The sequence below is a fragment of the Lactuca saligna genome, chromosome 8 (assembly GCF_052625555.1).
Source record: "Lactuca saligna cultivar CGN05327 chromosome 8, ASM5262555v1, whole genome shotgun sequence".
Lineage (NCBI taxonomy): Eukaryota > Viridiplantae > Streptophyta > Magnoliopsida > Asterales > Asteraceae > Lactuca > Lactuca saligna.
In genome coordinates, this window is record NC_136424.1 from 22720513 (window position 1) to 22781460 (window position 60948).

A 60948-nucleotide genomic window follows, 5' to 3' on the forward strand; every position below is an offset into this window, starting at 1 on the left:
TATTGATTATGAAGCTAATAACCGTGATTTATTCTCGTAGAAAAACCTAAAACATTCAAAAAAAAAAAAAAACATGTGATTAGTATTTGTTTAAAATCGTATTATTTCAATCACATGTGATCAATATCTTTTCATTTACGATATATGATTACCTATTAAAGAAATAGATCATTGAGAAAATTATATGTGATTGATATCTGTTATAAACTATAATACAATTCTTTAAATAATACATGATTAATATATGTTATAATCATAAATGTTTTAGTCATATATGTTTAAAATCACATATGATTGATATATATTATAATCATAAATCTTATGAACATTTACATTTTATGTTATGGTTTTTTAAATCATATATTATTAATACTTGTTGTAATCATAATTGTTTATGTTGTTAATGACAGGTTCTATTGTTTGATAATATCTTTTACAAGCGATAATGTGAATTTATTTAGAAATGAAGATCAAATTAGTATTGAAAATGTTGATAAAGATGTTGAACATTGAATTCATCAAATCTAAAACTACATGAATGAAGACTTTGAACATTCAAGTCATCAGATCCAAAGCTTTAGTGTTTCAGGTAAAAAAATTTAAATACTTATTTAAATTGTTATGATTATATAAGCAAGTTATTTTTTTTTAATTGTTGATGTATTTTAGAAACGAATATATATCAAGATGTAATGTATAATCACATGTGATTGATAATGAATTCCTTATATGATCATATGTGATTAATAATGAATTCCTTATATAATCACTTGCGAATATAAGTAATTCATTTTTTTTTAATTTAATCTGTTTTGTTAATCATATGTGATTATTCATTAGTTTTTTTTAAATAAGTATGTTTAATATAGTGTTAACCATATGTGATTATCCATTTTTTGATATTTGAATAAATATTGACGTATGTTTAGTTTATATATGTTCAATTATGTCTTTTAATCACATATGATTATATAATGAATTTATTATTAACCACATATGATTTTACATTGCATTCATTTATGTATATTCAATTGTTTCTTTTTATAATAATATATGATTAAAACGTTTTCCATATTTGATCATACAATTGAATGTTCTACTTCTTGTAATGATGAAAATTCAAATAGTATGATGAGTTCAAGTTGTGTATCGGATTTTATATGTCAGAGGTTTTGCATGATATCAAGTCAGAGAAGGCTGGTTTTGATGTTTTTCTGAACATATTAAGGAAAATTGGTGATATAATAAAGCATAGGTATGTGGTTTGTAACAGGATGGGTAAACCAAAATTGATTCCAATGGAATGTAATATAATCTATAGGGTTACAGATTGTAAAACCAAAATAATTATGAAACATGTCAAAGGAAAAGGGTGAGTATAGGTTTGATAAGTTTCAAGAAATGCACAACTAGGAGCTTGAAGATACATTTTACTTGAAAAGTACAAGGATTCTTTCATACTCTTATAAGGAGTTCATTGTTCGGGTTTCAACTACAAAAATGGGTGCTACAAAAGCTTACAAACTCAAATCAACTTTTAAAGGCGGTTTTTAGTATATATGGGACAAGGCTGTAGAATACAGAAATTTCAAGAGGGATATGGGCTCTATTATTGGCTTCAAAGATGCTCAACTTTTTTTCAAAAAGATGACTAATCGTAAAAACAACTATCCGAATTATTCATTTTTTTATAGATGTGATGAGAATAATGTCTTGAATGCAATGTTTTGGGCCGATGAAACAGATTAAGCATACTATAGTGAATTCAGAGATGTTATGTCTTTCAATGAAACCTTTCATACAAATAAGTAAAAATTTATTTTGTATTTATGTTTCTAATCATATGTAATTTATCATTTCTCAATAAGTATACTGATGTGATTATTATTGTAATCATATGTTATTAATGAATGTTGAACATGTATGGTATTTTTATTAAGATTATAATCATATCTGATTGATCATATATCAACAACCATGTTGATGTGATAATGTGATTGATCATATATCTACAAACATGCTAATATGATTATGTGTTTAATCAAATGTGACTATAATCATATGAGATCGATGATTGATCAATGCTTAACAAGTATTATGATGTAGTTATTTTTCAAATCACATGTGATTTATCAATTGTCAACAAGTATATTGATGTGATAATGATTGTAATCATATGTGATTGAATGAATGCCCATTAAGTATTTTTAATGTGATTTTGATTAAAATCATATTTGATTTATCATTTATCATCAATCATTCTTATGTAATTTATTTCTATGTTCTAAATATGGTTAATCGTATTTTGATTATGTATTTGTACATGAAATAGGTATGCATTGGTTTTTGTTCCATTTACTGTCATTCATCATCATAAGTTATCTGTTACTGTTGGAGCTGGGTTGTTAAGCACAAAGGATATGGATTTGTATAAATGGCTTCTTGAACAGTTTCTGAAGGCTCATTAAATAAAACAACCATTAACTGTTTTAACTGATCAAGATGTAGCACTAAAGCAAGCAGTTGATTTTGTTTTTTCTCAATCAAAGCGTAGATTATGCATGTGGCATATCATGAAGAAATTGCCAAAAAAGGTACAATTTTTTTGAAATAACATGTGATTTTACATAGCATAAATTTTTATATACATAATCACTTTTGATATATCATATGTGATTTTTTTTAATGTGAATAAGATTTTTGGTAATCACATATTTAATCATATGTGGTTTTCTTTTAATAATCACATATTTATTCTAGCATATATGATTTTTCAATTTGAACAAATTTGAATCATATGTGATTTGTTTTCTAACGTGAATAGATTTAAGTCACATGTGATTTTGTTTCAATATTATAATCACATGTGATTGTCAAAATCATATGTTAATTCTATCATAAATGATTATGAATATAATCACACATTATTATTCCAAATCATATATGATTACATTTATAATCACACATGATTAAAGAATTTAAAGTTATGTCATGTGAGTTTTACCTTTATATTTGAATATTAATTTATAAACTGTGAATCACATGTGGTTATTATAGGTATCTGTGGAATTTCTTAAAAACATGGATTTTAAGAAAAGATTCAATCAACTTGTTTGGGACATTTATTTTGAGTGTCATATTTTCAAAATGAGCTGAGAACTGTTGATGAAAGAATTTAATCTAGAAGATGAGGGATGGTTTAAAGATATTTTTGAAAATAAGGAAGCATAGGTACCTGCATATTTAAATAATTTTCTAAGGTCTGGGTTGATGAAGACAACATCAAGGCCTTAGAGTATCAATTCATTTTTCAATGTATATTTAGAAACCGAAAATTTCTTTCTCAATTTCATGAGGAATTCGACATTGCCATTAAAAAAAACGATATACACAACGTGGACTTGATCATAAAACTATGGGAGCAAATTATTCTTGGAGGTCACCACGTATGATAGAAAAACATGCATCAAAGGTGTACACTAGCAAGTTTTTTTTTAAACTTCAAAAGGAGATTTATATAGGAGGTTGGTTTTGTGATGTTAAAGATTTAGGTGAGGGAGACGAATGAGAAATTTTTAAAGTTATTCACAAGAACCCAAAACACGAAGTAAAAGCAACGTATAAGGTATTTTATTTTTTTATTTATATAATTTATTTTTTTATTTATGATAATGGTGTGATCAGTAACATGTGATTATAAAGATAATGAGTATATGTGACTATAGGTATATGTTATTATAGTCACATGTGGTTATTAAGATAATGAGTTTTTAGATGCGATCAGAGAAAATTTAAACTCTTTTAAATCACATTTGATTAAACTAGTGTGTATATTGTTTTTTATGTGTGTAATCATATATGATTGATATATTTTCTATATATAAAGATGTTAATCACATGTGATTAAACCAGACTACGATGTTTATTTCTATAATCATATGTGATAAATGTGTAATCATATGTGATAAATGTGTAATCATATGTGATTTTTCATTGTTACAGGTGGAACTAAAATATGATGAAAAGGAAGTGAGTTGCACATGTTGACATTTTAATCATTTTGGTATGGTTTGCAGACATGCTTTTAGATATTGATGGACACAATTTTAATGAAATACTGGAACAATATATTCTTAGGCAATGGACAAATGATATAATATCTTCAAATTATTAGCTATCAAGAGATCATTTTGACGAAGAGGGTGAAGAAGTTACCAAACCGTTTAATGAAATATTCTTCAATGTTCAAACTGCTTTAGACATTGTGAGTGATGATAAGTAGAAGTTAGCATGTTTGGCTGAAAAAACACAACTTTTGTTGAATAAGGTGAAGAGCAATTCTTCAAGTGAAAATCCGATTAGGAATTCAGATGTCCTTGAGAAACTTTATAGTGTTACTATTCCAGAAGAAGTCGAGATTTTTGTTCCAAATGTTCAACATAATAAAGGATCACGAAAGAAGAGGCTTTTTGATGAATTTAAAAATCAGTTATGAAATCTCAAACGAAGACCAGAAAATGCTCAATATTTGGTAAAAGAGAACTACATAACAGTGATACTTGTCCAAACAAATTTAATGTTGAGAATTGATGTATAGATTTTTTATTAGTTTTCAAAATATTAAGTATATAATGTTCATAACAGATGATAACCATTTGTGATTCAATTTATTTTTCCTCATTCAACATTTTTATTTTCTGTGTATAATTATATATGATTTTTATATGAATCTTATGTGATTTTATAATTTTTACTAGTATAATCACATGTGATTTTTTCAATAATTTGTTTCTATAATAGTTAGGTATAAACTGCTAATAAAATATCTTAATCACATGTGATTTAATAACAACATATATTTATATATACATAATCACATGTGATTTTCTAATGAGAATAAGATTTTTGTAATCACATATTATATTTATAATGTGAACATATTTAATAATATGGGATTTTTCTTTTTGTATATGCATATATTACACATGATAATCACGTCTGGTTTTTAACAATAGTTTATTTCATACATATAATCATATGTGGTTGAAGTATAAACCATACAACGATCATATGTGATTCTGGTATGTAAATAAGATTTAATAGATGATTAATATACATAATCCCATGTGATTGATACACTTTTCATAACATGTGAAAATTCATATGTTTATTCTAGCATATATGATTTGTCAATTTGAATAGATTTGAATCATATGTGATTTGTTTTTTAATGTGTTCAGATTTAAATCACATATTATTTTGTTCAATATTGTAATCACATGTGATTATTGAAATCATTTGTTATTTCTAGCATAAATGATTATGAATATAATCACACATGATTTTCCAAATCATGTTTTATTTGTTTTCTAATGTGAATAGATTTAAATCATATATGATTTTATATTATATTTTAATTCTAGCATGAATTATTATGAATTCAATCACATATGATTTTCAAAATAATATGTGATTATACCCACATATCAAAAAAATATACATTTGTTTTGTAAAGTAATAAAAGACCCACATGTCCACCATATCATATATATATATATATATATATATATATATATATATATATATATTTTCAAAGACTTACATCCACTATCTCCACATATCCACATATAAAACCTAAACATTATCTTAATAAAATAGCAAACATTGATGTACTTAAAAACTAAACATTGTCTTAATCAAGCAACAAACAAGTTATCCATATCAAAATCATATCATCAAGGTAACATTCACCACTTCCTTTCCATTCTTGTACTCACATCCACCATCTCCAACTTCAATCCTCAACATCTATCTTCCATTCTTCATGCACACCTTCAATTATCAAAATTTATCTTCAAGTTAGCGACCACAACCTTTCATGGATTTGTGAACAAGCTTCTTTTGCATCATTTTTTTCTTTTATCTTTGTCTTTTTTGTTGTATGTATGTACTAACTCTATAATATCATGCTTCATGAGGTTAATTTCAGAAAGTATGATTTTATAAGCATGTCTTGTTCTTATCAAATCTAACATTGCATCTTGTGGTCCTTCTTTCATAAAACTAGTTTCATAAGACCCATCCGTTTGACCCATATATGTTTCTATACATCTCAATACAAACACTCCACAATTTATTTTTCTATTTTTTGTTTTGCATGTGAGATCCAAAAAATTTGGCTTCAGATTTGGGTCTTCCAACGCATGTAATCTTGGATGTTTTATTTTCTATAAATATCTTGTGATTTGTTTTGAAAATTAAAAAAATAAGAAAGTTAATCACATAAAATAAAACATAAAAAGATATTATTAATATTTACATAATCACCTGTGATTACAACTATAAAATATTTTTGATGATTTTTGAATTCAAATGTATAATGAGATATGATTTGAAATGTTTATTCACATTTTATATAAACACATTTAATTTTTATAAAATAATCACATGTGATTAATTTTTTTCAATCATATGTGATTAGAAAAGTTGATTTTTGTTTACTATAATCACATGTGATTGTTTTATGTAATCACATGTGATTTATTCTATATAAACACATTTGATTTTAATAAAATATATGACTTTCTTATTTAATCACATTTGAGTTTTTTACATACCCAATTTTTAAGTACAGGCATCTACTTTCCTTCGACAGTTACATCTGATATGCTATTATCCAAGATGACAATGTTTGCATTTTTTTATGTTGAAAATATAGACAAACCTGTCATCTTCCCGACAAACCGGAAAGAATATATGCATTTACATATTTATTGTCATATATATATATATATATATATATATATATATATATATATATATATATATATATATATATATATATATATATATAATCACCCGAAAGGGATGCCGATGATGCTTCGAAAGATCGATATGGCGGCAGAGAAGGATATACCATGGGTTTGACGGACATGAACAACGACATCTTAGGCGGTGGTGGTTGTTCGGAGGTTGTAAGTGGTAGTGGTGGTACGTTGGGACGATGATGATGGCGGTGGTAGTTCGTAGTTTTTGACGAGCGCAGGGTTGTTGGATCGGTGAAGAAGACATATGAATCAGGGTTCACTTCAAAAGGACATGAGAGTAGGTATAGAGACGTGAGAGATGATGATGACTGATTTTTAGGAACATGCTCATAAATTTACCTAAATATATTTTTGGTTTATTTTAAAATACTAAAAATATTTAATTTAAATATAAAATTTCTAATTTACCTTATAAATTGATTGGTCCAGAATTGTTTTCACGTTCTCAACTTTTTTGGTGTTCTTATTTGATCTTACTCCTATATATATATATATATATATATATATATATATATATATATATATATATATATATATATATATAAAGAATAACTTGATTTTGAATGACTTACCGGATCAACATCTTTCATATATATATATATATATATATATATATATATATATATAATAACTTGATTTTGAATAACTTACCAGATCAACATCTTTCAGTTTTATTTTTTTCTTCATCTTTATTGAACCAATCTACAAAGTATTTTTTGAATGGATTGTATCTATTCTCATTTTCTTTCCCCTTTGCCCCCTTTGCCTCCTTTTCCATTTGTTCTTTTAGTTTTTTTGTCAATCTTTCTAACGTCCGTAGATCCGGGTTAGTCAATTTAGAGATAATAGGGGTCGAAAATGACTTTTCGAAAAAATATTATTTAGAATAAATAATCTTAACCAAATAGTAGAATATGTCTCAAGGGTTCCGTACAAATAAAGAGCGCCGAAATCCGAGTTATAACGAAGAAGTTAGCACCCGTCGAACTTTAGCGACAGAACCGGCACGACACCGCGAAGACGTAAATAGTGGATTTATGATACAACTTCTTTTAGCCTTAGTAATCTAAATGAAAATCGTAGAATATGTTAACCTGAGAACGTCCATAAAAAGAACGCCCAAATCTGACTTCGAATGAGGAAGTTATGATTTTGCAAAGTTTCGACTTAGCAATGTACAGCCCGAAGTTCGAGTATTAGATCGAGCGGTTTTTAGCCGACACAACCTAAACAACAATCGAAGATCTCGTTATTAGTAGCGTAACGATTAAAAGACAGACAAAAATGGACATCAGATGAAGAAGTTATGAGATTTTAACGGACCAATCCTGTCCCGGCCAAAAATATAACTTTAAAAATAAAGTCAAAATTAGCCGACGGAGTCTAAACAAAAGTTGTAGAGTACGTCTCCACCTACGCGTGGATATAAGTAACGTCAAAAACAAAGTTCGTATGAATGAGTTACAAATTATAATAACATATTTACGTATTTAAATAAAGTATAAATCATATATATGTACACACACACATATATATATATATACACACACACACACACACACACACACACATATGTATATATCATTAGAAAGGTATCGACGATGCGGTCATTATAAGACTAATGTTGAGTTCTTTCGACATTACTTAGTACAAATATCGTTAAATCTATTTAAAATAGTAATATAAAGAGGTGTTTAGTTGTTTATATAACTAAAATGTCATTAAGTAATTATGGAGGGTAGTTTTTGAAAATTCAATTAGTATAAATAAGAGGATTGGGCTCTCATATTTCTTGCACCATTATCTTGATTCAAGAGTCTTTCTCTCCTTATCCCCCAAGCATTTCGGTCCCTCGTGATTCGACTTCTCTTTCTATAGGTTTTAGTATAGTAAGGTGAGCGCTAAAGCATTGCACGAATCTTTCTTAGAAAGATTCAGCGATGAAGTTCTGCCCTAGTAGAGCCCGACTCCTAGCTAAAGTCCCCTTGTAAGTAAGTTATGCTTACCCTATTTTAAATATAGTTTATATTTAAAATTAGTATTGTTATTATAAATTTATAATAAATATTTTCACTATTATTATGACTTATATAAGTGTCGTTATAATATCTTTTTAACTACTTGCGGTACGAAGAATCTGGTTTAAAGGGTCGCATAGGGTTGTTGGATTTCAGAAGTGTTATATGCCAAAATGGTCATTCCCTCCGGTGTTTTATGTCTGGCCCCTGTCTGTACATAGTGGTTAGAAAGTATTGTTTAAACGCTTATATAATAATAATAATAAGACTAGTAATTAGTCACGGTAAATATTAGACGAAAATCTAGTGGTAATAATACTAGGTTTCGTCGAAGAAAATTATTTTAAAGTAAACGAAGCGTTGTCCGAGTACCGAGTCACCACCTTCTCAAGTGAGTGCATAGTTACTTTCATCTTACACATAGATATGAAGTATTTAATATAAATTGCGTGTTGTGAGTGCATAGTTACTTTCATCTTACACATAGATATGAAGTATTTAATATAAATTACGTGTTGTGAGTGCATAGTTACTTTTATATTACACATAGATATGGAGTATGTGATGGGTTTTGGTCATAAGACATCCTATGTGCTCATACAAACCCTAATGCTTGGATCTAGGTTTCTCTATTGTACATGCTTTGAATCCAAGACTATAAACCCTAATTCTAGCATACAAGTAATCATATTAATGTGTAATTAGGTTTAAGATCATACCTTGATTGTTATGTAGCAATAACAATCCCAATTCCACTTTGGATTGACTTTGGAATGCTTAGAGTCACAAGTGTCACTCCTCTAATGGCTCACAAACACCATAAGCAAATGGAGAAGGTATAAAGAAAGAGGTAAGAGGTTAGAATTCGTATCTAGGACCTCTTGGGAAGGGATACACGAATTCATGGCCCTAGGGGTGTTTATATAGGTGTAGAGATAGGGTTTCAGTCATTATCCTTATCTAGTTGATTATCCATTAAGCAACCAATAAGATAATCCTTGAATCCTTATCATACTCTAATTCTAAGGGATTTACACCTCAAATTCGTTCACCATATATATAAGATAATTCTTACCTTATTTTGTAACTATCACATAATTACAAATCAGCCCCTCTAGTTTAATTAATTACATTTGATCACAAAACTAATTCTTAATTAATTATTGACCAATATTAATTAAACAAATATGATTTCTCCTTTAATATATTATTCTTATAACATATTAATAAATCATATTATCCTCTCTCTCTTTATTCATTTCTCCAATCAAGTTGCTTTGGTGAAGGCAACCCAAAAGGACCATGCACCATCGGGTCAAGTACATACCAAAATAGTTATGGACTTAGACACTAATCCAACAGTCTCCCACTTGGATAAGTCTAAAAACTATTCTGCGTATGACTTCAGATCCTGATCTGCAATCGTAGCTTTCCAAAGCCGCTGTCAACTCTGATCATATCAGATACGCGTGTCCTTAGATAAGGGATCATATATTCCTCCATTCTAGATATCGTATGAGATATGATTTCAAATCATTCTCTTTGTACTATATCTCGATTTCCGATTTATGACGACAGACTAATTGAACAAATCAAATTAGCCCTAGCCCGGCCGAGCATTTACGTATGTCATCACTAAACCATCGAGGGGCCCAAAGATATCGCTTTTATCCTACCTTGGATAAAAGGAACGGATAAACTTTGATACAATGCTTGCTTGCACTCACTAACCAAATCACACACAACAATATGTTTTATAACACCAAGTTACTAGTGCATTTAAATATTATCAATGTGCAATCGATTAGCAAGATACAACTCACACATCTCGGTTTCAAGAATATAAGATGTTATCGTCTCACTAATCACTCGTGATACAATTCATGGAGTGATCCAAGTGAGCGTGGGTTTAATCCAATGCTCAAATCATATTCATAAGCACTCATGAACGTTGCAACAAACATTTGCTTATGTCTAATACTCTTTTAGACAATCCACACACCAATTCACGACAGTCTTCATTCATATCTACTTCCAAGATATGAACGACTGTGGCCCGTTTGAATAATTCGATTATTCTTAATAAACTCAATTATTCTGGAAGTCAAAACATGCAAGGTGAAACACAAGAATAATACTAATCCCATATGGCCTCAACCCTTTGAGTATAAACAAAACACGTTTTATTTATCACCATATCGATTACTCATTATTTGTCGTTTCGGTTAATCAACTTTTTACTTGAATCATTACACTTGTCCCATGCTCCTAGCATGCACACAATGTTTACCTATGGTTCTTACTTTTGTGAAATAGACAAATTGAACACATTTCCAATCATTCTCATTTTACAACTCCAAATCCATTTTCTTAAGTGTAAGAATATCAAATTCTTGTTACTTATAGAATATACTAGATTCTAACACTTTATGCAACGATCCTTTTGTAATGTCACTGCACCAAAGTCTCAAAGACTATTGCCAATGATATTACAAAGTCCTCTATCGGAGATTGTTACAAGACAATTCCTTAGATATGATGTCTCGGAGATTGTTACAAGACAATTCCTTAGATATGATGTCTCTCACTCAAAGTACATTCCTTTGAACATCCTTTTGCATAAAAGTTTCTAATCTAGACATAGATTTTCAATATTTACTTCCTAATATGGACACGCTTCCATATTTTCCATATGACAACTCATTTCTTAATAGAATCTTATCTATTCGTAATGATGTCGATATTGTCCATCCAATATGGAAACATTTCCATATTTTCCAATACTATACTTCCAACTACTCACAAGCGACCAATCCTCGTCGAACTTTGGGTTGTCCTTTGATAGTTGTTTAATTGTTTTAGTCAAAACCAATTCTAGTCCCTTTTCCCTCTAAATGCGCTCGCCATTTGGAAAATTTTAGAATGGTCAAACATTAAATCATTTGCAATCGATCCTATACTCGAAGCGTATGGGACATGATGCATAATGTTTTATTTGCTATGTTCTCAAAATTCGAATTGTGAAGAGGAATGCCGTAATCATAATCGAAATTTTAAGAACACACTATGTACCCTTGACTAAATTTATTAACATTCCACAACCTAATCCTTTAGATTTGAAATGAAGCATAATATTCTCTCCCTTAATTATAGCAAAACAACCTTTCAACTCTTACAACTTTGCAAAGTATGACTCTTGTTTTCTATAATTAATATTGCCAACTATGCAATACGTGCCTTAATAATCATACAATCATAACATTTATGCTCCCACTATCATGATGATTATTATAAAACATAACACTTATGCTCCCACTAGCTTCGACATGTATTCATAAACATCTTAACTTTTAGAAAAACAATACTTATTGAATTTCTTAAGTTCATGTTTCTAATACTTAGTGCTTTGATAATCTTTTATCAAGGCTTCTTGAACTTGTACACCTTTGCCTTTGATAGTTGATATGTGTGTCTAAACAATTAAGACTAATTGCCAAACTTCACAATTCAAATTATGGAAAGGGATGCCGTAACCATGATCGAATTCGAGAATGCAATTTTACAATCACTATCTTTAAAATCTTTCTTAGTGAAAGCATTTTCTCACAATCATTTTCATGAAGGAGGAAATCTTATGACACTTAGATTTAAACGGTGTATGTGTTCCTATCCATGTGAATTTGTTAAAACCAAAGTTTACGACAAATTCAAACTCATATGGATCGAACATTCTTAATCTTGATTTCTTGCCTTATGGTAGCACAGCTGCCCACGACGTCTTCCAAGTAGTTAAGTAGCTCACCTTTTCCTATCAATGTACTTTCCATTGATCAAGGTCCTTGCCTTTTATGCATTCAAATGAGAACTCATAGGACTCACATGCATAATTAACTCGATTGGATTGGCACAGAAACAAAATAATGTCTTCACGATAGGTTGTAAACCTCAACTCGTGTGCTAGTGATGATCGATAAGGTTTATTTGATTTGTTCTTGAAACTTTTCGAGACCATTAAGACTTCCACTGACTCCTTGACATATAAGATTCTTTTGTCAATAAACATTTCTTGACAAACAAATTTTCAAGAGTTAGTGTAGCTTGTATCAAAACACTTCATAAATTGGTCATAGTTGGTCTTTGTCTTATCCAAGATATCACAACTTTCCACATTTGATGAATGTTATAAACCTTTGATACTTTTCACTCATTGTCACAATCTTAACTTTAAGACTTGTTATTGGAACGAAGTATGATTGTCTTCTTGATTTGACCATTTCATCAATCTTTGATTCCTCTTCTTGGAAATACAATTATACCAAGACTCACTTAGAGGATCAATTGAGATATGGTTCTTAATCATTAAGACCTATCATAAAGCATAAAAGCTACTCTCCCTTCTTCTTAGAATGGAGAAACTCTTATCTTTCTGCCTACTTGATTCTTCTTATTCGTTTTGCTATTGATCTAAACCCTTTAATCAATTCAAAATTACACTTAATCTTGTAAGTGTAATCATATTTACTAAGCCTTTAGTAAAACATGACGAATATCTTTGTTACTCTTATGGTGAACTCGATCAACACACAACTTTGTGTACTCGATCTCCTAGTCCTTCACTTGACATTTCCATAAATAACATAACTAAGAATCATATCCATTCGTTGTAGAAATATGCAAACATCAATTTTCATAATGATTTCATTGCAAGGAAGTAAACAAATAAATAAGTCAAACAAAATTTATTTTATTTATAAAAGCAACGGAAAAACATTTGTCCTTACAATGAAAAATCTATTGAAAACTATGTAAAAAGAAAATTTCTAACAACTCTATCATAACTATCTAAGCTCAAAATCCAATCTTCAAGTCCATGAGATCGAGATCCATCTCTTGTGATTAGATTCATCTTGCTCTCTTATCAAGCTTCCTTTCTTTTCACCGATCCTTCAAAACATTCAAATGCAATCTTATCACATCATGTATTAAGAATCAATGAATAGGAACTTAATGGAGTTAGATAGTGGATTCTTACCTAAAGCGTAGTCATACTTTTGACTCTCCCATCTCTTAGATCTCTTAGGTAAATAGGGCAACTTCGTTTCCAATGCCCCTTCTCTTGGCAATAAAAGCAAACTGACTCCTTTGGAACAACACATGGAACTACCTCAGACATCGCCTTTCTCTTATGATAAAACTTTTCGATCATTGCATGTCTTTCATTGCCATTGTCTATATCCATAGAGGTCTTGAAGGTAGATTCACCAATCAACTTTGCCTTTCTATTGCGCTAAACCATTTCTGATTCAGCAGCAACAAGCATATAGGTGAGATCTATAAGGGTCACGTCGCGGTTCATCATATAGTACTCTCTTACGAACTCACTATATGAGTTAGGAAGTGACTGAAGATCATGATTGGAAGTATAACATGAGATAGAGAGCGGGTCCAAGATCAGGCACCGCCTGCAGTCAGGAAGTTTTAGAGTTAGATACTCATTTGAAGAAACATCAAAGTTACGGTAATTACTTAGGATGAAGAGATAACGTATAGAATCATCATGTGAGTCCTGTTTCATTGGTGATTTCGGGACGTAATCGTCCTAAGGGGAGATAATTGTCTAGAATAGTCTGTGGTTGTCATCCATACTCTGCTTAATGACAGCGCCATCATTTGGGAAAAAGGCTTCTCACGTTGTCCACCTATCATCCTCACCTCACGGTCTATTTGACCTCTCAACTCATCATCCAACTCATACTCCGTCTATTACATCTACCCATGTTTTACCCCAACATTGTCGTAGATATAAAATACATATACAATTTAAATCATTTAAAATATGTATAAAATCGTTCATCCAACATAGACAACAAGTATTTAGATAATATGCACACATAGCACGTAATTTATATAAAATACTTCATATCTATGTGTAAGATGAAAGTAACTATGCACACAACACGTAATTTATATTAAATACTTCATATCTATGTGTAAGATGAAAGTAACTATGCACTCACAGCACGTAATTTATATAAAATACTTCATATCTATATGTAAGATAAAAGTAACTATGCACTCACAACACGTAATTTATATTAAATACTTCATATCTATGTCTAAGATGAAAGTAACTATGCACCCACAACACGTAATTTATATTAAATACTTCATATTTATGTGTAAGATAAAAGTAACAATGTACTCACAACACGTAATTTATATTAAATACTTCATATCTATGTGTAAGATGAAAGTAACTATGCACTCAAAACACCTAATTTATATTAAATACTTCATATCTATGTGTAAGATGAAAGTAACTATGCACTCACTTGAGAAGGTGGTGACTCGATACTCGGACAACGCTTCGTTTACTTTAAAATAATTTCCTTCGATGAAACCTAGTATTATTACCACTAGATTTTAGTCTAATATTTACCGTGACTAATTACTAGTCTTGTTATTATTATTATATAAACGTTTAAACAATATTTTCCAACCACTATGTACATACAGGGGCCAGACATAAAACACAGGAGGGAAGGACCATTTTGGCATATAACACTTCTGAAATCCAACAACCCTATGCGGCCCTTTAAACCAGATTCCCCGTACCGCGAGTAGTTAAAAAGATATTATAACGACACTTATATAAGTCATAATAATAGTGCAAATATTTATTATAAATTTATGATAACAATACTAATTTTAAATATAAACTATATTTAAAATAGGGTAAGCATAACTTACTTACAAGGTGATTTTAGCTAGGAGTCGGGCTCTGCAGGGGCAGAACTTCGTCGCTGAATCTTTCTAAGAAAGATTCGTGCAGTGCTTTAGCGCTCATCTTACTATACTAAAAACTATAGAAAGAGAAGTCGAATCACGAGGGACCGAAATGCTCGGGGGATAAGGAGAGAAAGACTCTTGAATCAAGATAACGGTGCAAGAAATATGAGAGCCCAAGGCTCTTATTTATACTAATTGAATTTTCAAAAACTACCTTCCATAATTACTTAATGACCTTTTAGTTATATAAACAACTAAACACCTCTTTATATTACTATTTTAATTAGATTTAACGATATTTGTACTAAGTAATGTTGAAAGAACTCAACATTAGTCTTATAATGACCGCATCGTCGATACCTTTCTAATGATATATACATATGTATATATATATATATATATATATATATATATGTGTGTGTGTGTGTGTGTGTGTGTGTGTACGTATATATGATTTATACTTTATTTTAATACGTAAATATGCTATTATAATTTGTAACTCATTCATACGAACTCTGTTTTTGACGTTACTTATATACACGTGTAGGTGGAGACGTACTCTACAACTTTTGTTTAGACTCCGTCGGCTAATTTTGACTTTATTTTTAACAGGCCGGGACATGATTGGTCCGTTAAAATCTCATAACTTCTTCATCTGATGTCCATTTTTGTTTGTCTTTTAATCGTTACGCTACTAATAACGAGATCTTCGATTCTTGTTTAGGTTGTGTCAGCTAAAAACCGCTCGATCTAATACTCGAACTTCAGGCTGTACATTGCTAAGTCGAAACTTCGGAAAATCATAACTTCCTCATTCGAAGTAAGATTTGGGCGTTCTTTTTATGGACGTTCTCAGGTTAACATATTCTACGAGGAAGTTATGAGGAAGTCAGATTTGGGCGTTCTTTTTATGGATGTTCTTAGGTTCTGACTTCTTATGAGGATGTTATGATATTTCGAAGTTTTGACTTAGTGGTGTACAACCCGAAGTTCGAGTATTAGATAGAACGGTTTTTAGCCGACACACCATAAACGGGAATTGAAGATCTCGTTATTAGTAGCGTAACGATAAAAAGACAGACAAAAATGGACATCGGATGAAGAAGTTATGAGATTTTAACGGACCAATCCTGTCCCGGCTTGTTAAAAATATAACTTTAAAAATAAAGTCAAAATTAGCCGACGGAGTTTAAACGAAAGTTGTAGAGTACATCTCCGCCTACACGTGGATATAAATAACTTCAAAAACGGATTCGTATGAACGAGTTAAAAATTATAATAGCATATTTACGTATTAAAATAAAGTATAAGTCATATATACGTACATATATATATATATATATATATATATATATATATACATATGTATATATCATTAGAAAGGTATCGACGATGCGGTCATTATAAGACTAATGTTGATTTCTTTCAACGTTAGTTTAGTACAATATCGTTAAATATATTTAAAATAGTATTATAAAGTGGTTTTTAGTTGTTTATATAACTATAAGGTCATTAAGTAATTATGGAGGGTAGTTTTTTAAAATTCAGTTAGTACAAATAAAGGCCTCTAGCTCTCATATTTCTTGCACCATTCTCTTGATTCAAGAGTTTTTCTCTTCTTATCCCCTGAGCATTTCGGTCCCTCGTGATTCGACTTCTCTTTCTGTAGTTTTGGTATAGTAAGGTGAGCGCTGAAGCGCTGCACGAATCTTTCTTAGAAAGATTCAGCGATGAAGTTCTGCCCCTGCAGAATCCGACTCATAGCTAAAATCCCCTTGTAAGTAAGTTATGGTTACCCCTGTTTTAAATATAGTTTATATTTAGAATTAGTATTGTTATTATAAATTTATAATAAATATTTGAGTTATTATTATGCCTTATATAAGTGTCATTATAATATCTTTTTAACTACTCGCGGTACGGAGAATCTCGTTAAAAGGGCCGCATAAGGTTGTTGGATTTCAGAAGTGCTATATGCGAAAATGGTCTTACCCTCTGGTGTTTTATGTATGGCCCCTGTCTGTACATAGTGGTTGGAAAGTATTGTTTAAACGCTTATATAATAATAATAATAATAATAATAATAATAATAATAATAATAATAATAATAGTAATTAGGCACGGTAAATATTAGACTAAAATCTAGTGGTAATAATACTAGGTTTCGTCGAAGGAAATTATTTTAAAGTAAACGAAGCCTTTTTCCCAAATGATGGCCCAGACATTAATCAGCGTATGAGTAGAGAGGTGAAATAGACTGTGAGGTGAGGATGAGAGGTGGACGATGTGAGAAGCCTTTTTCTCAAATGATGGCCCCGTCATTAAGCAGAGTATGGATGACAACCACAGACTATTCTAGGAAGTACAGTGGAACACTAGCAGGCTCACAACCTGTAGGTGTTGTGAACGATGTGTTCACCTGGTGTACTCTAAACATTAGCGACCATGCAAACTTGGTGCCTAAACCTTGGCGATCATGCATACTTGATGCCTAAACCCTAGCGGCTATGTAGACTTAGTGCCCATTGTGTAAACGTTGGCGATCATATAGACTTGATGCCTAAAGTCTGGCGACTATGTAGACTTAGTGCCCGTCGTGTAAACCTTGGCGATCATGCAGACTTGATGCCTAAACCCCGACGACCATGTAGACTTAGTGCCTGTTGTGTAAACCTTGATGATCATGCAGACTTGATGCCTAACCCCTGGCGACTATGCAGACTTAGTGCATGTTGTGTAAACCGTGGGAACGATGGACTTCATGACAATTCCTTAGGAATAAATGAACGAGGAATAGTTGATTCTTAGGGTAGATCCTTAAGAGTAAAGATGATAATGGGGATGGGTAATTGGGTTGATTGTTTGATGTTTAAACATAATAATTATATTATTATGGATTGAAAACCCTATGCACTCACTAGGTTTCCCAACCTGACCCACTCAATTTATTTATATCACAGGTGACGATGTGAAGTTACCTTACACTGAGAGATTATGGAGATATAGATCACTAGTGATAATGATTATAAGTTCTGTTTATGCTTATGTTTCTGTATTGACGATGACATCCAAAATATTTTAAAACGAATTAAAAATACTTTTCTTCTTAAATGCTTTGATAACGTATCTATCATGGTTTACTGGGAACAAATTCCACAACATTTTTATTAAAAGAGGTACTCTGATTTTTATAAATCATAAACAAAATCGGTCTTTTCTGGCCGTGAAAATGGGGATGTCACAATCTTTTTCTTTTTGTCATCTTTTTTGGTTTAGGAATTGGCTCATCCTCAATGGACCTTTTCTAAATGTTAAATCATGTGCGATTTTAATGTATAATCATATATGAATTTAAATAGATAATATTAATTTAGTGTTAGAATCGTATATGCTTTACTTATGGTCATTTGGACAGACAAAAGTACTTTGTATGGAGAATTTTTAATGTCTTGGTCCTTCTCATTATAGTTCAATAGTTCAGACCATGAGTCTATGACATCCAAAATAAATACTATTCGGAAAACAAACTTTCAAATACATATCGGAAAACCACTCTGTTTTTTATTGTGAATAACATCTAATCACTATAAATATAAAGATTATTTTCTTATTTTATATTATTATATAAAGATTATTTTCTTATATATATATATATATATATATATATATATATATATATATATAGGTTCAGGTTTATTTGAAACCATTCTAATTTTGTAAGATCGTGAGACCAAATCTAAAATTAATTTTAAAATGCAAAATAAATGGAAAAATCCAAAAATTCTTTTTTTAAATATTATTTTCGGAACTTGAATTAACTAAAATAAATAAATAAATAAATATATAAAAAAAATAAAAAAATCCCATTTTTTTTTGAAAAATACGTGAAATATTCTAATAGAATATTTCACTAACATATTCTAAAAAATAATTTTAAAAAGCAAAATAAATAGAAAAATCTAAAAATACTTTTTTTAAATATTATTTTCGAAACTTGAATTAACTAAAAAAATTTAAAAAAAAAAACATAAAAACAATAAAAAAAAATTCCATTTTTTTTTAAAAATACGTGAAATATTCTAATAGAATATTACACTATACATATTCTAAAAAATAATTTTAAAATGCAAAATAAATGGAAAAATCCAAAAATTCTTTTTTTTTTTTAAATATTATTTTCGAAACTTGAAATAGGTAAAAAAAAATGCGTCTCACGGTCTCACAAAATTAGGCTGTCTCACATTAACCTAACCCTATATATATATATATATATATATATATATATATATATATATATATATATATATATATATATATATATATATTCATATATATAATTAAAAATTTAAGATATTAGTAAATAATGATAAGTTTTTATATAATTGTTAAAATTAAATTTACTTCCTCATTCGATTCTTTATCAATAAACTCATCGTTAAAATCCACTGTTCCAAAATCGCCAACCTCATCATATTCAAAAGTTTCTCTCATCTTTATCTTCTTTGAAGTCCAGTGGCAGATCATTAGAGGTGGTCTTTCAACCTTAACTACATCAGATTTGATTCGGTCTAGATAAAGAAACTGCATATATATATATATATATATATATATATATATATATATATATATATATATCACATGTGATTTAATAATTTATTATATATCATGTGTGATTTAAAAAATATATATACTTTCAAATCACATATGATTATAGTTATACATGTTTTAATATATGTAACAATCATTAATAATCACATATGATTTTACAATCATATTTGATTTAACGAGATTGCTTTTAAAATCACATCTGATTATATGTATTCTCATTTAAACTGATTGATGTGTATAGACTCAACTAGTTTTAAACCTACTTTTTAAATAGAAAATGAACACACAAAGGCAGTGGTCCTATCAATTGTGGTATAGCTAAATAAGTAAGGTATCGAATACAGGGAACGGTAAATTAAAACTAAATACTAATTTTATCTAAATTAATTAATAAATAGGGGTTTCTCTCTAGTTTTACAAGACTAGAAACTTACTAACTATTACTTAAACTAAAAAACTAGAAAAGCAAAGATTTAACTAAATTCAATAATGGGAAGGACTTCTGTTTACTTCAACTCAATTGATCCTATGGTTGATATTATGGTACTAGTGCAATGGATTAATTCTTCTATTGGTTACCGAGTCAAGTGATTAGATTCACATTCGCTCCATTAATCCTTAGAAAACAAACTAACTCAAACAGTGATCAGTTGTCTAATTTAATTTAATTCACTAGATTATTTATTCGGATTAATTTAGAGTTGTAATAGCTAACTAATTTGGTCCTTTAGTTAACTTCTTGTTGATGGTCATCATACAAGTTCACACATGAATTTACCTATTTTTCTTATTAATTCTAGTTTCATGTTCATTAATCCTAGTCATATGATGAAGTGGTCACATAAGCATATGAGGTTTGCAATTACAAGATGTTCATACTATTTAATTATCTTCCTATTAATAGAAAAATAGTTATTATTCACACACAAGATTCTTTAACAAGCTAAATCAACAAAATCACCAACATTGAGTTAATCCTACCATAAATAATCAATCCATAGTATCAATATTGTATCCCCAAACAGAAGTTTAAGAGTTTTAGCTCATGATTGAGGTAAGTAACAGCATAAAAACGAATTCTAATTGTCTAGCCATAATGGAAAACAAAAGATTAAGTAGAATGGTGTAGATTTGCCTCAAATCTCCTTCGGGATTGAATTCTAGGTTATATCTTCGTTCTTCAGGTCTCTCCTGGCTCTGATTCGCATACTACTTCTCCCCAAGGGTTCTAGAATGTTGAATGTCGATCTGGGCAGCCGTTTTTATAGATGCGACCCGACTCACCGAGTCCATGTTCGAATCGCCGAGTCCATCACTTAAATCCCGTGTACGGTAAGTCACGAAGTCTTTATCTTCTCATTATCTTCTCGATCCTTCACTCGGACTCGCCGAGTAGTCGACCCTACTCACAGAGTAGGTGTTGTTTTTGGTGGTTTTTCTTCTTTGTTCAATTTCCGAGCTCCTAACCGCTTCTCCTGCTTCCTTTTGCTTCCGAGCTTCACCTTTGGACTGAAAACATAATACAAACACTTTTAAGTATCTTTTGTCCATGATATGCAATAAATTAGCTAATAAATGATGAAAATCTATGCTTAATATAAGACTAAATATGCAAATATCAAAATACCCCACACTTGACTTTTGCTTGCCCCCAAGCAAAACTGAATTTTAACACATTAGAATCACATATGACAACTCCAATCGAACCCAGCCATTATGCCAAGACTGCAATGAATTTGTGTCTAAATTTTTTCCTAAGGACCCCCATACTCCAAATACTCACAATCCTCATAAACATTCACCCACTTATCCCAAACAATGCTCAATTTATGCATCCCTCCGAATCCATCCTCAGAAAACCTCTTAATCTCAAGGTATTTTTGGTTGAGCAACTCAAGCATACATAATCAAGGTCGTGTTTTTGTCCCATGATTTCACTGGAATAAGGAAGCCACAAATACACTAGAACGTATATATGCTTAACTAAACATTTGGGTCTTCATGCAATCATCAACATAACTCTAACATGGAATCCTAATTACTTTTTACCAAAATTTCCTAAATTAATTCCTAAGTCATATTTTTGGAATGCAAAATTTTTTAAAAAATTAACCTAAATTAGGATTCTATATTTACTAAGACGACATCAACCCCCTACCCCACACTTAATTTATGCAATGTCCTCATTGCATGTTATGCATGAAAAATAACAAACATGAAATGTAGAGAGAATTAGAACAAACTCCCCTGGGGTAGCAGCGGCTAGGTCGATATGTCTTGTCTTCAACTCCATCTTCAATTGACTTTATCCATGGAAATAGCGCATCCATGTCTCGGATATCAAATCACATGTGGGTAGCTTCAAATGTGCAGGAAAAGTAGTACAAAACCTCTAGGAATTGATTGCAAAGAATAAATGGTCAAATAGTGTAGCCACCAGCATCGAATCAGCAGTCTTCTTGGTAGACAAATAAGTGACTCGTCGAGTCATATAGACGACTCGTTGAGTATAGTCTCGGAAATCCTCGAATGTGTTAGTACAAAGGGCGACTCGTCGAGTAGGTTTATTGCACTTGGTGAGTCATAGCTGGGTGAAAAAAAAATAACTTTCTGCACTTTTTTCCAACTGTTGATAAATTTCAAGAACTTCCCATAACTTCTAGAATTATTTACTCAATTCCCTTAGGACCAGACTCGACACCTTAGCTCCAAACGTCACCCTTTCTTGACTCTCTGCCACTCTTTTTCTCTTTCTCTCAAACTCTAAACCCTTTATGCAAGCATTCCTAACCCAAAATCTGAAAGTCATCTAGGCAAATAAAACATCAACACATAACTTAGAGTCTCAACCAAGAATTCAAAACACACCAAACAAAACAAAAACAAAAATAAAATGAAAATTGTTCCATTAAACATAAAAAAAACTAATCATCCTCTTCCTCATCATTGCCATGAGCAGCCCCGCTCCCACCAGCTCCACTTCCCCTTGCATCAATGACCTCGTCCCACGAAGGAATGTAGGGAAGATTACCCCCATCAATGTGCGGAATATGGAAATGGTCAAAAAGCCACACGTGGGATTTGTTGCTAAAATTAACACCCCTCGCCATTTGATCTTGGAGCCTCCTTATCTCGACATTGTACCAATCCATTGGTACTTCATCATTGTCCATCGGAATCACCGACGGTTCCTCCTCCAATTCCCGCTCACGTCTCGATCTAACCTTCCTTCCCGGTGCCTCGGGTCCGATCACCGGATCGTCACTTGGGATAGCATAATGACCACCACCAAAGTCTTCAATAATTCTTGCCTTCCGAAAAAGAATAGGATTAAAGGGAGGGGCAGGAATCATTGTAATCAAATTCCATGCACCTCGGATCATCAAACCATATGAGTTGGCTAGCCGGGTCACGAACATGCCACCGTTTATTTTGGATGTTTTGCGATCCTTGACCGCACCCTCCGACAAGTAAGAAGCCAAACACCATGGAATGTTGCAGAAAGTGTCGGGCGTGATGATACTCCAAAGATAAAATACGTCAAGGTTGGACACCTTGTCGTCGTCCTTCCTTTGATTGATTGTATTGGAAATAAGTCGGTGTATGAGGCGGTGTGTGGGTGACCTAATGCTCCCTTCTTGATCCGATTTCAGAATATATACTTTGTTGGTGATTGTGTTCCACCAACCGGCACTTGTAACACCATCGGGAAACACCTTATGAGATTGTTCCAAGAAGGAGCGGAAGATAGCAGTAGTAACCAATGGTTGGTCGTAAATCCCCATTCGACATGCAAGCTCAATGACAGAACATTGATGGAATTCACCCCAAGACAAAAACAAAAACTCGTGGGGTGGTAGCAATCATCTCCTCCTCGGAAAGACACCATGGAGAAAAATTCCCAGCAAAGTTCTCGATACACCGGCTCTTGAATTCTGAAAACCTGGCTCCATCCATCACAAATAATCGTCTCCCCTTCGTAAGTAAATTCCTTCAAAAGGTAAGGCGCCAACTCTTCTTTGTACCGGACACTATTTAACCAATCCCAGTCAATCCTATTAGGTACATAAACCTCCTTCTTTCTGACATTAGCCAACCTCTTCTTCCATCTTGTCATTGTTGAAGCAGATTCAATTGGAGGGAATTCAACAAAGGAAAATCTCCTTGGTTTCCTCTTGAGCTCTGTCCTCTGAAAAACATGATCCCTGCAAAACAAAGAACAGACAACCCAGAAAATACAGAAAAACATTAAAAACATTATTCATCTGGGTCCCCGAATGGACTCATCAAGTCCATGAACAACTCGGCGAGTCGCTCGAACTATGCGAGTCAGTCGACGTGTCGAGCAAAATTCGACCATAAAAACTTGAAATTTTTTCAAGGGTTTTGTCCATGGATGTTCCTAAGATGTATTAGAGTAAGAATAATCATCCAAAACAACACAAATAACACTAAATCAAAACCCTACAAATTCACTAAACTTCAAAATCGAGTATTCTATGAAATTGACACCCTAAATCATCTAAGAATCACGACTTTAACAGAATTATGGAAGAAATTAAGTACCTTTGTTAATAGAAATTGAGAATTTTGAAGAAAGAGTGTAGAACTTGATGAATTCTTGAGAGAGAAAATAAGAGAGTCGCACGTCGAGTAAGGGAGTGGAAAGTATGATCTCATTAGGGTTTAAAACCCTAGTTTTACCAGATGTAAAAATTAATTCATTTTTCTATAAATAAAACCGACTCATCGAGTTAGGGTCAGACTCGGCGAGTCTGGTCGCGAATTCAAAAATTATTTCATTTTGTCATAAAAATTCATTCCACCCCACACTTAGTCCATACGCACTCTCAAGAAGTCATGCCTAATGATTTAAAGGACGAAAATAAAATCCTAAAAACGAAAAATCAAACAAAACTAAAAAGATAAAAGAAAGCAAACTCTAATAACGGGATGCCTCCCACCAAGCGCTTCTTTTTTAAGGAGTCGTTAGCTGGACTCCTTCCCATCTACGTTTCTTCATCCTCCTGCATCGGGAATGCACGCCTAATCTTTTGCGGTTTATACTTTGTCTTGTAAGCGTGTATCTTCTTCTTGTAAGCCCGTCTTAATTCTTCTCTCTTTTTCTTTATAGCATAATCTTCCGCTGCATGAATTTCCCATTTCCTCCTTTTCTTCTTCTTTACCCCATTCTCTTTAAAATTTATTACTTCATAGTTGGTGAAAATCCAAGCTCGAGGTTTGGTGATACGTGACTTAATGAATGGGTCCTCATCATCAACTTTCATAATTGTTGCATTTCCCTCTTCTCCAAAGCTTGCCTCCGCTTCAAGTGGACTGTCTTCATCTTCTTGCATTATTGTATCGAGACATGCTACATGAACGTGTTGAAGATCACCATCCTTTCCTCCTCCTGTTGCTTGATCTTCTGTAGAATTAGGGAAAATCTTCATGTCCATTGCATGCAGGGAGCTGGTAGCAAGCAGTTCAAAATCAGCCAAGTTGCTGAGATTTTCGACTGGACTCGTCGAGTCCGTGAAAGCGACTCGGCGAGTCGGATCGTATTCCTCACATCCCACTACGTTTACAGAATCGGTTCCTTCCAGCAGCTTTTCTATCTCCTCCAAGTCTTTGTAAACATCATCATTTCCTCCAGAAGATAGCAAAAACTTACTTGGATCTTCTTCTTGTAAGAGTGCAAGTTCTTGTTGTAGTATATCATCATCCAAATTAATGAATGAGACTTCTTCTTTTCTTCCTTCTTCTTGCTTAATCTCTGGTAGAGCTTTAAACACTGCAGACTCATCTCATACCCTCAATGTTAGTGTTGACTCGCATACATCGATTAATGCACCCAGGGTATTCAAGAATGGCCCCCCCAAAATAATTGGAATTTTGGGGTCTTCTTCCATATCTAGCACTACAAAATCCACGGGGAATATAAATTTATCCACCTTGATGAGGAGATCTTCACAAACACCTCTTGGTCTAATAATCGTCTTATTCGCAAAATGGATCTTCATATTCACAGGCCTTAGCTCCGGTAAATTCAGCTTCTTGAAGAAAGAAAAAGGCATTAAGTTAATACTTGCACCTGAATTGGTCAACGCTTGAGTAGCAAATACATTTCCAAATTGACAAGGAATTATGATGCTTTTCGGATTACCCTTCTTTTCGGGTATCTCACTCAATACTATCTCCATGACTTCAGCCAAATCTCTTCTAGCAGTAAAGAGACCTTTCATCAAGTTAAAATACTTGGGGTGTTTGAAGCATTGTTTCCACAAAATGAAACGTTTACTTGAAGGGCTCTAACATGCTCCATGAAAGCTTTGTATCCTTTAACCTTTTCAGCAGGTATGGCTTTGATTGGAAATGGTAGAGGAGGGTTGTAAGGCCTTAAGGAAACAACAATTTTGTCATCAGGGCATGGACTCGTCGAGTCTATTAGAGGGACTCGGCGAGTCTGGTCGGGTTTAGCTGGATCCGACTCTTCTGTCTTTTCTGCATGCACCTTGGAGATCTTCTGTGCAGGGGTGAAATTTTTTCCATAGCTGGAGGTCACAACATTCACATTCTTCATTCTTGGATTATTCTTGGTTTTACTTGGAAGTTGACCCGATCTTCTCTCGTTCACTTGATGTGCAAGTTATCCTAGCTGTTTCTCAATGTTGAGAATAGATGCTTGGTGATTCCGAAGTATATTTCTAGTCTCATGTATTGCAACATCATGATCATTGTGCCTTTTCTCGAACGTGACTATAAATCTAGTGAACATTTCTTCTAAATCGGCCTTCTTTTCCATAACCGGTTCTTCCTTTTGATAAAAACCCCTTTCCTTCTGCTTGTATTTCTCCTCCTTTGCCTTTTTGTATTCTTCATATGGGAGCCATTCCTTCTTCAGTTTCCGCCAATTCTCATCGTAACGATCGTCGCTTGAGTAGAACACTTGCTCCTTCTTGTTTACATTTTCATCTAAGTCACAATCCTTCGTGAGATGAGGCCCTCTACAGTTCTCGCATCCAACTCGAATAGCATGGATTGTTTGATCCATTTTTTTCATCCTTCTATCTAAACTATCGAGCTTAGCCATCGTCGCTGCTATGCCATAATTAGCCGAGTTCACTACCCCCCGACTTACTTCATTTCTTAGGTTGTGGTATTCTCTAGAATGTTTAGAGAATTCTTCAATTAATTCTTTGATTTCTGGGGGTGGTTTCCTTGTGAGCGGGCCTTGCGAATCAAGTAACTGCCTTGTGGTGACATTGACTCCATCATAGAAGATGGAGACCTCTTGTTGGCTATTAAGGTCATGGTGTGGGCAATTTATGAGAAGACCTTTGTACCTCTCCCACGCTTCATATAGTGACTCCCCAACTTGTTGTTCAAAGTTAGCAATGGCCTTCTTCAACTTGGATATTTTGGAAGGCGGGCAAAAATGGTCTATGAACTCTTCTTTCATCTTGGCCCATGTGGTGACTATCCCGGGAGGGAGCAACTTGAGCTAGTCTTTTGTAGCACCTTTGAATGTAACTGGTAGCATGCGAAGTAGCTGAGTCTCGCGAGGCACATTTGGTACATTGAAGTAGTCAGCCACATCATTTACTTCATCCAAGTGCTTGTAGGCATCTTTGTGGTCTTTTCCATAGAAGGGAATCTCCTTAAGTTGAGGGAGTATGTGGCCCTTTAGTTCGAAAGTGACAGTAGCGGGAATTGCGGGTTGCACAAGTCCCGGTCTAGTATCGTCACGCATCCTCTTCTTCCATTCCCCCATGGGGATTTCATCGATGTTAGCCATAGTGATAGCTAAATCATCTTCAAAGTCGGATTCGTGCCCGAAAGTGATATCTTCTTCTCCCTTGGTCTCGTACTCGGTGTCTTCTTTAATCGGGTCTTCGATTACTAAAGAGGCAATGGATGTTCCTGATTTGCTACTTTTCTTCTTGCTGAATACAGACTTGAGGTTCTTTAGTGGCGAGTTTTTTGAAGAAACGGATTCTCCAACGGCTTTTCCTTTGTTCCTCCTTAGTGCGGATTCTGGGTCTTTTAGAGGAGGGACCAGAGGTGTATCAGATCCTCGGGTCATGAAACAACTGCAAGAGAAATAAGAAAAAAAATGCTTAAAAAGAACAAAAATAAAATAAAAATTAAAAGTGTAACAGTGATGGACTCGCCGAGTTGTCACGAGTGCACTCGGCGAGTTCAAGGCAAAAACATAATTTTTTTTTTCTAATTAACTATTAAAACGGATATTTATTAAAACCTATACTAACTACCAAATTACTTAAGAATTAACTTTGTGTGAGATAAATCCCACACAAAGGATCGATAAAAATAGAAATTAGTGCTAATTTAGAACCGTTCCCTGGCAATGGCGCCAAAAACTTGATGTATGTAGACTCAGCTAGTTTTAAACCTACTTTTTAATTAGAAAATGAACACACAAAGGCAATGGACCTATCAATGTGGTATAGCTAAATAAGAAGGGTATCGAACACAGGGAATGGTAAATTAAAACTAAATACTAATTTTATCTAAATTAATTAATAAGTAGTGGTTTTTCTCTAGTTTTACAAGACTAGAAACTTACTAACTATTACTTAAACTAAAAAACTAGAAAAGCAAAGATTTAACTAAATTCAATAATGGGAAGGACTTCTGTTTAGTTCAACTCAATTGATCCTATGGTTGATATTATGGTACTAGTGCAATGGATTAATTCTTGTATTGGTGACCGAGTCAAGTGATTAGATTCACATTCGCTCCATTAATCCTTAGAAAACAAACTAACTCAAACAGTGATCAGTTGTGTAATTTAATTTAATTCACTAGATTATTTATTCGGGTTAATTTAGACTTGTAATAGCTAACTAATTTGGTCCTTTAGTTAACTTCTTGTTGATGGTCATCACACAAGCTTACCCATGAATTTACCTATCTATCTCGTTAATTCTAGTTTCATGTTCATTAATCCTAGTCATATGATGAAGTGGTCACATAAGCATATGAGGTTGACAATTAAAAGATGTTCATACTATTTAATTATCTTCCTATTAATAGAAAAATAGTTATTATTCACACACAAGGTTCTTTAACAAGCTAAATCAACAAAATCACCAACATTGAATTAATCTTACCATAAATAATCAATCCATAATATCAATATTCTATCCCCAAACAGAAGTTTAAGAGTTTTAGCTCATGATTGATGTAAGTAACAGCATAAAAACGAATTCTAATTGTCTAGCTATAATGGAAAACAAAATATTAAGTATAATGATGTAGATTTGCCTCAAATCTCCATCGAGATTGAATTCTAGGTTATATCTTCGTTCTTCAGGTCTCTACTGGCTCTGATTCGCAGCTTACTTCTCCCCAAGGGTTCCAGAATGTTGAATGTCGATCTGGGCATCCGTTTTTATAGATGCGACCCGACTCGCCGAGTCCATATCCGAAACACCGAGTCCATCACTTAAATCCCGTGTACGGTAAGTCACAGAGTCTTTATCTTCTCGATCCTTCGCTCATACTCGCCGAGTAGGTGTTGTTTTTGGTGGTTTTTCTTCTTTGTTCAATTCCCGAGCTCCCAACCGCTTCTCCTGCTTCCTTTTGCTTCCGAGCTTAACCTTTGGACTGAAAACATTATACAAACAATTTTAAGTATCTTTTGTCCATGATATGCAATAAATTAGCTAATAAATGATGAAAATCTATGCTTAATATAAGACTAAATATGCAAATATCACTGATTTAAAATATACTTTTAAATCATATGTGATTATAGTTATACATGTTTGAATTTTGTAACAAATTCTATTATATTATATTTGATTTAACAAGATTGCTTTTAAAATCACATCTGATTATATGTATTCAAGTTTAAACTTATTTAAAAATATACTTTTAAATCATATGTGATTATACTTATACATGTTTGAATTTTGTAACAAATTCTATTAATCATATATGATTTTACAATCATATGTGATTTAAGAATATGACATTTAAATCACATGGATTATAGCTACCCATGTTAGAACATATGTTATAAATACATAAAAATCATATGTGATTTTAAAGATATTTAAATAGAATAAAATAGATTAGACGTAGCACCAAATAAGCACATGGTCCAATAAAATTGCTTGTTGGATTGGATGGATCAAAAGGTTGTTTGTTTTTAACCAAACAGTCTATCATATAAGAACACCAACCGATGTTGCTTATTTTCGTCTTGCTTGTTATGTAGTTCAATGGGTTGGTATTTGCTTTTCCTGAAGAGCTTGATTCTATCACCAAGTTGATCAACAAAGCTATCAAATTCATCCTGAAATCCATATATGCCTTTTTAGTGGAAACAATCTTCATCTTTATAACTTGAAGTTGAATCATCTTCTTGTCTTCAAATTGGTTTGTCCATTCTTCATAACATTATCTTCTTTTGTTCTGAATGGAAGTTTTGAAAATTGTTTTCTTCCTACAGGAAATACAAGAATATCTTTCACCGATTCTTTGGTGACATCAATCACTCTTCTTTAAAGAACTATCTTCTTTGTATCTGAGTTAAAATTCTTAAGAACAAAACAGCTTAATGTCCCTGGCACCTCTGTCATCTTCATCTTGAATATCCCCCGAAAACCCATTTGTCTCACACAACCTTTTTTTTTACTTCATTGAAGCCTTGTATAACTGATAGCAAAGCTCCAGGTGTACACCTATTATCAAATATATCAATTAATGAATGTAATTCATATGTTATAATAACAATTAATGAAGTTATTATACATGTTTGATAATTTAATTACATGTGTCTTAACTAAAAAACGACATGAAATATGTTTTGAATAATCACAAGTGATTGTTTTTTGAATCATATATGATTTAATAAAAATGTGTACAATCACATGCGGTTGATTTTTTTGTATATAAAAGATATTAATCACATGGTGATTAATTTTTGAAACATATATGATTAATAAAATTATTTAAGAATCAGAAGTGATTGATTTTTGAATCATATATGATTTAATAAATTATTGTTTTTGTATAATCACACGTGATTGATTTTTTCGTATATAAAAGATATTAATCACATGTGATTTAATAAAGTTATTATTAAATTACATATGATTTAATAAAATTATGTTTTTGTATGAAGATTTTAATCGCAAAGTTATACTTGTTTCTGATTGTATCAAAATCTTCTTTACTATCTTCTTTTTTCTTCTTTTTATCTCTTTTGTTTCAGAATCCGAATCTTTTACATTTTCATCAATTAGTTAATCTTTTGTTTTTGAAGATATGACTTTTCTCTTCATTGACTTAGTTTTTCTTCCAGGTAGTACGACAGTTGTTATGAAAATAATAATCATATATTAATACATTTATAATAGACCAACAAGTTTTAATATTGAAGTAATAATTAATAATTATGTAATTTACATATAAATTATAATCATATGGGATTGAATTATACCTTTGTCGTGTTTTAACTTAGACCTTCGTTATGTTGTGTCTTCTTCATTTTCTCTTTTTCCTTTTCCTTTAGAGAGACAAATGATAAAAAAAAAAGAATAAATTATTATGAATATATATTTAATCACATGTGATTGAACTATACCTCTCTCCTTTTCCTCAGTTCTCCTCTGTTTTTCTACTGTTGCACTCTCCTTTTTCCCCGTTTTATCCTTTTGTTTAGGATTTTTCTTATATATATATATATATATATATATATATATATATATATATATATATATATAATCAAAAAATCACAAAGTAAATTTTAGTCACATGTGATAAAATATATTTTGTATACATATAGTGTTCATAACAGAGAATAATAACATGTGATTAATAACAAAGTTTTGTTTTTTTTTGTTTTACAATCATTTGTGATTGAAATATACATTTTCAACTTTCTTTCGTGGTGATTTTCTTATCTTTTTGTTTCTGTAGGTTGTTTCTATGAAGGATTTTCTTTGTCTTGTTTTGAAAAATATATGTACATATATAATTAGAAAATCATATATGATTATATACTTAAAATATATGAATCAAAACTGAGTATTTAATTATTGAAGTATTACTTACTATTTTCAGTCGATTTTCTAATTGTTGCTTTGGTAAAAATTTTAGTTGAAGTTTCTTTGTGCATCGGCTCTTCTTTATTGGTTTCTAAGATGCACAAATATATGTATTATAAGAAAATCACATATGATTAATCTAAGTCATGAGAAATAATAATAAATTATTTATATACATTGTAATCACATGTGATTTAATCTTTATTGTATGTATACAATATGCTAATCACATATGATTCAATCCTTTTGGAGATTATAACATCAACAAATCATATATGATTGAATAAATTAATTATAAGTTTAAATTCATCAGCAAATCATATATGATTGGAAACAGTCATTGCCATGTAAGATTGTCATAACAGATTGTAATCACATGCAATTGAATATGTTTTTGATATATATGTAAGATGATAATTACATGTGATTAAACCATAATATGCTTTTTTATGACAATAATAACACGTGATTAATGAATAAGACTTGTTTTTCTAATCATATGTGATATGAATCATATATTGTTATAACTATTATGAGTATAAAAGGTGTAACTGACATATGAATTCGAGATTGAACACAATCATTATAAATAAAAATTTGTTGTTCATAATTGAATGTAAATCACATAGGATTTTTATCATATGTTACTAATATAGATATTATCAGAAAATCATACATGAGTGAACATCAAAAAATTATATATGATTAAAGACTGTCAAATATATTCATATAATACAACGTTAATCATATGTGACTTAGAACAGAATATTACATGTATCGAGTGTTCTTTTATCACTTTTTTTTTTCTTTCATATGTTTTTGGTTTTTCTGCATGTATAATGCGAGATTATTATCGTCGTAATCAGTAGATAAACAAAATAAACAGTCATTAATAAAAAAACAGAGTAAAACAATAAAAAAAACCTTAGAAAACTAATAAAATACACTAGTATTCAACTTTATTACGTCAATAGTTAGTAGATAATCACAAATGATCAATTGATATCGTCATAGTCAATATATAACACTCGTAAATGAATAATAGAGTATATAAAAAAAAAACCTACATAAAACACTCAATAACATTTAAAATCGAGTGCTATCAGCTAAAATCTTTCAGTAACTGTTTATATTTTGAAAACAGACAATGACATCTCAAATACTAGTGTAAAGTTTATTTTCCGATTGTTGTAAGTTTCAAAACAAAATCAAGGAATGCGTCGATTTTTTCCTTGATCTAAAGCATCTGATCTCGGGAAATCAATCGTTAACGATATTTTTTATTTTATCAAGCTTTTGTTGTTCGATTTTGATGATTATCGGCAAAGACTTAGAGTATTTTTCGAGGGTTTTCTTTCAATAAAAGTATAGATAGAAGTTATGATGAACGAAATGAGGGGCATGCATAGTTATGTGACGAGGATTCAGTTTCATTTTGCATTTATTGCCCCCCCGCATTTTAAATTTTTATTTGCTTCCCATCTAGTTTTTGAATTAATTACAGAATTGTCATCTTGTTAAATTAAAAGGTAATTTTTGTTCTCAAATGTTCTCGCAGTAATAAATGTTCTCGATTGAACGTTTATATATATATATATATATATATATATATATATATATATATATATATATATATATATATATATATATATATATATATATATATATATATATATAAGATGAGATATATAATGTATTTAGAATTAAATTCTTTACGTAAAAAAACTAACATTTTAATTTCATTTTTAACAACATATTATCTCGAAGTGTGTAAGGGACAAATAGCATAACAAAATTAAACCACAGGGACGATCCAAGTGCAAAAAATAAAAAGTTAGGGACCAAACGTGCAATTTTGACCAAACCATAATGACGATTTCAGTAATTTACTCTAAAAACTAAATTGTGAAACTATATATATGAAAAATAAAATATAGATATATAAAAAATCTAATCACTAAAGTGGTACTTCAAAAATCTAATTACTAAAGTCGTTGCTGCAACCCCCAATTCATCTTTCTTTGTCCAATCTGCTCGGCTCGTTTCCATAGTGGTACATCAAAATCCGATTTCTTAATTGGATCTCTGTAATTTAATCAAAAAGATTGGTGCAAAAGTTAAAAAAATCTAATCACTAAAGTGGGGGATTATATGTGGGTTAAATTCTCAAGCCTCATTGGTGAAAATCATACACTTCTTTTTCTGCCCTCCAGGTGTTCGTTAAAATGTCTATAGGTGTTTTTTTCAAGTGTTTCAGTCATGTTAGGACCCAAAAAGATGTAGAGTCTCTTCTGGGGTGCTTTTTAATTGTGCACTCCAACCTTTTGTTGGAGTGTCACTCCTACTTTGGATTTTTTTTCTTCTCATTCCGAGCCTCCCCTTGAGGTTTTAATAAGATTTGTTTATGTGTTTATGGCGTCTTCTCATATATATGCGAGCGGAACTTGGCCGTGTCCTTTTTGGGGGTTTCACTGCTGCCCGAACGGTGAAGTGGGTGGTAAGGGGATATCCCGTATGATTTCTCATATCAAGAGTTTACACCTCTCTACGAATGCGTGTAGAGCTGTGTTGTAAGATTTTATTTCTTTAGACCTTAGGCTGTTTATGTTAGTGGCAACAACATTGAAGGAGTTTGGTCAATGGATATGTAGGGATTGTATGAGTCTCCATTCCCTAAGCCGCTTGTGTCAACACTCAGGTGGTCTTGTCAAATTTAATGGTGATGTTGGTGACATGATCGGACATATTGTTGGTATCTAAAAGCCGCCACCCAATGAACCGGATGCCAAACTCAATAAGGGCTTGGTGTTGGATGCTCAGCTCCTTGATCTTGTGTTAAAGCTACCTATCACCACAGTCAAAAGCATCCCTCATAACTATCGTATGGCTTTCTCTTAGGCTCTGAAAGCAGCCCTTTCCAAGGTTGGTGTTCATCCCAGGTCTATTGAAGTGTGGGTTATATTGTTAATTCTACCTAAATGTACTCTTCAGGTGTTTAGGCCCAAGAATAGTCAAGAAAGTAGGTCTGGGAATAGGAAGTCCTTGCAACATCGTAACATCTTAAGCGCATTAGCTACTTGGGGTACAAAAGATGGTATAGCCAAGCTTGTTAAAAACTTGGTTGACAATGCAAGGATGGAGCAACAAGGCAAAAAAAAAGAGTACATTTAGGAGGATAGAACACGGGGTGACACTAACGTCAGACACTATCTCCGTAAGGTTGTTGATGGGCATTTCACAACAGCAGTGAAAGTATTATGTTCCTCATGGGTTGCTCCATACGGGGATGCTACCACGAAGGCATTTGAGGATAAGCATCCACACAAGCCACCACCATCCATGGCGAGTACCATATGTTAAGTACCTCCCCTTATAGTTGATATTGACAATGTCCTTGGGGGCATTAAATCATTCCCTAAAGGAACCTCTTGTGGAATAGATGGGTTGAGAGCTCAACACATTTTAGATGCTCTTTTTGGAGAAGGTTCATCAATTGCCAAAGACCTCCTATGTTCTATCACATGTGTGATTAATTTATGGCAAGGGGGAGATGCCCTTCGAGTTTGGTAGAATTTGTTGCCTCTGCTCCTCTTACACCGTTTTTAAAACCTGACACGGGAATACGACCTATTGTAGTAAGAACTATATGGAGACGTTTGGTTTCCAAGCTGGCTATGAAAGGTGTTGGTAAAGAAATGGCCAAGTATCTTAATGATTTTCAGTTCGGGGTCGGGGTGTCGGGTGGCGCTGAAGTCGTATTACATAGCACCAATAGGGTGTTGAGTGAACACCACAATGACGGTTCTCTTTCCATACTTACTATGGACTTCTCCAATGCCTTTAACCTTGTTGACAAATCCGTATTACTTCATGAGCTCAGATTGAGGTTCCCTTATATATCCTTGTGGGTAGAATTCCTATATGGTCAAGCAGCAAGGTTATATCTTGGGGACACATATATTTGGTCTTCTACTGGAGTTCAACAAAGAGACCCATTGGGACCATTTCTATTTTCCCTTATGTTGAACCTGCTCTTGCATAATATTAGAGACAATTGCAAGCTTCTTCTCCATGCATGGTACCTGGATGATGGCAAGACTTACTGGAGATTCTGAGGAGGTAGCCAAAGCCTTAGACATCATTAAGGCTAGTGACCCAAAATTGGGCCTTCAGTTGAATATCAAGAATACCAAGCTCTTTTGGCCCTCGTGTGATGGAAGGAAGCTGCATGAGGGGCTATTCCCAGTTGGCATCAGGATGCCGTCATTGGGGGTGAAACTTCTCGGGGGAGCTGTTAGCAGAGATCCTAATTTCATTAGCAACTTAGCCATAAAGAGAGCTGGAGGTGTTGTGAATTTGATACCCCTTCTTCCCTAATTGTCTGACCTGCAAAGTGAGCTCCTTCTACTTCGGTCTTGTATGGGTATTGCTAAAATTTTCTTTGGGCTGAGGACGTGTCAACCCGTTCACATGGAGGAGGGGCGTTGTTCTTCGATAATGGATTACACCAGGCGATTGAGAACATTGTGGTTTGTGGAGGCCCCTTCTTTGGCGACTTACAGTGGCGAATTGCTTCCCTACCCATTCGGTTTGGTGGTTTGGGTTTATACTCGGCAGTAGAGGCTACCACATATGTTTTTGTTGCCTCAAGGGCCTAATCTTGGGTATTGCAAGACCACATCTTACGGGATAGCGACATTTATGCTATGGATTCTGATTATGTTTGTGCCTTAGATTCTCTTTGTAACAAGCTTCCGGACATTGACCTTAGCAGTTTTACTATTAAGGACACCGCTCCCCCTAAATCCCAAAATACATTGGCTAGTGTCCTTTTTAGTAAAATTATCCAAGATATGGAATGAATTTCAATATGAAAGCTCAATAGAAAACAATTTTCCAGTGTTTACGTGCACCACATGCTTAAGATTTTCTTCTAGCTATCTCTATAGATGGGCTTGGCCAATATATATCTCCGGTGGAGTATCGTACCATCCTCAAATATCGACTCATGATTCCTATATTCCCAGCCGATGGGATATGTTCGGTATGTCGCAAGGCATGTTTGGACTCTTTCGGCGAGCATGCAGTTCATTGCAAAGAACTCCCGGGGTTCAAATACAGGCACGATATGGTTAGGGATGTTTTGGTCGATATATGTTAGCGTGTCGGGGTTTCCACCAAGAAAGAAGCTCTTGTAAATTTCATGACTGACTCGACAGAAAGAAGGTCAACCCTTAGACCGACTAACGTTTCGATTTTTGGATGAGTTAGAGGGAAACATGCATGTGTGGACCTTACAGGATCCCCTGTCGTAAGCTTGAGGGATGGAGGTTTCACAGCGGGGCATGTTGCATTAAAAGCTACTACATGCAAGGTCACCAAACATGAGAAACCGTGCATGGAAAATCAACACGTGTTCATACCATTTGCATTTGATACGTTTGGTTTCCTTGCGCCGAATACGGTGAAGCTTCTTAATAGACTACAATGGATCATGCATAGTAATGTTATATCCACTAGATCTATGAATGTAGTCTTCAAAAGAATTGACTTTACCATACAAAATGATTTAGCGGCGCAACTTGTTGTCCATTTGTCTTCTCTTTCGTTGTATGATGATAACTAAAATAGTGGGATTAATTACATTAATATGGATGGTATAATTTATTATGAAACTCATTCTTATTATGAAACTCGTGGATCATGTTTTCAATTTTTGATAAAGTTTCAAAATTCTATGGCGGACTTATTTCTTGTTCCGGAAAATCTCTTAAATTTTACCGTAAAGTGCAAAATTAAATGTAGTTCATCAAAATCCGTAAAATAGACCCTCACAAGTCCGTCGGAACTTCGTTACGAATCCATTTGTCACCCTTACAATGACGGATATTGTGACAAAAGTTGCAAAAAAAAAAAAAAAAAAAAAAAAAAAAAAAAAAAGTTTTTAAGTGTCATATTTGTTTTACGAGTCCGCGAGTGTATATTTACAGATACAACAATTACATTAAGAACATCTATTGTTCAAACAAAAGATCCTTACCGATACAAAATCAGAGCATTTTAATCGCTGTTCAAAGTCTAGAAGATGTCCCAAGTAACGTACACTCGGTCCAAAAGAGGTAACTTCACACCCGCTCCCCCCTCTTCTGACTAAACCAGGTCAACCCCACATTTCTTTCAAGTTTCAACTCTCTCTCTCTCTCTCTCTCTCTCTCTCTATATATATATATATATATATATATATATATATATATATATATATATATATATATATATATATATATATATATATATATATATATATATATATATATATATATATATATATATACACACACACATCTTTGTATATTGCATCACCAACTTCAGTATCATTTCCATCTCACGTATTCTCTCATCTGCATCAATGTCTTTACCAGCTGAACCCTACGTCGAACTGCCCAAACACATGTACCAGAAAGGGGTCAAGCATTTGTGCGAGAACGGTGTGACACAAGTTCCACACAAGTACATACTACCCCCTCAAGAAAGACCAGTTAGTTTAGTGGTTAATGACTGCATCCACTTACCCGTTATCGATTTCAGACAGCTTCAAGGCATGGACAGAAGCCGAGTCCTTAAAGTTCTCTCTAACGCTTGTCGAGAGTTTGGATTCTTCCAGGTATGGTTCGGAATAATGCGGTTGAATATATTTAGTTAGATTTTAGCTCATGTTTGGCTCATTATTAATACAGGTGGTAAACCATGGGATTGCAGATGAAGTGATTGTTAAGATGATGGACGTAAGCAAAAGGTTTTTCGAGCTTCCTTTTGAAGAAAGACAAAGGTACATGTCAAATAATTTGTCTCAACCAGTTCGATATGGCACTAGCTTCAACCAGAATAATGATGGAGTCTTCTGTTGGAGAGACTTCTTGAAGCTAAGTTGTCACCCCATGCAAGATTTCGCTCCTCTTTGGCCTTCTTCTCCTGTTGATTTGAGGTAAAACTCTACTTGTATACAAAGATAAAACAGAATTAGTTAAACTTCAAATCTTGATAAAACCAAAACTTTTGAACTTAAACGTATGAATATTTTAGGCGTGATAGTTACACCTAAACGTACTGCCTTTTAGTAGACTCCTTATATATAACTCCTATTAGGTCACTTGGATATTTATCTACTTTTCATTGTGTTTGCTAAACTCTCATTGGTTAATAAACTTTTCGACCAGTTCAATCTGCTTTGATAGTCTTGTTCTAACGATATTTTATATTCTAACAGGGAAGCAGTGGGTGAGTACTCAATGAAAACCAGACATTTGTATGAAAGGGTGATGGATGCAATACTCGAAAGCCTTGGGCTTACCGATGAGAAAGTGATTTCGAATGATGGTAATCAGCTTGTCATGGTGAACTATTACCCTGCATGCCCACAGCCTGAACTCACACTCGGTCTCCCACCTCATTCCGACTATGGGTTGCTCACCCTTCTTCTTCAGGACCAAGTTGAAGGTCTTCAAATACAACACAACGACAGATGGGTTACTGTTAAACCCATTCCTAATTCATTTGTTGTCAATATTGGTGATCAGTTTGAGGTTAGTTAATTTCTTGCTCATCAAGTATTCAGCTTTTCGCAATCTGGTCATGTTTTATAAATGATAGTATCTTAAAGGTCATAACATAACATTGGGTGTCTACTTAACAGATCTTTAGCAATGGAAGGTACAAGAGTGTGGTTCATAGGGTTGCAGTTAATTCCATGCGGTCTAGACTCTCTGTGGCATCCTTACACAGTGTAAACGAAAATGTTACACCGTCACCAAAGCTCATTGACTATTTGAATCCTAAACGTTATAAAGATACAAACTATGCCGATTTTCTACACTATCTTACGTCTTCGGAATTTAAGTGCAAAAGATTTTTAGAATCAAGGAGGATAAATTAAGGTCAACAGACAATTTTATATGTTAATTATTTTCTTGTCGGTTGATATATATACTATGTACGTCTTATGGGTAGAGAATACGTTATGAGTTCTATGTATGAAAATCAGGGAATTTATACGAGAATTCTAAAATACGAAATAACATTCTTTGAAAAAGAAATAATATGCTAAAACATGATGCATACATAAAAGAAATAATTATTAACTTGAAAAAGCCTGTTAGGGCAATCGTCGTTGCTAAGATGCCATCAATTGATTCATATGTTAACATGATGGTTAAATGAATTGACAATCAAGCTAGATGTATCTGATGCTTTCATAAACGAAATCATTGCGCTAATTAGGTTCATGTGATCGGTCTGGCTAAAAATAATCTTAACCAAACCATTAATTAAATTGGGATGGACATGATCTTTGTGGGAGATGAACTCGTTATAACTAAGAATAACCAAACTGACTATAAGGTGATCAAATACCGCCAAAAACACATTCAATCGAAGTAGTATGATGATTGTTGAAAATATAAGCTAAACTTAGATTTATGTTGTTTGTTAGTATTAGGTATAATTAGGTGTTGGTTAAATGATAGTTGGGTGCAATGGTTGGTATTAAAGGGCGTGATGCTTCAAGGAAATAACTGTCGCATAAAATGTATGTATGTGTGTCATTTGATGTAATAAATGTTTGTTCTTGAATGTTAATAAAAAGCCTTTATTTTTAGAGTTCAACAATCATCTTCTCTCCCCTTCTTGTGTAATTGCAAAATCATATTTCTCTGCAAGTTACATATTTGTTTTAAGGTGTTTTCTCCAAGAATATTTAATGTTATATGGATTGTTAATGATTCAATAATCTAAAGTAACGAAAACCAAATAACAGGATATCGGGATTTTAAGTGAAAACCCTCATAAGAAAAACTCATGTATACTCTAATATAAGAAACACAACCCTATATTTATAATTGTGTCTTCTAAATTGACAAGTTTTATTTAATTCAAAAGTTATTTTGCTTTTTTAGTAAACCGGGTCTAAAATGAACAAATCATATCTAAATTAGACTATAGGTCTAATTTGGACTAATCAGACTACTTTACAAATGATTTATTATTGAATGATCAAATTTGACAATTTTAGCAAACCTTTAACTTTTGTGGCTTCAATTCAACACAACTTTCTTGAAGTAGGTTTGGTAGACATCTAATTAGCAAGTATTTTCTTCCTTTTTGATAGCTACACTTCTTCAACAAGTTTTGAGGCTTTCATCTCTTTATCATCAAATCACCATTTTAGCTTATTGTAATTTCTTTGATAAAGCTCTGTAAAGACTTCAATATTTAGTGGATTGTTTCTCAGCTTCTCCAGCCCGTGGTCTTTTTCCCGATTTAGGTTTTCCACGTAAATCTCTATGTCTTTCTAATTTAGTGTTTTGCTTGGTATTTTTCATTTCATACGGTTGATCATTATTTGATATATTAATCCTATTCCACATGAACTAGAGTTTTTCTTGTGATCAAATTTTAGGGTTGTTTGATGCATTAGGGTATTTCGCTTTAGTGCATTCTTCTCATCTTTGTTTACAACAACTGGTATCAAAGCTTCCATGTTTAATATTACTTTGTTGGGATTATTTTATCATTTGATTGAACATGTCCTCGATGAAATACGATATCCCGTTGTTGGATCAGAACAATAGGTTTCTACTATGGCAAGTAAAGATGAAAGATGTTCTTATTCAAACAGATTTAGACAAGACACTTTCTAGTTTTGAAATGATGCCCGCTTCAAGACAGAAGAAGATAAAGAGATGAAATATTTAAAAGCTCAATCCCGGATTCGTTTGCATTTGTTAAATGATGTTTTGCAAGATGTTTTGAAAGAAACTTCAACGAGTGCTTTATGGTTAAAGCAGGAGCAATTATTGATGACGAAAAGCCTACCAAACAATATTCACCTAAAACAATGGTTCTTCAATCTCAAGATGATTGAAGTAAGTTCTTTAGCTCAACATATTTCCATATTCAAAGAGTTGGTCAATAACTTGGAGAATATGGATGTTCAATACGAAGATGAAGAGTAGGATTTATTCTTGATGTTATCGTTGCTCGAATCATACATCCATCTTCATGATACTATTATCTACAGTCGTGACACTCTTGTTTTAGATGAAGTTGTTACAACTTTGGATTCAAAAGAGAAGATGAAACATATTATTGGTGGTGGTTCAAGTTATGTTAAAGCCGAATTTTTAACTGCTAAAGGAAGAACAATAAATAGAGTTAAAACTTCTCAATCTTCCAACAGGTGCAAATCCAATTATAAAGTAAAAAGAAAGTTTCAAAATTACAGTCATAAGAAGTGACATGTGATTGATGAATGTTTCAAGTTGCATAATAAAGAAAAAGATAAAGCACAACAAATGGTAAACAAGCTAGTTCCTAGAGTGAAGCCAATGTTGTTGAGGTTGATTGTATTTAAGAACTTATTACAGTTTATTCAGATGAACTGGATTCTATTGGTGAATAGATACTTGATTCCATTTCTACTGTTCATTTATGTCACAACAAAAGTTAGTTTTATACGCTTGAGAAGGTTAACCATGGTTGTGTTTTGATGGGTAACAATTCTACATATCTAGTTGTTAGTTATGGTTCAGTCCATCTGTATGTTTGATGGAGTAATCTGAATGATAATGAATGTTAGATATGTTCTTGACCTTAGAAGAAACTTGTTATCTGTCAATTCATTTGATAAAAAGGGATATTAGTTTGCTGGTAAGGTAGAGTTCTTAAGGTATTCAAAATGACTTTGACAAACTGAGATCCAAACGAAAGACCTCGAACCTCTATTTTCTCGATGGACAAACAATATTAAGTAATACTAATGTTGTTTCTAAGTCTCTTTCTGATCCAGACTAATCCTATTTTTGGCACATTCGACTTGGCCATATGAGTTTTCAAGGCATGTTTGAATTTGGTTGAAGAGGTTTACTTGGTGAAGGAAAGATTGTTGATTTGGAATTTTATGAAGACTATGTATATAGCAAGGCTAAACGGGTTAGGTTTATTATTGGTATTCATCCAGTAAAATGACCGCTAGACTATGTCCAATAAGATTTGTGAGGACCAACTCGAGTTGCTTAGAAAGGTGCAATTATTGATTTGCTTAATATCATTGATGATTTTCCAGGAAATGTGGTCTTTCTTATTGAAACATAAGGGAGACACTTTTTCTACCTTTAGAAATTGGAAAGCACAAGTTGAAAAACAATCAGGATTGCTGGTAAAGTATCTTCGCGTAAATAATGGACTTGAGTTCTGTTGTAACGCCCCATTTTCACAACCAAAAATTTTTATTTTATTAAAGTAAATCTTCCTAATTATAAATCCATTATGAAGAAAAATGTTTATTCCAAATACATTTATTGAAATTCAGAGTAATATTAAAGCGCGAAATCGACATTGCTGCTGATGAATGTCTACAGTCACACCTTCGCCTTTCCATGACGACCTATGATACCTGAAACAATAAAAACTGGGTAAGAACAAAGCTTACTGCGTTTCCCCCAAAATATCCCATACGATAAACATACAAGCATGCATAACATCCCACAATCATCAGATTGGAATGCCTACGCCCAATCAGTCTTCAGAAAGGAATGCCAACATGCAACGGGTCCAATCATCCGTCGGGCTGGAATACCCAGGGTTTATTGGCCTACCTCCTCAACCCAACCATTATTCTAGAGCCTTCATGCCTACGGCTTACAGTCGGCTCACATTGGGTATCTTGGCCCACAACACAAAGTAGGACCGCCTCAACCCGCTACCACCATATGTCGACATATAAACAATCAAGTTTAAAGGAGGTACATAATATAGACAAACATCAATCATATATCTCACTACCGCCTACAAGTCCTCTCACAACACACTATCCTGCTATGTAACTCCCGTACATTAGGGCTAGTCAATTTAAGGTCAATAAGCATCAAAACTGACTTTTTGATGGAAAATTATTTTGAAGAAGAAATCTTAACTAAGTAGTAGTTGATGTTACAAGGGTTCCCTACATATAAAGAACGCTGAAATCCGAGTTATAACGAAGAAGTTATGACCTGTCGAAGTTTCACGATAGAACCGACACGACACAACGCGACGTAAATAGTGAATTTACGTTAGAGCGATATTTGGCCTTATCGATCTAAATGAAATTCGTAGAATACGCTAAACCGAGAGCATGCATAAAAAGAACATCTAAATCTGACTTCATATGAGGAAGTTATGATTTTTCGAAGTTTCAGCACTAGTAGTATGCAACCCGAAGTTCGAATATGAGATCGAGTGACTTCTAGCCGAAACGATCTAAACAAGAATCGAATATCTCATCGATAGTAGTCCAACGGTAAAAAGACAGACGAAAACAGAAGTCGGACGAAGAAGTTATGGATTTCTAACGGAGTTTTCCTGTCCCGGCCTATTAAAAATAATATAATAAAAATATAATAAACATAAATTCAAAATTAATCGACGAAGTCTAAACGAGAGTTGTAAAGCATAATCTCACCTACGCGTGGATATAAAGAACGTCGAAAACGGAGTTCGTATGCGAAAGTTATGAATTCTTCGGGGCGCGAAACCCCAAAACTGTCAAAGTTCACGACGTGAATACAGTGTTCATGACGTGAACTCAATATTTATGACTTCTGGAGCCTAACAGACGCAAGTTGAGATGACACTGATGACTATTGAATGCACGATGTGAATATTTGAGATTCACGATGTGAATCCAGAAAAATGGCCCAATAAATAGAAATCAAGGGCCAGCCGATTTTGGTTGCTCCTCCCATATTCTCTCACTACCGATACTCTCTCTAAGCCCTCTTTTAACCCCCCGAAGCCCTGGTATCATCCCGAGACCCGAATCAATTCCCGAAGCCCAAAGATCCCGAGAAGAAAGAGTTTTCGAGCCGAAGCTCTGCTTGCGAGAAGCCCAGTGTGTGAAGATCTTCCACTTTTACCAAAGAATACTACTCTTAGAGTCGTAGTGTTGTCCGACCATCTTCTGATCAAGTGAGTGTATAGTCCCTTTCATAAACATGATTTTAATACAAGTATTGTTTGAATGTATTAAGTATATGTTTAGTGTGAGTGTGTAGTTACTTTCTTCTAACACATAAATATGAAGTACTTGCTATGGAATATGTGTTATGTATTTATATATTGTTTGTTTATTTAAGGTCGATGTGAAATGAATGTTTTATATAGGTTCTAAATTAGTTAAACTGTATTTGTATTTTAGATCTACAAATATGTTGGGTAGAACATGGGTAGATGGAATAATTGGTGTCTAATGAAAGATGGTATGAGTGAGCCTTGGTGACTATGGAGTTAGCACTTGTTAAAGTGAACCTTGGTGACTATGGAGTTAGCGCCTGTTAAAGTGAACCTTGGTGACTATGGAGTTAGCACCTGTTAAGTGAACCTTGGTGACTATGGAGTTAGCGTCTGATAGCTATGGATTTAGTACTTGATAGATAAACTTTGGCAGCAATTTACTCCGTGCCAATTCCTTAGGTTAATCCTTAGGAATGAATGAATAAAGGATAGTTGATTCTTAGGGTAAAACCTTAAGAAATAAAGACGAAAATGAGGATGGGTAATTGGGTTGATTGTTTGATGATTAAATATAATAATTATATTATTGTGTGTTGAAAACCCTATATGCTCACCAGGCTCTCAAGCCCGACCCACTCAGTTTTCTTTGCATTACAGGCAATGACACAAGAGTATAAGTTGGTGGACTTGACGAGAGATTTTGGATTATAGACCAGTAGTTATAAATAACTATGTAAGGTCTATTTTATACTGTTTATGTTTTTGGTCTGTATCGGAACATGACATCCCAAGATTTTGTTATTTAATGAAAACACATTTCTTTGAAGAAATGATTTGATGAATTATTATCACATTTTTTTTTGGGAACAAATTCCGCAACTGTTTTCTGTAAACGATTACTTTGATTTAAAAAAACATAAACAAATCGGTCTTTTTGGCCGTGAAAATGGGGATGTCACATGCTACCAGCTAACCTCCATGAAATGCGTAACCATAAGTAGCTAGAGCTAAGATAGCCACCCGAACAAATGATCCTTCTCTAGAGCCACAACCAAACACGAAACAAGTAACAAAGCCTAGATCAAGAGTTCTCAGGATATCCTATGTGACTACATACAGTCCATAGGGAAATTCACTAGATGATAACCAACAAGTATAGGTAAACATACAGATCTACAGATCACTACCATATAGTAACATCCTACATCCCATGATAAAGATCTTAGAACTCACTACATCATAGCAACATCCTATATAACAGGATACTGATGTAACATATCACTACCGTATAGCAACATCCTATATGCCATGATACATATCTAACAGATCACTACAGAATAACAACATACTAAATACCAACAATCCAAGGAATACATAACTATATATACTCAAAAGTGAGATAGACACCCGGACAGGTGATCCTACTATAGAGCCACAACAAGACAAGGAACATGCAAGAAAGCCTAGATCAAGAGTCCTCAGTATATCCTACATTATGACATCCCTCTACTAAAAGAAAACCAAAACTAGTGGACCGACATTGATGCCTTCGACCTAGGGGTACAATGAAGCAAAACTCACTTGAAATTAAGAAACCTGATAAACTAAGATGCATTTCCCTTTCTGCATTGCGTGCTCCCATGAATCTGTTAATCACCAAAACCAACTAACACCTTAATTAAATGTCCAAAACCCACAAAATTGACCTAAAGTCACTACTAGAAAACAGACCTTTAATGACGCGCTTTTTACGACACGCACTGATTAATGATACGCAAAAGGACGTGCCCTACAAATAATGTCAGATCTTTAGAAATTTGAAGAACGTAGGACGCGTATTTTTTGCGTGCCCTAAATTATTGTCCCACAAAAAAAAAAATACAAACACGGAGGGCTCTTATTTAAAGTGTGCGTCCACTATGAGTGTCGCTTTATAATTTTTCACTCAAAACGCGCGTTCAAGGGGGGAAATCAAATCCTCTTAAAATTCTAAAATTTTTAAATACCCCGCTTCAATTCAAGATCTCCCTTCATTCTCTTCTTCCCTTCTCTCTACAAACCTAATCATAGATACCATATCTTCTTACTTTGGTTGCTATAGTTTAATTGGACCAAAATTAATCATATATTAATTTTTTTTAGCCCAAGGCAGTGGAGCTGAACACGAACACATGGGAAATTACAGCATCTCAAGCCTAAATCGAAGCAATCAAACATATTTTAGTCCTCCATGTTACATTGAGAATCATTTCCCCTCCCATTGCAGACCCCTTTGGAGCGATTTCTAGGGCTTGAATCAACATTTACCCATGTCGACACTCCATCTAATGCCCTCATCGCCTTTTTTTTCTTTTTGTGGAGGGGGTGATTCTAATTAGGTATATGCTATTCCATGTTTAGATTTCTGTAATTGCAATCCTCTCCTCCCATCAATATGATAATAAATGAAGATGAATAAGTCAAAATTTTGTTTTATTTTTTGGTCCCAATTTCTTTTTCTCTCACCCCTTCCATTCCATGGGCAGAGGTCAGCGGGTCGTCGAGCTTGGTTTTCAATCGCATGCCATAATTCATGCAGGTGCTGGAGTTCAAGCCCTGACAAAAGAACACTTCAAAACTGTTCGATTTTGGACAAAAACGACATGGGTAGCGATCGTAAGTCGAAAAAGAAGGGGTCTCCGGCTGAGTCCTCGTCGGAAGGTTTTTGTTCTTTCTCTTCGTTACCAATATTTCTCTGTTTATACAATTTTCAATACGAATTGATGAGGATACTCGTGTTATGTAGACGGAGGGAAGAACAAAAGGCGTAGAAGTTCAGAAACAAAGAGTGATAAGAAAGAGAGAGACTCCGATAGGAAGCACAAATCGCATAAATCTTCAAGTACTAAAGGTACGCTTCGCTACATCATGAGCTTACATCCAGTTTTAGTTTTGTTGTTTATTTGTTTCTGTAATGGAGGAAAGCTAGGGTTTAATTTGTTATCGAGTACCATCTTAGTATAAACACTCTCGATGCGATTAGTTACAGAATCAAGCTACTTAGTGCGATTAGGGTTTTTCAGCTGTCTGTCTGCGCATTCTGTTTTCCATTCACTAAGATACGATACCCAATTTTTAGTTTTCTGATGAATCTGATACCTTTGTTCTTGTGCAATTGGGATTTGAAACTAAGAATCCAGTTGTAAGGACTTGTATCCTGCCAATAATCCCTTTGATTTGAACAACAAGCTGATATTGTTTCTCAATTGTTGTAACTTTGATTTGAACAACAACCTGCTTCCCTTGTATATAAGTAACCTTAGAATTCCTCCTCATATCCAGAACCCTTAATATTCACCCTAAGGCATATTTTTTTTTCAATAAGCACTAAATAGATGTCTAAAGTCTGATTAGACTGATAGACAAACTTGACATCAAATTTTGTGTTCTAAAGGTATCAATTAAATATGCTATTTAACAGACAAACTTTTTACAAATATGTCACGTTATTTTTGCATTTTTTGTCTCACTCCCACCCACAAAGGTGGATAGACTGATAGAGACTCACACTTGATCTTTATATGTGTAGAAAAGACATAAATACCCTCCTATTGAGTCTTGAGTGTTTCATATTTGTTCTAATCTTATTTCTTCTACCCTCTAAAAACACACAGATGAATGGGTGTCAAACACATGTTGATGACACTGAAAATCTAAAGTAAGTTATCAGTTACTACTTACTAGTTTTTGTTCTTTAAGCCTAAATGTTTTTTTTTTTTTGCATAATTTAATTATTTTGCATATTTATAGGACACATCGAAGCATATTGGTTGGAAATATACATGTGCTTTTTAACCCAAGTCGTGGGGATATTAAGCTCGGTCAGGTACTTAACAAAATTATTATTATTATTATTATTATTATTATTATTATTATTATTATTATAACAATGATTAAAAAAGTGTATTGTTTAACATAATCATACAATTTGAGCAAATTTTGACACATTTGACTTTTTTTTTTACCAATAAGGTACGATTATTTCTTGCAAAGGCTCATAAACTTTTGGAGACATGGGGCAATATACCAATTATACTTGGTGGAGATTTTAATAGTATGCCTCAGGTATTAAATTAAATATGATTATATTGTTTTTTTAATAGTATGTATAAAGTAGAGTTAAACCTATACATTGTATTTAAATATATATTATAAAGAATTTAACCAATCTATATTTTATTTCACTTAAACATTTGTGTGTCCTCATCTATTCATATTTTTTTTCAGAGTGCAATGTATCAGTTCATAGCTTCATCAGAGGTTTTTTTTTAGATGCAGAGTTTTATTTACTATGAATCTATGATGAATACCAATGTTTAATATTTTATGTTTATTGATTTATTTAATTTTTCTTCTCAGTTAAACATCCAACACCATGAACGCAAAAAAATATGTGGGCAGAATTGTCCATTACATTACCCAACATTTCAGTGTCATAGTAATTATTATTCTTCTAGGTCTGTTAATCCAATTATTTTTTCACCTCTTATCTGTGCAAAAGATGTAAATGCCCTCCCCTCCCCCTCATCGAAAATTGCCTTAGAAAGCTTCTTCACTGTCCAGCTATTTTTGATAATGAGAACAAGGACATTTACATCTTTTGCACATATATAAGAAATTGCATTTTGTAGTATTTGTCCCATTTACATGAGTCCTTTTTTAAAAGGTGGAATAAAGAAGAAATAAGGTTAGCAACAGGAACAAAACACTCAACTTACCTTAAACACAAACTAAAACTCACAAGTGCATATCATGGAGTTCCTGTAAGTTTATTATTTTCTCTAATTTCCTTTTTATCTTTTTAAATTTTGTTTGTGCTTCAGTGTAATTATGTAATTTACAGTTTCTATATGAGTTGGTTATGATTTTTTTTTTCAGGCGACACGTTTGACAAGAGATGAATATGGAGAACCCTTAGCAACATCTTTTCACTCCAGATTTATGGGGACAGTTGATTACATATGGTAAATCTAATTACATATAGTTTATCCTAAAAGTTGAGTGCATATTTTACCTTACTTATTTGATGTCAAGTATGTCTAAAAATGCAAAAAAAAAAGTTTGTCAATGACACTATCATTGACTTTTATGTCAAGTATGTTTACCTTACTTATTTGATGGAATGAATTACTTTCATAACAATCCATTTTACAAATATAAAAACTTAAATGTACATCAGACTAGAAGTCATTACATATGAAATTTTATTCTAACTTTCTAACTGATGATAGATACTTGAAGAACAAAATCAGGCCTGAAGAGAGACAGAGGTTTCATTTTTTCAATAGTTTTTTTCTTCCGGAAGCTAGCTGACCCAGAAAAAGAACCTCTAGATGCCCTTGAAGGGAAAACAACTTTTCAACGCGTAAGAAAGTGGACATGAAAAGTTAATCTTTTTGAGAAAGACTTTGTCTTTATTCCTGTAATTTACAAGTAAGTTGGAAAACAGTTTGCTTTCTATACATTTCATTTGAACAGTTGACAATTATTTCTGTTGTTTGACAGCTATCATTGGAGTCTTATTGTGATGTGTCATCTTGGGGAAGTTGCGAAATACAAGGGTATATCTGTCATTTCTCTTTGACATCTTCAAGTATTTTATGAGGCATGGTTATCCCTTTTTTCTAATGTTATAATCTGGTTTATAGATGAAGAAGATGTAACTGAGTTGATTAAAGTGCCATGTGTTCTGCATATGGATCCTATCAGAGGTAGTCATACTGGTTTGAAAGGTCTTATGCAAAGGTAACATTTTTTTTATTATATAAACATTTTATTTTATTTTTAAATTATAAACCTTTAAATATGCCATTCTAGCTATCTGAAAGAAGAGTGGAAAGGGAGGCAGCAGGAGGCATCTAAAGATATATCATCAAGATTCGATAATCTACGCTTTATTTCACTTGAGGTATCATCTGGATAAATAATGTTTCAAAATTATTTGAGAAATGGAAAGGAAAAATATACGAGGGAAAAATTGTGAATTTGTATTAAATTCTAAAATCTGAATTTTGTGTTGCTTTTGCAGTTACCACAGCAGCCGAATTCATTCGACTGTGGTTTATTCTTGCTCCATTATGTAGAACTTTTCTTGGAGCAAGCCCCGATTAATTTTAATCCATTTAAAATCACAAAAAGTGTCCACTTTGTAAGGACATGGACCATTTATGTAAAAATTAATAATATAAGTGAGCTGTTGTTTGTGAATATGTGACTCAGCTAAATACAGATTGGTCTACACCTGCTGATGCATCCTTGAAAAGGGTGGTTATTCAGAGACTGGTGTATGATCTCCTACAACAACCTTATGATGAAGCTGAAGCCTTTTACAAAGTATTTTCCCAAGTAAGTGCAAAAAGATTTCTTTTGGCAAAGTTTCATATCAATTTTGATCCTTGTGTTAACTTTAACAACCCTTTTGTTAAATTAATAAATATGACTGTTTTGCCCTTATCCGATTCTTGGATTTTATATTTCATTGGATGCTTGCAGCTTTGACCAGCCTTTTGAAGAAGTTATATATCCAAAAGAGGATGTTGATGCTGTTTCCATTAGTAAGAGAGACGTTGATTTGCTGCTACCAGACACATTTGTTAATGACACCATCATTGACTTTTATGTCAAGTATGTTTATCTTACTTATTTGATGGAATAAATTACTTTCATAACAATCCATATTACAAATATAAAAACTTAAATGTACATCAGACTAGAAGTCTTTACATATGAAATTGTATTCTAAATTTCTAACTGATGACAGATACTTGAAGAACAAAATCAGCAAAATGAAGCCACTTGATTTAAATCTTGCAGCATTATCAGCAAAATGCAATAAAGACTTGGAGTTGAATTTGGCTAAGTCATTATTGAGTGAGATGGGCCAATGTACAACTGCTTATCCATATAATCAATTGTTTGGAGCATTAGTCTTAAAGAATTATGAAAGGAAAGATGCAACGTTGGAATTTGATGTACATAGTAGATTAGATGCAAATTTATATATTGTAAGAAATAGAATTGTATGACATTAGATTTATGCAATGGATTCTATTTTTTGTATATGGTATTTTATTTGCTATTATGAAACATTAAATACAAATTTAATTTGAAAATAAGTAAATATATAAATAATATATTTTTTTAAACATTTAAAATTATGATACGCAAAAATGTGTGTCATATTCATTTATGACATGGCCTTTCTTGACAGGGGCTTTCTTGATACGCATTGCGTGTCATTAACACGCGCGTCGTAAGGTTACGACACACGAATGCGTGTCGTCTTCCTTTATGACAGGGCCTTCCTTGATACGCCTTGCGTGTCGTAAACGCGCGTCGTAATTGCACGTCGTAAATGAGCGTCATAAATGCGCGTCGTCTCTCTTTATGACAGGGCCTTCCTTGACGCGCATTTGCGCGTCGTCTGAGCCTTTTACGACGCGCAATGAGCGTCGTAAAAGGCTGTTTTTCTAGTAGTGAGTCAAACTTGTTTAAAAGTCAACGGTCAACGTAAGTCAACAAAGTCAAAGTCCATGGCAGCTTCGTACACCTAACTTACTCCTCGTACGCCTAACATACGCGACCTAATATTATTTCTCCATTAAGTACTTTATCACTTAAGACCTTTTGTCTAGAGCTCAGATCTAGACTCAAAACATTGACTTAAGTCATAAAGTTTCCACCTTTATGACTTTCCATGGTTAGAAAAGGTCTAGAAGCCAAAACTCTAACTTATTAATCCAATAAGACATCATAATTCTTACATGGAGGGATTGACGGACCAAGATCTCATTTTTATGGTTCCTAATAGCTTCATAATGGATAAAATTTTCAACTTTACCCATTACAATAGTCCCAACAATCAAGAACTTCTCTTTAACTCTCAAATGGACCAAAAGTTCATCTTTTTAAATTTAATCCATTAAGTCCAAGTCTCCAACCTTCATATCTGAATCAATATGATGTTTATATGGATAAAGTTTCCAACTTTATCCATAAAAAGGTCACAAACTATCAAGATCTAAAATTTATGTACTTAAAGTGACCAAAAGTTCATAACACCCAAAACTAGCTAGATCTATCAATTGCATGATCAAGATTTAAAATTTATACCTCCAAAAGAAAGATCAAGGCGAACAAGGTTTGGATCTACAGGGTCCAATGCAACCAAAACTTCTCCAATGAGCTCCTTCTTCTTTGATATGAACCAAGAATGCTCCAAAGCACTTAAAAACACCTTCTTTTTTCCTCACAAGGCTCAAAATAGGGTTAAGGTTTCAAGGGAGGACATTGAAAGTGTTGGGTTTTGTGTACTATAACACTCATATCATGCACATACAACCCTAATAGCTTTAGATTTAAGTTTTCTCTAGTTATACAAGCAGTAAAATTTCCAAAGCATGAAGCCTACAACTAGCATACAATTTTGGCATATAAATCACAAAATCAAGTTAGAAGAATACCTCTTTATTGTAGCTTGTAGTTTTGGCCTTTCAAGAGCTTAACACCTCAAGTGTTATGCCTCAAATGGTTCATAAACACCATGAACAAAGGAATACTTTGAGAGAGAGGATAGACACTCCAAAATTGGTTATATCTCTTCCTAGAAGACTTAGGGGGGGCGATTTTAGGCTAAGTGGTAACACATATATAGTGTAAGATTCCAAGCATCATGTGTAAACCCTAATCCATACACATGGGCTAGTGATCCGTAACTCGTGTGGACTAACTCTTCATGGACTCTTGCATAAAATTAGTACATCATGGATTAAAAGCCCAAACCATATATTTCAATAATTTACATAATTAGTCCTCGTTAATTTAATTAGTCTCTTTTGATCACTAAATTAATTCCAAATTAATTCTTGATTAATACTAATTAAATATTATGATTTCTCAATTAATATATTATACTTATAATATATTAGCAAATCATAAATAGCCTCTTTCTCAAATATCCATCCTATCAGATTGTTCTGGTGAAGGCAACCCAAATGGACCATGTTACTCTCAGGTCAAGTATATACCAATTATAGTTATTGGCTTCAACACCTAATCCAATAGTCTTACATAGACAAATCTAATAACTATAACTGTAAGTACGACTTCAAAACCCGACTAGCAATCATAGCTCTCAAAAGTCGATGTCGAACTCTAACGTAGTCAATGACGCGCCCATTAGATAAGGGGTCATATATTCCTCCATTCTAGCTATCGTATGAATGGAGACATGGATTATAATCATTCTCTTTATTCATGTGTTGTTTCCTGATTTCCAATTTATGACGACCGACTAATTGAACAAATCAAATCAGACCAGGCTTGGCCAAGCGCTTAGGGTTGGTATCACTAAATCATCGAGGGGCCCATATATATCGCTTTTATCCCTCTTAGGGTAAAAGGAACAAATAAAATTCTACTCATATTCTTGCTCTATTTACTCATCAAATCACACACAACAATACGTTTTATAACACCAAGTTACTGATGCGTTTTCATATCATCAATGTGCAACCGACTTGTAAACTGCAACTCGTATCTCTACATTTCAAGAATATAAGATATTATCGTCTCACAATCACTCGTGATAAAATCCATGAAGTGATTCAGATGAGAATGGGTTTAGTCCAATACTCAAAGTAGGAGTACTTATGAATACTGCAACAAACTTATGATATGTATAACACTTTAGACAATCTACATACATATTCATAACAGTCTTGCCTCAATACCTACTACTAAAGTATGACCAACTTTGGATGTTTGAATAATCTTATTATTCGGGAATTCAAAACATGCGAAGTGAAACACAAGAATAATCGAATCCAATATGGTCTCAAAACTTTTGAATATAAGTAAAAAAAACTTTTATTTAATCACCATATTGATTACACGTTATTCATTGTATAATGTTTTGATTAATCAACTTAATAATTGAATTAAAACAATATTCATCCCATGCTCCAAGCATGCACACTATGTCTACCTATGGTCCTTAATTTGTGAAATAGATCAACTGCAAACATTTCCAATTACACTCATTTCATAATTCTAAATCCTTATCGAAAGTGTGAGAATACCAAGTCCTTTCCATTTACTATAATCAGTTAGATTCTAAGCTTATATGCAATGATCCTTTTGTAATGACTATGTACACAAGTCACAGAGACTTTACCAATTACAAAACTTTCCATTCGAGATTGTTTTAAGAAAATTCCATAGATACGAAGTCTCATATTTAAAGCAAATTCCTTTGAACATCCTTCTTGCATAAAAGTTTCTAACTTAATCATAGATTCTTGATATCCAACTCCCATTATGGAAACTTTTCCATAATTGCCATATGACTATCCATTCATAATAGAATCCAATTTATTCAGAATTATATCAATATTGTCCATTCATTACTATACTTCCAACTATCTACAAGCAACCAATCCTTGGTAAACCTCAGATTGTCCTTGATGGTTGTTTAATACCTTTATTCATATCCAATTCTGGTCCTTTTTCCTTCTTAATGCCTTAGGCATTTGGAAAATTCAGAACACGTAAATATTATAGCATATGCAATCGATCCTATATCTGAAGCATATGGGACATGATTCATAATGTCTTACATAAAGACATGATAATTGACTAGTCTTTTGCTATAATACTTCCATATATGGAATTTCCTTATGTTGAATCATTTCAACATAAAATTCACTTATGTTTATGACTGAATTAAAGTTTCAATCTAAGCTTTTAAATTTGAAATGAAGTATAAGTATCCTCTCCCTTACTATAGCGAAACAACTTTTTAAATTTTTGCAACTTTGCAAAATTCTTAACCTTTGTTTCTATAACTAGTATTGCTAACTTGCAACACTTCACATAATAATCATGCTCCCACTATCAAGATAATTATATTCTTACTAGCATAACACTTATGCTCCCACTAGCTTTGACATGTAGTCAGAAATCAGTTGGACTTATAGAAATCAATATTTATTGACTTTCTTACCAAAGTTTAGATTTCTGATACGAGATGCTTTGATAAGCCTTATCTAAGTTCATACACTTTTTATTAGAAAGCTCATATGTGTGTCTAAACTATTCAGAACTTATAGCATTAGTTCCGAATGTTCAAACAATATGTCATTTCTCACAATTCAAACTATAAAGAGGGATGTCGTAATCATAATCGAATTTGAGAATGAAAATATCATAATTCCTAACTCTTTAAAACCTACTTAGTGAAGGAATTTCCTCACAATCATTTTCATGAATTGGATAGAAGCCTTATAACACTTAGATTTATGGTGTATGTGTTCCTATCAAAGTGAATTTGTCATAATCATAATCATAAGACAACGTTAGTGACAAATCCAAACTCATATGGACTAAACTTGTTCAATCTTAATTTCTTTCCACCTGGAAGCACAAGGGACTACCAATGCTTCCAAGTTTTTATACAAACAATTGAGTACTCATAGAACTCACATGCATAGACAACCAACTGGAATGGGCACAAAAATAAGAATATGTCAACATGATAGGTTACAAACCTCAAGTCATGTGCTAGTTATTAACAATAGGTTTACTCTTGATTAGTTCTTGAAACTTTCAAGTTCCTTAAGACTACCACTGATCTCTTGACATATAAGACTTTCTTTGTCAAGAAACATTACTTGACAAACAAATATTTAAGAGTTAGTGTAGCTTCTTATCAAGACAAACACTTTTGACAATCGGTCTTAGTTGATCTTTGTTTTATCCAAAACATCACAACTACCAATTTCAAATGTACAATAGTAGAAAACATTTTACTCTACATTTGATTAGTGTTATAAACCTTTCTTAAGATTATGTCACTCAAGGCACAATCTTGGAGTATGACTCTAAGACTTGATGTTGGAACGAAGTATTACTCTCCTTAATTAATTTAACCATTTAAACAATTCCCGATACCTCTTCTTAGCCATGCAAATGTACTAAGGTGTCCTTAGAGTATCAATTGTGATATGGTTTTCATAATCATTAAGATGATCATAAAACACGATACTATAGTACCCTCCTTTCCATTTAGATTGGAGAAACTTTTATCTTTCTGCATAATTGATTCTTCTTATTCGATCTACTTGTTGGATTAGATGTCTAAGCCCATAACTATTATTGGTATGTACTCGATCCGAGAGTAGCATGGTCTATTTGGATTACATGGCATCGGAACAATTGGATAGACAAGTGAGAAAAGGTTATTTATGATTTATATTAATATATTATAAGTTCTAATATATTAATATGTAATTATATTATTTAATTAGTATTGATCAAGAATTAATTTGGAATTAATTTTGTGATCAAAAGAGACTAATTAAATATATGGGGATTGATTATGTAAATCATTCATTCTTATATATGTGGGCTTGTGATCCATTGTCCTTCATGTTAGGCTTAACCCATGTGGTAACCCATAGATACTCCATGGAGGTTAAAACCAATGGATCATGAAGGAAATGGAAAGTCATGCACATTAGGGTTTACATGGTGTAACCCTAATGAGCCATACTATATAAAGGATCCCATGGTTTATTAAATGGAACTAGTGGATACACATAGTGATAGCAAGGGCCGATTTCATAGGGAGAACCAAAGTAACCTTCTTCTCAAGTTATTCCATTTGTTGGTGGTGTTGTTGTGATTCCATTTGAGGCTTCCACACTATTGCGACTAATCTCTTAAAGGTTCAAGACTTCAAGTCCATCAAAAGGTATGTCATCTAACTAGTCTTTTGTAGTATAGTTGCTCCATAATATGCTAGTTAGGATGATGCTTTGGAATTTTGTATATTTTCATTTATAATAGTGAAAACATAGATCCAAGGCGCATAGGGTTTCATGCACATTATAGGAATGTTAGAATGCTCAAAACCCATTAATGGTATCAGAGCCTAGGATTCGTTTTCAATTATACTTGATGCAATTGCTGAAAAATTGAAAAAATGGCTTTCTGGACTGTGGACTCGCCGAGTCCACTGGGGGACTCACCGAGTCCAAGAGTAAAATCATCCTACTCGTCGAGTAGGTTCATACACTAGGCGAGTAGGAGGCCTTAAGTGCAGTTTTCGAATTTTAAGGCTGAAATTGTACTAGAATCATTACCCTAAGTTGTTTTTGAACATATAAACCTGTTTTTGATGTGGTAATGATGATTCTAATCCAATTCAAAAGATAATTGTCAAATGTTTCATGTTTTGTATTATTTTAATGGTTAAGCTAATTACATGAAGATTGTTTGATTTGAATTGTCTTATTCATATGAGTTTAATCTAGATCATAGTTTTTCTTGACATGTTTGCTTGTTTATCGGATGATCTAAATGGCCTTTAATGGATTCCATAACTTGTCCTAAAGTTATGGAAAATCAAAAGTCTTTCTTGTTAATGAGTCTTTAAAATTTCATGAGTTATGGTTTTGAAGAGTTTTTCCATAAATTGTTTTATAATATCCATAACTTGACCTCAAGTTATGGATTTTCAAGATTCTTGCCATTAAAATCCATATTAAACTCATATGTTATGGATTCCAAAAGTTTTTTGAATCGTCCAAAACTTGCCCTCAAGTTTTGGAATTTGTAAAGTTTGACTTTTGAATACTTTAGTTCCAAACCCTATAATTTTAAATAGTTATATATATATATATATATATATATATATATATATATATATGTGTGTGTGTGTGTGTGTGTGTGTGTGTGTATGTATGTATAAGAGTAAAAGTCTATCTTACCGTTAGTAGGCCACATTCATGAAGTCGGTCTATAAGGGGGTATAAGGTTATTGCCTATAAAATGGCAGTTTAATGGGTGTCCACTCTCACCCACCACTTCCTTGACTAGTGGAGGGTCGTTAGCCGAACGGGTAGGATAGGACTGTGATTCTCCCTTCATTAAAAGTATAATGATATATATAAAGTAACTAAACACTTATAAATTCTCAATCTTAGTTACTTTAGGAAAATGTGAATTTGGTGCTATCCCATGAAATTACACTTTGTACCTTACCAAGTCGTTGGTGGAGTGTGTGTGGTTAAACGGCACACTAACATGGACTAGTAAGAGTGTAAATGGTAACTAAATTTTTATTATATATTGGTGGAGTGTGTGTGGTTAACCGACACATCGATTAGGTGATAAAAAATAAGGGTACCAAGTTGATTTGCATGGTTATTCACAACTTGTTTGTGATCCTCGGCATCCCAGTCACAAAGTTGAGAGGGAACAATCGAGATTTAAACATGCCATTGAAAATTTCAATGAATCTCAAAGGATCTAGGAGTTACAATTCACTTAAGACCTAAATTTATTTTTCGTTTTTCATCGTGGAAATTGGTAAATCGTCATTTACCTACCTTCAAATATTTTATAGATTGGATTACGGCATCCCTCTTCCAAGTTATAAAATATTGTGTTGGTTCCTAGCCTTAATATTTCATATTGGGTGTTATACTAAGGACTTAAATCAACTAACTTGAAATTTCTCCCATTGTAGATGTCTAGATCAGAAAATTATGATCTTCCCAAATCTCTTGGAATAAGCTTTCCAAATGAAGATGATGCCCCACAATTGGATCATGGAAATCATACTTCTCTTCCTCCACCTCCTCCAAGTATCCTCCCTAACCACAAGCTCGAAGACTTGAAAAATTCAAGGTCATTCAAGCCCTACTTTCAATGAAACATAAAGATGGAAGGCCAGTGTGTGCACATGTCTTAGAGATGAAGGCACTCATTAATAGGTTGAGAGTGTTGGGTGTCGTTTTCCTAAGGAAGTTGGCTATTGACTGGGTTCTTCAGTCACTTCCTGAGTCATATAGTGAATTCATTAAAGACTACTATGTGACAGATCACGACATGACCCTATAGATCTTACTTAGTTGCTAATTTATGTTGAATAAGCAATGATTTGGCGCAATGGTCAAGCAAATTTGATTGGAAGGTCTGCCTCTCAAGGTCACATTGGAAGTCCAGAAAATTTTTCACTTCCCAATGGAAAGGGATTGGTCATGGTCAACCCGGTTGATCAAATGGTTGAGAGAAAGGCTAAGTCTGTGATAGTCTTGTGTACCATTCCCAAAGAGTATGTATGTTTTTTTTGTCAAGAGAAGGGACATTGGAAGCGAAGCTACCCTGACTACCTGAAAGATATGAAAGAAAGTAGAGACAAAATCTTTGACTCTGTTTCAGGTAATTACACCATCTAACTCTGTTAAGTTCCTAATTGTTGATTCTTAATACATGATGTGACTAGGTTGCATTTTGATGTTTGTCAGGATCAAGCAAAGGGAAAGAAGCTTAAAAGCAGAGTATGTTGAATCTAATTGTGAAGATGGAATTCAATCGCATGGTTCGAAGATCGGATTTTTGAACTACTACCTGGGAGTTATGATAGATTGCCAGGAAATATGTAATAGCATAGTTTATTACTTGTAATTGCATTGTAAGGAAAAGTTTTTCCACATTTTATAAATAAATAAGATTTTTATTTTTGTTTTATATCTC

At 33.0% G+C, this 60948-nt stretch overlaps 2 protein-coding genes and 1 non-coding gene across 3 annotated transcripts; all 3 read left to right on the forward strand.

The window, feature by feature from the left end:
* The first annotated feature begins 27549 nt into the window (after positions 1 to 27549).
* On the forward strand, positions 27550 to 27656 carry LOC145013459 (small nucleolar RNA R71). Its single transcript, XR_013665018.1, has one exon. It is a non-coding gene; the product is annotated as a small nucleolar RNA R71 (small nucleolar RNA).
* An 11027-nt stretch (positions 27657 to 38683) lies between these two features.
* Positions 38684 to 40485, forward strand: LOC145011856 (putative 2-oxoglutarate-dependent dioxygenase SLC1). The gene is made up of 4 exons (XM_078970602.1): positions 38684 to 38986; positions 39060 to 39307; positions 39590 to 39905; positions 40016 to 40485. Exons 1-4 carry the CDS (start codon positions 38732 to 38734, stop codon positions 40253 to 40255), a joined length of 1059 nt encoding a protein of 352 aa, XP_078826728.1. The 5' UTR covers positions 38684 to 38731; the 3' UTR covers positions 40256 to 40485.
* An 8537-nt stretch (positions 40486 to 49022) lies between these two features.
* On the forward strand, positions 49023 to 50376 carry LOC145009470 (carbon catabolite repressor protein 4 homolog 5-like). Its single transcript, XM_078968159.1, has 7 exons — positions 49023 to 49066; positions 49159 to 49234; positions 49381 to 49473; positions 49636 to 49668; positions 49768 to 49865; positions 50075 to 50171; positions 50287 to 50376. The coding sequence occupies exons 1-7, from the start codon at positions 49023 to 49025 to the stop codon at positions 50374 to 50376; spliced, it is 531 nt and encodes a 176-aa protein (XP_078824285.1).
* The last annotated feature ends 10572 nt before the right edge of the window (positions 50377 to 60948 follow it).

What these genes read in the sequence shown, in the direction of transcription:
- LOC145009470 (XM_078968159.1), top strand. Translation starts at nt 49,023, where the DNA reads ATGAATGGGTGTCAAACACATGTTGATGACACTGAAAATCTAAA. An exon ending in GATGACACTGAAAATCTAAA is followed by an intron (nt 49,067 to 49,158) that starts GTAAGTTATCAG and finishes GCATATTTATAG; the next exon opens with GACACATCGAAGCATATTGG. An exon ending in AGTAATTATTATTCTTCTAG is followed by an intron (nt 49,866 to 50,074) that starts GTCTGTTAATCC and finishes CTTTTTTAAAAG; the next exon opens with GTGGAATAAAGAAGAAATAA.
- LOC145011856 (XM_078970602.1), top strand. Translation starts at nt 38,732, where the DNA reads ATGTCTTTACCAGCTGAACCCTACGTCGAACTGCCCAAACACATGTAC. An exon ending in GAGAGTTTGGATTCTTCCAG is followed by an intron (nt 38,987 to 39,059) that starts GTATGGTTCGGA and finishes TTATTAATACAG; the next exon opens with GTGGTAAACCATGGGATTGC. An exon ending in ATATTGGTGATCAGTTTGAG is followed by an intron (nt 39,906 to 40,015) that starts GTTAGTTAATTT and finishes TCTACTTAACAG; the next exon opens with ATCTTTAGCAATGGAAGGTA.